The 70,827-nt window shown below is 42.5% G+C and overlaps 2 protein-coding genes across 4 annotated transcripts; both read left to right on the plus strand.

Moving 5' to 3' along the window:
* Window positions 1–4,927: 4,927 nt before the first annotated feature.
* Window positions 4,928–31,824, plus strand: WTAP (WT1 associated protein). 2 transcript variants are annotated; one of them, XM_082480383.1, is made up of 8 exons: window positions 5,209–5,471; window positions 9,105–9,142; window positions 9,223–9,278; window positions 15,706–15,764; window positions 17,504–17,631; window positions 23,527–23,705; window positions 28,556–28,710; window positions 30,610–31,824. In XM_082480383.1, exons 2-8 carry the CDS (start codon window positions 9,113–9,115, stop codon window positions 31,191–31,193), a joined length of 1,191 nt encoding a protein of 396 aa, XP_082336509.1. In that variant the 5' UTR covers window positions 5,209–5,471; window positions 9,105–9,112; the 3' UTR covers window positions 31,194–31,824. The 2 variants fall into 2 exon arrangements, 1 of the variants encoding a protein (XP_082336509.1); XR_014268930.1 differs by lacking the exon at window positions 30,610–31,824 and having other exon boundaries at window positions 4,928–5,471; window positions 23,527–24,263; window positions 28,556–28,664.
* A 2,909-nt stretch (window positions 31,825–34,733) lies between these two features.
* Window positions 34,734–45,278, plus strand: SOD2 (superoxide dismutase 2). Of its 2 annotated transcripts, none has more exons than XM_082481016.1 (5): window positions 34,734–34,811; window positions 36,414–36,616; window positions 40,884–41,000; window positions 42,718–42,897; window positions 44,290–45,278. In XM_082481016.1, exons 2-5 carry the CDS (start codon window positions 36,529–36,531, stop codon window positions 44,433–44,435), a joined length of 531 nt encoding a protein of 176 aa, XP_082337142.1. In that variant the 5' UTR covers window positions 34,734–34,811; window positions 36,414–36,528; the 3' UTR covers window positions 44,436–45,278. The 2 variants fall into 2 exon arrangements, with proteins under 2 accessions (XP_082337142.1, XP_082337141.1); XM_082481015.1 differs by lacking the exon at window positions 34,734–34,811 and adding an exon at window positions 35,087–35,167.
* The last annotated feature ends 25,549 nt before the right edge of the window (window positions 45,279–70,827 follow it).

Raw genomic sequence — 70,827 nt, forward strand, 5'->3', positions numbered from 1 at the left:
AAAAAAAATGCTGGTAATTTAAAGAGAAGTCCTTATAAGAGCTTTCTGAAGAAGTTTAATTACTTCTTGCTTTAAAAACAGAAGAAAAACCTGTGATGATTCCAGTTAGACCCTTAAAAATGTCTTATCAGGGTCTATAAAGCAAGCGCTAAGCCTGCAGTCTAGTGTTCAGGAAACCGCTGTACAAGAGGGAGAGTTCACGGATATCATCATCATATTTGAGAAGTTGTGGCGGTCTGGCGAGGTTCCTGCTGACTGGAAAAGGGGAAACATAACCCCTATTTTCAAAAAGGGAAATAAGGAAGACCCAGGGAACTACGGGCCAGTCAGTCTCACCTCTGTGCCTGGCAAGATCATGGAGCAGATCCTCCTGGATACTCTGCTGAGGCATGTAGAAAACAAGGAGGTGACTGGTGACAGCCAGCACGGCGTCATCAAGGGAGTCATGCCTGACAAATTTGGTGGCCTTCTATGAAGGGACAGTGGCAGTGGACAAGGGAAGATCAACTGATGTCATCTACCTGGACTTGTGCAAAGCATTTTGACACTGTCCCACACGATATCCTGGTCTCTAAATTGAAGAGACATGGATTCGACAAATGGACCACTTGGTGGATAAAGAACTGGCTGACGGTCACACTCAAAGAGTTGCAGTCAACGGCTCGATGTCCAAGTGGAGAGCAGTGATGAGTGGCGTTCCTCAGGGGTCGGTACTGGGACCTGTACTGTTCAACATCTTTGTCAGCAACATGGACAGTGGGGTCGAGTGCACTCTCAGCAAGTTTGCCAATGATACCAAGCTCTTTGGTGAGGTAGACACGCTGGAGGGGAGGGATGGCATCCAGAGGGACCTGGATAGGCTGGAGAGGTGGGCCCAAGCCAACCTCATGCAGTTCAACAAGGCCAAGTGCAAGGTCCTACATCTGGGTTGGGGCAATCCCAAGCACAAATACAGGCTCGGCGGGAATGGCTGGACAGCAGCCCTGAGGAGAAGGACCTGGGGGTGCTGATCGATGAGAAGCTCAACATGAACCAGCAGTGTGTGATCGCAGCCCAGAAGGCCAACCGTATCCTGGGCTGCATCAAAAGAAGTATGGCCAGCAGGCCAAAGGAGGTGATTCTGCCCCTCTACTCCACTCTCGTGAGACCCCACCTGGAGTACTGCATCCAGCTCTGGAGTCCCCAACATAAGAAGGACAGGGACCTGCTGGAGCGCATCCAGAGGAGAGCCACGAGGATGATCTGAGGGCTGGAGCACCTCTCCTATGAGGAGAGGCTGAAAGAGTTGGGGCTGTTCAGCCTGGAGAAGACTCCGAGGAGACCTTATTGCAGCCTTCCAGTACCTAAAGAGGTCCTACAGGAGAGCTGGGGAAGGACTTTTTACTAGGGCATGTAGCTATAGGACGAGGGGGAATGTCTTCAAACTGGAAGAGGGCAGGTTCAGATTGAACATTAGGAAGAAGTTTTTCACTTTAAGGGTGGTGAGGCACTGGAACAGGTTGCCCAGAGAGCTTGTTGAAGCCCCATCCCTGGAGGCGTTCAAAGCCAGGCTGGACGTGGCCTTGGGCAACCTGGTCTAGTGGTAGGTGTCCCTGCCTATGGCAGGAGGGTTGGAACTCGATGATCTTCAAGGTCCTTTCCAACCTATGATATCAAATTTGGCATTTTTTCTGCCCAGATCTCTACCCAGTAGTCTTTCTTCACAGCACAGCAATCCATACATTTTGTGGTGTGTCCCCCTGCCCCCCGCGGGCTGCAGCTGCCTTTTCCAGTGCCCCCCCGAGACCTCACGCTCTGCCCCAGCAGCAGATGCACCGCTGTTTTGCCTTCCTCCATCTCACGTCCTTGCAAGCCAAGGACAACCCTTGCAAGAGCCGATTAGCCTTTCTTTAGTGCCTGATATTTTAAGGTACTTCAAAACGCTGAGAAATGTACATAACAGCACCGCAAACCTTTTTTGTTTCCTTCTGAACAACGCTTTATCTCCCTTTTCCCCTATTCCCTAACTTTCCTGACCTGCAGACTATTATTTTACGAGTCTTTTATACTAGTAAATAGTTTCCCTAAAAGCCTGCATTTCCTATGCCGTGCTACTTCACCCGTGGGAAGTGGGAAGGAAATGGCACTTGCGCTGCTGGCGGGAAGTGCGGAGCCATGCGTGGGGTGCTGCCAGCAGGGCCCGGGCGGAGGCGGGACAGAGACATACCGGGAAAAAAAGAAAAAATAAAAAAGAAAGAGGTGTCAAACAGGTTCCTTCTAAGCCTTGGGGCGCCTCAGCGTCTGCCCTGTTCCCACTGGCTCCTGTCCCCAACTAGGGGGCGGAAGGGAAACCCAGAGCAGGGCAGGTGACAGTAATTAACAAGCCTTCCGGTTACTGGCTCATCAAGTTAAAGAACGACGCTGTGTTATCCACAGGGGCTAAAACTGCATGGGATCGTAGGGATCGATTTAAAACAACAAAAAAGCCCCATTGGCCCCGAGCAGGCGGTGTGTGTGTAGGGGGGTGGCAGGAGGTGGCATGGGGGTTCACCCCAGCACCCAACAGTGACTACGACGGCCACGTCAGGACCTGCTTCCTCTTCTTTTAACCAACTTTGCCATCAAAGCCAAACCTGGAGAGAGAGAGTCTGCAACAATTTTACCTTGCAATTCACATGACCTCTGAAACAGAGAAACAAGCGCAATACACCTAATAAAAGCGCAGCGGTTATTTCCACCTTAAACATATTTATTTATTGTGTTAATTGCGGCAGGCTGTCCTGCCCACACATTCATAATCTGGTTCCTATTTCACCTTATCATTATAGATGAATAAACATGAATTTTGTTTTTCTGTTGGTGCTTGGACTGATCATTATGTGTCCTCTCATGCAAGGACAAACAGTGCTGCTGGGGTTATGGTAGTACCTATTATCTGAAAAGCAAATTTCCTCCCGTTATCACGCTGTAACACAACCCAGTGCAGGTGTCAACATGTTTATTCCAGTAGCACCAAAAAATCCCAGGTTAGTTCTCATTGTGTTAGGTGATGTGCAAAGAGAACAAAAGACTATTTCAGCTAAATGTCCTCTTCCCAAAGGTATCAGAGGACTGGTTAACAAATGGCTGCTCTTAAATTCACAACGAAAATCGTAAGTGAAGGCAAATAATATAGGTGTTAATTTGAAGGGACAGAAAGAAGGCAGGCCAGAATATAAAGCTCTGCAGACTGATTCCTTGTACCTCTAGATGTCTCTGGCTGGCCACCTCTTGCTCAACTAGGACATTTCCCACAAACATAATCTACACTTGTAAAGATAAATTTTAAATAACGAAGTGCTGACAAGGGGCAAGAAAAAAACACGCAGGAATATTTTCTACATGCTCGTGAACACAAACAACAGGCACTGGTGGAAGGTTTAAGGTCCCACACATTATGGTCTATCTCAGCTAGACCTTTATCTGTACTATTAAAAAGACACACAGGAGGCCTGGTTTCTGAATGTAATAAAATGTAGCCAAATTCCAGGCAAATACTGGGAGATCTTGTGTTTAAATCACTCCGATATATGGAAAGTGTTAGGCAATTTACATAGAGAATAGAAACCCACAGAACACAAACAGCCCTAACTCTGCATCCCTTTTATATGGAAAAAGTTTCCATTTCTTGCCCTAATTGGCTTATAAGCATTTTTAGTATTGTAATGTTTACATATGTGCATGAGGAAATCAAGTCAATTTGCTACATTAATGTTCATACCAAGGACTACTGAGGTATTTCAGCACCTAGTCCATGCTGCCATATCCTATGGTGGCTTGATCTGTTAATTAGTATCTTGAAAGCTTAAAAAAAGTACCTGCAAGGTAGTTTCGGAAGAAACCAGAGGCACGAACAGGAAACCCAAAACAGTAATCACAGTAAGAGTTGAGTTCAAAGAAATTAATTCAAGCCCTCTGTCCTTGTGGTCACTAATTACACGATCCTTACCCTTTTTTGGGTAACCATATCAAATCACTTGTATCACGGCTTAGTACTAAAAATCAAGTTCTTGCTGAAAATGCGTGGGTTTTTATATATATACATACACATAGAGATGTGGGGACACATACGTTGGAATCTTTAGCAAATATTCTTTCTGCTACCAGTCAGAGAGCCAGGAAAGCGCATTTCTGGAGCATCTTCCACAGCAGTGCAGCAAGCGACAATCGATCACACCTGCCCAACCCAGCTGACAGGCTAATTTAGCCTACAGCAGCTTTGCTGGCACGAGGGGAACAGACTTACTTGTCTTCAATAACATTGCTTGAGAAACCACGATAGTAAGAAAGCCCAGTTCAATTTTAAAGTAGCAGCTCAGTGCTAGACAGCAATTAAGGGCAAGCAGCACGCTTTATTTTTCCCCCCAATGCTGAAACTGACGTTTAGTTTCTTTGGAAGCTGCAGGAACGTAACTCCCTGTTCTTTCGTTGCCGGTAGATGACGATGACTCGCACTGGCACGGCCCAACTCGCTTCAGCCGAGTGAAAACCACCGTTCCCCGACCCGGCAGACGGGCGGGAGCCCGGCGCCCATCTTGCACGTTAACAACCGCTGCGCGCCTTTTTCCTTCCCAGAGATGCCATCTTTTCCGCCAGCCACCCGAGAGGGCGCCAAGCGGCTTTCCCAAGCGGCCCCTCCGGGACTCCCGCCGCCGCCACTCCCCGTCAGCCTGTTTCACACGGCGGCGGCCGGCGCAGGCCGAAGGCCGTGAGGTAGCGAGGCGGTAGGACACGGGCCCGCCGCTGGGGAAGGGAGAGAGACCGGCCGCCCCCCTTCGGCCGGTAGCCGCGCAGCGCCCGTATCCTTCCGCCCGCCCCAGGGTGCTCCGCGGCTCGCTCCCCCGCCCCGCCCCGCCCCTCCGCCTGTTTAACTGACAGGCTTGAAATTAGCGTTCAAATAACCCACGGAAACCGTCGCACCGCCAAGGTTCTCCCTCCCGCTGCCGGCGGCGGCGGGCCGGGCGGGCGAGGGGCGAGCTCCCGTAGGGCAGCCCCATGGGCGGGCAGGAGCCGAAGCCCAGCCGTCCGTTTGCGGGGTACTCCGCACCTTGCCGTCCCCTAATGCTGTGCTGCTCCGCACCGGCTGCGCGCGCAGCTCCCCCCGCCCCTAACGTGCGTGAGGAAGGAGGGGGGAGCGGCCGGTGGGCGGGGCGGCCGGGCGCTCATTTCCTCCTTGGGCGCCATTTTGTAGCGCAGAGAATCCGCAAATAAAGAGCAGGCGGGAACGGCGCGCGAGGGAGCCCGGGCGGGGGGGGTGGGACGCGGCAGCGGCGGCGACGACGACGACCCCGGTTCCGGAGCGGCAGTCCCGGTAGAGCCGGTTGCGAGCGCAGAGGTGGCGGCAGGCGCGGGCGGCAGCAACAGCGGCAGCAGCGTTTCGCCCTCGATGTGACGGGTGCGGCCCAGGCAACTAGTGTGCTGGGAGAGCGAGGCCTCCGCACCGCGAGCGGGAGGTGAGTGGCCGCGCTGAGTGCTCCTCCCTGCCTGCCCCCCTCACGGGGAGGTAGCGGGGCCCGCGGGAGGGACCGGGCACTTGGCGGCGCCGGGGCGCCAAATCCCGGCGGCGGCTCTATCCCTCACCTCGAGCGGGGGGAGGAGCGGAAGCACTTAGAGCCATTTTGTGCGAGGCCCCAAGCCCGGCCTGGCTGCTCGGCTGGGATCCTCCTCCACCAGCCTTCGGCAACCGCCACGCCCGGGCACGGCCGCCGCCGCCCCCCTCCGGGCGCGGGAGACGCGTTTCCCTCATCCCTTTCGTTGCAGACGAGCGAGGGCGGCCCGGCGGGGCGGGCAGTGCCGTGCCTGGGCTCGGAGGGGGGGTGGGGGTGGGCGGCGGCAGCGGGGTCTGTCAAACGCCTGCGGCGAGGCGGCCGGTCGGCGGGCTGCAGCTGCGCCTGGCCGGCAGCCGGCGGGGTCTCGGCGCAGGAGGCGGGGCTGGGCGGCGGGACCTCGCCGTGCGTATGTGGGGGTGGCGTGGGACCGGGCTTCAGGCCGCGGTGGCTGCTGAGGTGAATATCTGAATATCAAGGCTGCTCCGGTCGGAGTGTTGTTTTGAAGCTTCTTTTTTTTTTTTTTTTTTTTTTTTTGTTCCTCTGTATTTCGGGAGGCTGGAGCCTATTGCGGGGTTTTCCCCACGGAACTCTTTTTCATATCGTTAAAATAACTGGCAGTTACTTCAGGTATGACTAGTAAAGCAGCATACCTGATATTATTCGATTACTTTATTTCTTAGCTTTTTTTTTTTTAATCCTTATATCCTGTGCTTTCTAAACACTGTAGTAGAAGGTGTACAGACTACTGGAGTTCCCAAAATTAAAATGCACTTTCCCCATTTTAGTTCTCTTCATATTCAAATTGCTAGAAAAGCCTAAAGCTTGATGTGATTACATAAAAATTCCTTCAGTGCCCATGACAATGTTATTTTAAGTATGGAATATAGTTTTATATTGCTTGTTGCCAGGAGCAGATATGCAGAAGGAGTGGCACATAGCAGCCATCCTTTCCCCAAAATCATGAAAGTGCTTATTCAGGATAGTACAGTTAAGCTGTTTATCATATAAATGAGAAAATATGATCGTCTTAATTCCAGTCACTTATGCAGGAATGTTGTTTGTGTTGGTTCTTTTTATTGTAGAAAATGGCACTTCATCATGCTCTTGCAAAATATTTCTGATCTCTGTAGGAGAGACATCTCCTGTTTTAGGGGAGAGCCAAGTGATGAGAAGCACCTCTTGCTGCACGGTAGTTGAAAAGTTACTGTATTAAATTCAAAGAATGAACATTTCAGTTGTAACGTCTGTAGCATGCAAATTCATCTGTTAATGAACAGAAAGCTAAGGCAAATCACTGCGACAACTGATGTAGTCAGTCTGATGCTCTTAATGTTTCTGAAAAACACTGGGCAAAATGGTAGATATATGGCAGTAAAAAGTTTCTAAGCTTTTGGTAGGTTACTGTAGGTGCCGAAAAAGCTGCTGTGTGGGAATAGGGTGAAATTCAGAGATACAGAAAGAATGCTAGTGTTTATCTCTAGATGTGCTCAACCTAGCTTTTCCAAAATAACCTGTAGACTATTTCTAGCTAATGTGTTTTTTTAGCGTATGGTTCTGTCACTACATGTGATGATAGGTGACAGTAAGACAGTAACTTCTGTAATGGCAGTGAACTGTAACCTCAGTCTTCAGCATTTCCTGCTTTGTCTGAAAGCAAGAGATGGCTTTGTAAATGGTGGCGTGCTGGGTGTAGAGGTTAGAGTAGCCAGGTCTGGTGCTGCTGTAGAGAGCTGGGTGCTGGAATCTTGTGCGAGGTCTGGAGGTAGGAGGAAGACTACTCTTAGGTGGAGGGTTGAACATCAGCCTTTGCTGCCACAATCATGACTGAAAGAAATCAGTCAAGTGTTTACAATTGTTGTATGCTGCTGTAGGGCTCACAAGGCAAGTCTTTGTGGAAACTCACCTTTTTTGGTATTTGTATGCTTCTGGTACTTTTCTAAGGAACACACAAATAATGACTTGACATCATCTGTGCACAATTTAATCAGCATTAGCTGTAGTTCTGTGGGACATCTGAAAAGGATGTTTCTCTCTGTCAAGGACTTACATCTTGCTGAGATCTTCAAGAGTACTTCCAACCACTGAAGGAGTTTAAAGATCCTAAAATTTTTTAGGAAAATTATAGTGGGGGAGAGGTAGGCAACCTAAATACAGGGGTCACAAGCATTCTTCCCATGATCTCAAGTTACTCTGTACTATTTTGGTTGACTGAGTTGGGCGCCAGCAATTTGTATTGATAGCGGCTTATGCTTGAATATATTTAAGATATGCTTTTGATAAAACCATCCCAAATAAGGAACTGCATCCATAAGTTAAAGCAAAATGCTTGAGTAACTTGTGTGTGAGAGGGAAGGTGGTGAGGGGTCTTCTTAGGCTAGGGAAGTGCTTAAGTGCCTGCATGTATATTTGTGTTATTGACAAACAATTTTAGGATTTGTTTGTCTTAGGATATGGAAAAGTTAGGTGTCATTGTGAAAATACCTGAAAATACCTAAGATAGTCTGTAAAAGTCTTTTTGAGAAGATAAAATCTTTTTTTATTTACTTAAGATCATTGTTTTTGTGAAGCTGAGCGTTCACAACCAACAAGTTGACCCATCCTTTTCCTGGCACACGTGCATTGCAGCAGCTTTACAAGCTTGTGGAATCCTAATATTATATACAACTTTTCTGTTGGAAAGCATATTGCAAAGATGTGTGCCCCTAGCAAACCGTGCATTCATTGTTACTTGTATGCTTATAATCTTTGCAGACTTACTTTTTTTGTTATAATTGTAGTTGTAGAAAATACTATGTATTATCCTTTTGAGGTAGGGTAGTATGTCCTGTAACTCAAGAACTCAAGAAAGTGTGAATATTTAACGTAGCACAATGCAGTCCTATTACGCTACATACACACAAGAGGAATTGAATTTGACAATATATACAAGCCATTTATTTGACATCTTACTTTTCCTAAAAATATTCACAAGGGTTTTAAAATAAACAGTTAATACTTCCTGTTTATCAAAATCTTAAAAGTAAGAGAATAAGTACTTGGAAGAACATGTTATTTTGATGTAACCCAAACATTAGTGCTAACGTTCACAAATTATTTATTTTTATTACAAGTAGTAGTATAAGTTGCTTTCCTCAGACCCTGATTATCCTCTACCTCATAAAATACAATGTTAAATAGATGTAGGCACATACAAAATGTCAGTTTGATCTAAACAAATATGGACAAAGTTGGGTGATTTTGCTTAGTTAAAAATGAAGAATTGGTTACTGATAGGCTTTTTAGGCATCTAAAGTAAGTTTGGGGTAACTTTGAAAAAAAATTACATCTGTACTTTGTATCAAGATTACAGCAGAAAACTTGTCATAGTGTTGTTTTGCATTCTGGCTCTGTATTGTGTGGAACCAATATTTCAGTAGCCTAATATTAGAAAGTGAAAAAAAAAATAAGGCTAGAAGTACAAGTCTCTGACTTGTTCTGTATTTCTTGTACACTAATAACTATACTAAATAAAACTCTATTTTTTTCCTCCCCCTTCAGAGTTCACAATGACGAATGAAGAACCTCTCCCAAAAAAGGTATGTTTAAAAATACTTACGACTCCCCCTCTGGTAATCATGACAGCTTGACAAGTTGTTCTTTTCCTTTTGCTTGATAGGTTCGCCTTAGTGAAGCAGATTTTAAGGTTTTACCTAGAGACGAGCTCATCCTAAGGTAAAGTGGAAAGTAATTTTTTTCATCTTAACATTTTTGTGAAATTTAATGGAAGATGTGTGACCTCCCTCTTCCACTGTTTTTAACATCTGTGTTGTGAAAAACTGTTTTACCCTTTTCATGATACATCTTTCTTTCAAGTTCTCATCTTGTCTCAAATATTTTTATACTTATATTTGGGGGAAACACTTTTCCAAAGAGGCAAAATCCTGAACAATATTTTGTAGGAGTTTTTTTCTTCACTTGTAACTTTCGGAGATACGGTTGCTTACATTCCTTGCTAGATAGCAAGTTATTTTTAAACATCAGGAAAATGTCAACTTACTCCTACAATAAGTTTTAGGTTTTCTTAGTTCGTGCAGTTGTCTTCTCAGCATGTTTAGATATTAACAGTAAAATGTTAAAATTATTTTTTTTGGAACTTGTATAAAGAAGAGCCTGGCCATCTTTTTCACCTTTTAGAAAGCTAAGTGTCACCATGGAAAAAATAATAGACAATCCTGTCATGCAGACAACCTGCTTAAGAAACTGACCCAAGCCACTTGTCTCTGTATACCTGCATTTCCTGATTTGTAAACAAGGAGCTAACTAAACTAGGCATCTGTGGGTCATCTGTTTATCTGCTGGAGTAGTTTGTGCATGCGTTTTGGTAAACTTTCAGCTGTACACTGTAAGTTATTGCATTATTAGGGTCTTTCAAGTTAAATATTGCTATTTTGTAGAACAAAGACTAAACTGTGTAGAAAAATAAGGGTACAAGTGCAATGCTTAATGTATATGATCAGCTACTCCCTTTTCTGGGCAAACTAACCTGCCAGCTGCTTCTGGACTTACAGTTCTTTCCAGGGGAGTCAACATAGTCTGGCTCCATATGTTCAAAACTGATTTCTGGCTGCTTCTGCATATCCGGTCTTTTGGGTAGTAAAGGATACTGTATTAAAACATTAGGAAAAAATGCTTCTTTGATGCTAAGTGTTTTAGCCCTTGTGAACCTTTTTATAAAAGTTTCCATACTCAATATTGTCCATGGGAATAGCGAACTCCTAAGCCTGTAAAGCTATGCCCTTACTTTCAGCTATAAAATTCCTGTCAGAGTATCAAAGTGTAGATTCTGTGCCACTTGCTTTTTGATTCATATTGTGAAAACAAAAAGTTTCTGTAACTTGCAATGATTTGGACTTGTGCAAAGCATTTGACAATGTTCGCGCAACATCCATGTCTCTAATTTGGAGAGATGTGGATTTGATGGTTCGACCACTTGGTGGATCAAGAGTTGGATCGCCGCAGGAGTTGCAGTCAATGGCTCAATGTCCAAGTGGGGACCAGTGACGAGCAGTGTTCCTCAGGGGTCAGTATTGGGACTGGCGCTGTTTAACATCTTTGTCAGCAACATGGATGTTGGGATTGAGTGCCCCGTCAGCATGTTTGCTGATGATGCCAAGCTGTGTGGAGCAGTTGACACGCTGGAGGGGAGGGATGCCCAGAGGGACCTTGACAGGCTTGTGAGGGGGGCCTGTGTGAACATTGTGAGGTCCAATAAGGCCAAGTGCAAGATCCTGCATGTGGGTTGGGGAAATCCCATGCACAAACCGAGGCTGGGGGGAGAATGTATTGAGAGAAGCCCTGAGGGGTGTTGGTGGATGAGAAGCTCCATGTGAGCTGGCAATGTGCACTTGCAGCTCAGAAAGCCAACCATATCCTGGACTGCATGAAAGGAAGCGTAGCCAGCAGGTCAAAGGAGGTGATTCTGCCCTCCACTCCGCACTGGTGGGACTCTACCTGTGGTACTGTGTCCAGCTCCCAACATAAGAAGGACATGGACCTGTTGGAGCAAGTCCAGAGAAGGGCCACAAGGATGATCAGAAGGTTGGAGCACCTCTCCTGTGAAGGCAGGCTGAGAGAATTGAGCTTGTTCAGCCTGGAGAGAAGAGGCTCCAGGGACACCTTATAGCAACCTTCCAGTACCTAAAGAGGGCGTACATGAAAGATGAGGAGGTACTCTTTATCAGGGAGTATAGTGATAGGACAAAGGGTAATGGTTTTAAACTGAAAGAATGGAGAATAATCTGTATGAAGAGATTAGATATTAGGAAGAAACTCTTCACTGTGAGGGTGGTGAGACACTGGAACAGGTTGCCCAGAGAAGTTGTGGATACCCCATTCCTGGAGGTGTTTAAGGCCAGGCTGGATGGGGCTTTGAGCAACCTGGTCTAGTGGGAGGTGTGCCTGCTCATGGCAGGGGGGTTGAAACTAGATGATCTTCAAGGTCCCTTCCAACTGAAACCATCCTACAATTCTATTAGTTGCTACCGTAGAAGAGTTCCATTTCCAGCATATATTCAAGTGAGGATGTGGTGGAATGCACCCAAGGAGGTAAAGTACATCAGCAGCTAAACTGTGTTAAAGGTCTCTTCCAGCTCTAACCTTTCTATGATTCTATGAAGAGGCAGGAGGGAATTTGCTAATGACAGCTGTGTTGCTATCGGTTCTTCTTCTTAGTGTAGACAAAGCAACTTCTGCTCTCAAAAAGGCAACTTGTTTGATTTAAGGAGAATAACTGTCCGTTATACCCAGAACTGGAAACTTAAGTACTGTTTTGGCTGTGTCCATTTTATTTGTTTGCATTAAGGAGTCCTGTGAACACTGTTGTTTTTTCTTTGAATGGGGTGTGTATTTAATGGATTTATAGTAAATTTAGCTTTAATTGTGATTTCATGTAAACCTAGCAGTTACTATGCTAATTGTTGGCTTTGTAGGTTGGAATAAAATATAACACTATTAGATGTATATCATATTTTAGTCTCTACTACTTTTAGACTTAGAAAAGCATGTGTTGACTGCTACTGGATTGTCTTAAGATTTGGAATGTATTTTTATTTTTTTTTGTCCATGCTTTGGTGAGGCAAATGCTTTTTAAGATATGGGCATGTGTCATCTGCTTTTGGTCTTTTAGGTACAGCAACGATGATGTATTACAATTGCACTGATGAAATACATATGTAGAAAATATTAATTCTTTTTTGTCAATTCCTGTGCCATGAAACCCAGTTTAACTGTTCTTTTCCATGAAGTACATGATTTAGGTTTGTGCATTTTAACTTCTGCTGTTGACTAATGTGAGCAGGATTATCAAGAAGCCTTTCAGTCTGGCCTTTTGGGAATTTCTGCTTGTCTCATTACTTGTTGCTGTGGACTCATCTCCTTCATCTTTCCCCTCCCTGCTTTAATGCAGTAGCTACTCAGCTGGACTGTGTAGGAGCTTCTGTGAAGAAAGAAGAGCCAGGAAAATGATAACAAAGCACTCTGTGGATCATAGCTAAAAATCTTATCAGTATTATCCTGATTGTTTAGCCTAGTGGTTAGTTTGTAAAACACTGAAGCATCCTGATTTACACAAGCAGTTCTGAGGAAATAGAGTGCTTTTACTGAACTTCAATCAACATGGACTTATATCCAGTCACTTTTGGAACTGCTTAGATGCAATGCTGTGTGTGCCCTACCCACTAAGTGCTTATCCTTTATCGTTTCCTGGAAAAAGTGAGCCCCGAAGCTCAGCATAAAAAATGGGTGCTCCAAGAAAAATAGTGGTATTTGAAGCTATGGGGTCTTAAAGTCTACTTAATATTTTTAGAGAGTGAAAGGCATTAACTAACCTACATAATGCTGCTCAATTACCTTCCAGTTCTTGTGAGACTGTAAGTGACCCCTTGAATGTAAATGGGATCCAGGATTGTCTTGCTAGTTCTGTGAACAGCTCTGTCTGTTCTTTAGCGCTTTTCCAAGTAGCACTTCAGTCAAGCTCTTCAGTAGCCATCAGATTACTGACATGAACTACTAAACAGATCAAGAAGCTAATATTGAGTGGAAACCAAACTGATTGGAGAAAAAAGATGGCTTTTAGCCTTTGTCTTTTTTTCCACTCAAGTTCACCGATGAGCTTCCTGAGTCCCCTACAGGTGTACCAAAAGGGGCGATATGGGGCAAGGAGGTCAAGGTACCTCTCACATTTGGTTAAACCAATGCTTCTGGTTAGATTACACGTGTGAAGGAGGAGAGCTATCTGTTTCTTGGATCTTGGGAAGAAAGGCTTCAGACTTAAGGTCTGGCCAGCAAGTTCCTATAAATCACCAGTTTATTTAAAGAAGATTTTGCAAGTATGTGCAAATTCTTAAATAATTTAATTGAAAACTGGATTTTTATGTCACTGTGTTGATTTTACCGATGCTTATTAAAAAAAAAAAGGTTAAACTAATGCGGGTATTATGTGCAGGTGAAACCTGGTAGAAGGGATATATAATCTTCAAGTAAGGCAAAAAAGTTTCCCAGAGGGGAACGCTTTCCTCCTGTAGTTGAAGAATGTGGTAGTAGCAATCTTCAAATTTTAATTCTGACTGTATTTGGTGAGTAGGGGGGGAGAAAAATATTTCTGTTTGTGTCACTACTGGTTTTTGTTTGAACCTCTTTCTTTAACTGAACTTTAGAATCTGTTTAGGGGCAAAAATATTTTTCCCTGAAGAGCTTGTAAAGAGGGCTAGCTGGAAAATATTCGAAGTATGTAACTTTTAGGAATGCTATTTATGTGGAAACTGTCTTAATTTATCAGAGGTGCTTAATGTGTTTTGGTGTCTTTTGGGAAGTTGCATGTTTTCATGCAGATGATTACAATAGCGGAGGCTTTTTCATGTGTGTGTTCTTTGTTGGTTTGTTTTGAGTTGCTTGTTTGTTGTGGGGTGTTTTTTTTGTTAACTTGTAGCTGTGAACCTTTGGGTTGTACTGGAGTTGTGCTTGATGGCTGGGATTTCTAGGTGGTAACTACATCCACTGCTAGATTAGCCTCAGCATCTGTCTGGTTTCAGCATGGCACGGCTGAGATTCCATCACTGAGCAGAGGCATCATTACAACATTCCACAAACTTGCTGTCCTTGTCACCTCTTGCAAGCTTTGTGTGAAAACTTAGCATGTGAGATTCATGTAATGGGAATGCAGGCTCACCTCAGCCTTACGTGTCAGCAGCTGGGAGTCCATATTACTGAAAAAAGTACAGAAGCAAAACTGTTGCGCATGGAGATTTGGTTGTACAATGTAAGACCAAAGTTGTGCATCTGGAAATACTGCCCTTCTATTGTTGAGGTGAAAACAGCTTTCTGTGAGAATTGTTCATTTAGAGAATGGTGTTACAGACTCAAATACCGTTCGTGTAGTCATTTGAGACCGAGAAATACGGAGTTTTACACCTGTCCTGTTTGATCGTAGTAGGATCTGGTCTTCTCTACCAGTATAGACTTAATAAATGGAGAAGAAAGAATAAACAGATAAGAGTTAACAATGTTCAGAGTGGAGCCCTAAAAATATTGTCAGTGGTCTTCAGCATCTGGGGGGGGGGTGTAGTGGTTAATGCTTTATTCTGTCATAGTTCCTTATCTTCCTTTTTATTTTCTTTTACTTAACTTCAGAAGCTACAACTTCGTAACTTAAGCTTTTCAAAGATCAGAATTCTATTTTAATTCCTTCAGTTAATGATCTGTGCTACTACTGTAAAAAGGGGGAAATGATCAGAATGAAATCAGCTGGAAAGACAGCATTTAGGAGAATAGATTATTAAAGGCACTGGAACAAAAGTTACTACAAGAGGAAACTTAGAAATTATTAAAGTCTTAGTTAATAGACACTTAAGTGAAAACTAAATTATCAGGGCCAATAAACAAAACTGTTTTTAAATACCTAAAACTAGTCAAAGTATATATTAAAAAAAAAATATCTTTTTTTTTCTTCCTTTAACTTGGTTTCATGAATGTTTTTGAGAAACTGTCTTGTCAAAATTTTTACCAAATATATCAACATGTTAGTCCTCGGTATTATTGAGATCACTACTAAAATATATACACATCAAATGACGAGTCACAACTGTAAGTTTGATTGAAAAGGAATCGGTGGCCTTTCGGGTATAACTACTCAACCCAGACTGCCAATTCTAGTGTATTGTAGTACGCTTCTGTTAGCCTTAAATCTGTTACCAAGTGAACAAGACAATCTTTGTATTATGGTTTCTGTTACAGAATTTTGTTTGAATTGTTCTGCTTTGAGAATGAGATGTATCTTAGGCACTTTACACAAATAACTAATTAATAAGTGTTTGATCCCAACATTTGTCCAGAATATTACAGTAAGTTTTAAGATGCCAATTTTAAGTGTTGTAATGCACAGCTACCTTTTTATCCTCCTGAGATGCAAAGTGGATTTAACTCTTTCCATGATTAAAAGGCCCTTTTTAAAAACTGGAATTGTCTTTTATGCAACCGTGTAATTCCCTCTTGTATTTTCTGATTATAGTATGTGAATGTATACTCTGAAAGTTTAGGAATGAGGTGCCTTGATTTAATAAACTGAGCTTCAGAAAATTCTTTCTTCTCTCCATCTCTGCAATAGGTGGAAACAGTATGAAGCATACGTGCAAGCTCTGGAGGGCAAGTACACCGACCTTAATTGTAAGTTAGCCAAGTTTCAAAATGGTACGAATTACCAAAGTATAGAGCAGCGTGTTCAAGTAATGTCTGTGCTTTCTAAAACTCTTAGAAATAAGAGATAATAATCTATGTCAGTTGTTTGTAGGAAAAAATCCCTGTTTTTTATAGTGTAAGTCTTCAGCCTTTCCCAACTTTCTCAGCCACTTATTTTCCTTTGCAGATCTTACACAGATCTAAAAAGTCTGGTTTTGCATCTGTAGGACCGTCTGTACCCAGACTGCCGGGGGGGGAGGGGAAGTCTCAAATCATAACACCACAAATTGGTGTATTTTCAGGACTTTTCCATTAGAAAGGAAACATTATGTATGTTGTACCAAATGACTCCATGAATGTTTGAACCTTCAGTCTCAAACAACTGTAAACGACATGGGAGGGGTAATAGTTTGTAGAGGTAAAGGTCTAAAATGTCCTCAAGTAATGTTTGATCTAATTAGGCAAATTAACTATTTGATTGTCAGTCTTATGTGGTCTTTAAAACTTGGTCTATACTTTAGTCTTTCAAAAGAGAATATGGGAAAAACATCCTACTGTCAAGTGGGGAAAGCTGGATGCATTCTGGACGTGATTGAAGTCACTCCTAAAAATTGTGTTGGCAGCTAGACATGGGTGCTTTCCTGTTTTCTGCTCACGTTTTCAGTCTAAATACTTAAAGACTTAGTACCACTGAGTTTGAAGGGTATTTTTCTGTCAGTCCAAACAGATGTGCACTCTTTTCTCTGTTACATCCCTTTTCTGCTGCCACCCCATAATGTTTGAGTTTTGGAGTGACTCAAATATAGAAAATGTAAGCAGTTGATTTCATTCTAATATCAAACTGTCCTAGCATAGGTAAGTAAACAAGTTGTTTTAACATTCCTAGTTTCTCAGTTTTGGAAACTCTAATATAGGCCGTAATAATCAGTATTACTGAATTCTCTGCAAAGAATTATTTAGAAACAATTGTCCTAAAGCAATTGGTGATGTTTTTTTTTAGTTTACAGCAGGTTATTCTCAAGTAATTAATCCAACTTTTCATCATCTTATACATTACAAGTAGCAGAGTGAATGTATACTGTTTGTATCAGGCTGCTTGTGCATATTCCTGAGTAATTTGGAAATTTGCTGTGCTGCCTTCTCCCATATTTCATATATAAACTTTCGTAAATGTTCACGGATCAGAAGAATTCTAAATGTGTCGGAACTGCCATTTCTGAAGTTCTCAAATGTCTTACTGTTTACTCATGGTGTGTTGAAATTAGTTTGAGTGTTGACCACAAATGGCACTGTTTTACAGACTGCGAATTTTTTGCCATTGTAGACTTTTCCCCCTCCCTCACCTTGGCCTCCACATTTCTTATAGATACCAGGACAGTTCCCACTTCCTGAGTTTCAGACTGCAAGTAGTAATAGTATTTGTTTAAGCAAGCAAGTTACAAGTTTTTTCCTTACATAACCATGGAAACATTTTCAAAAGTTTAGTAACTCTTAAGGGAGGATCAGAAAGATGTATTTAAAATGTACTGTAGTCAAGCTTTTCTAATACTTAACGATATTTTGATTTTTCTTATTTATGCTTATTATAGTTATGCTTATTGTAGTCAAGCTTAATTATGACTCTTGCTGTTTATGAATTTGGTTTTTAGATTCTTTTAGCTGTATTTAAAAACTGTTCATGAGGATACTATAAAAACATGCTTCTTGTGTGTTATTACTTGTGTTAGCTAATGATGTGACGGGATTGAGAGAATCTGAAGAGAAGTTGAAACAGCAACAGCAAGAGTCTGCCCGAAGAGAAAATATTCTGGTGATGAGGCTGGCAACTAAGGAACAGGAGATGCAAGAGTGTACTGTAAGTATTTAGAGAGGATAAGTGTTTTCAGACTGTTACAGGAATATCAGCTTTTGAGCCAGTACCCATGTGTTGTTTTCCGTATATCCATAGCAACACATTTTCTGTGCTGAATGAACTGGCACTGAATTAGTAAAGATCACTTCTTAACTAATACTAAAAAAGCAAACTTTATTTCAGTTGATTTTCAGCAGCAATTGTGCTTGGAAGGACTTCTGCTTCAGAACCAGGCTAATTCTTGCATGAGCCATGCTTACTTTGTTCTAGCATTTATCAACTGTGCATATTTACCAAAAATGCTACTTCTGACTCTCACTGGATGCAGGAACAAATTGAAATATAAGGATAAGATTGAGTTTACTGGGTTTCTTTAAGGAGGATTTAGGCTGATAATTATGTTGGATTTGGACAGCAAGGTATTCGTAAGCTTCCGCATCCATTTGGCTAGGTAGGGGAAAAAGCTACTGACTTTTTCAGAGGGACTTCTGAAATTTGGCAGATGTGTTTCTCAGGGTTTCTAGTCGTCTTTGTACTTGAATACTTTTGTTGTTGTTTCTGTTTCTCTCTCCTTTATTTCTGTGAGTTTTCTGTGACTTTGTTTTTTTCTGTGTTTAGTTTTGGTTTCTTGAAACTATCTTCTACCACTTTTAAACATCTGATCTTTTTTTTGATACTTTCTTAACATAATTTTCATCTGCTGCTTTAATTTGGCAGTTCCTGAGAGAAGATTGTAAAAGGCTTCTTATTCCTAGTTTCTGTAACATACTCCTGAGAGCTTCTCTTATGAAAAAGATAAGCTCTGTGCAAAACTAATAACTAGTATCATAGCTTTCCTCTGTTAATTTTTTAGTCTTCCTTTCTTTTTTCCTGTAGGCTTTCAGAGCTGTCAGGTATAGTAGTGTGATGCTTGACTGTACACATTATTTTCACTGCTCTTAAGACCATCAGATGACTTCTGTTCATACTAAGCACTGGTATGAAGAGAAGACATGAGGGGGTTGAGCTTACTTTGCAATGGCAAAAAATGAATTACAAAATCACTGAGATTGGAAGGGACTTGCAGTTTGTCTAGTCCAACCTGCCTGCTCAGAGCAGGGTCAGTTGGACCAGGTTACTAAGGACTGCATACAGTCAGGTTTTGAACATCTAGAATGGAGACTCCAAAACCTCTCTGGGTGACCTGTGCCAGCATTCAACCACTGTCGCAGCAAAAAACATTTTCTTATGTTTAAGTGAAATTTCCCTTGTTTCAATTTGTGCCCATTGCCTTCTGTGCTTTGAGTGGGCACAACTGAGAAGAGTCTGGCTACACCTTCTTTCCTACCCCAATCAGGTGTTTATGTACATTGATAAGATACCCCTGAGCCTTCACTTCTCCAGGCGGAACAGCCCCACTGCTCTCAGCCTCTGCTTGTATGTCAGATGCTCCAACCCCTTGCTCATCTTCCTGGCCCTTCATTGGCCTCACCTTAATATGTTCTTGTCTCTCTTGTACTGGGGAGCCCTGAGCTGGACCCAGTATTCCAGATGTCTCACCAGTGCCAAGAGGAGAGGAAGGATCACCTCCCTCGACCGGTTGGTAGCACTCCTAATGTAGCCCAGGATGCTAATGAAGATCTGTTCTGGTGCTATACTGCAACACTTTCCTAGTAGTGAGACTCCTTTATTGATTCTGCTTCTCTTGTTAGTTTTACTGATAAATTCTGTTATAAGGAACAGCAGTAATAAGAGGTTTTTTTCTTTTGAACTTCTAAGCATATAGCTAAAACAATAAATACTAAAAAATAATAAAAAAAAGAAATGTAAATTTTTTGCCAAAACTAAATTTGTGTGTACTATTTTCACCTTCCTTCTCATTTCTAAAAGAATGAGTTAGACAAAAATTTTGAGTATATAAGACTATGAATTTTGGCAAGATCATGAAGACTAGGATTTTTCTCTGCACTCTGTTATAGATGTTCATAGCTGTGATGCATAGTCTTTCTAGAACATCTGTGTAGAAGAACTTCTGAAGAGCTTTCATTAATTTCAGTGTACTTAAAGAAAAAAGGGGGGGACAGGGGAGAACCCACCAAAAAGAAACAGAACAAACACATGCAAGTGGCTTGTATTCTTCCAGGTATTGGCATGTGAGTAACATCAAGGATGTAATCTCCTCCATAGTGTGTGGAGGTAGGAAGATGCATCCTTGAAGGAAGGGGAGTAAAAGCTATAATGGGGACATTGGCACCTTAAAGTGTTTTCAAGTTTAAACACACGTAGTTTCAAGAAGCTCTGGAGGACTGCTTGGCTTTGTATTATTAGATAGTATTTTTTCCAGTAAAGTAACAGTAACAAAATAAATCATGTTGGATGAGATGCAAAGCTAAGCTATAGGTTGCTAAATCACTTCATAAATGAGCAAAAACTATTCACTATATATGTTACTTGGCATGTGAATCTATATTTACATGTAAAATATACCAGTGACATTTATATGTAAGCCTTTAATGTTCCCTGTCACACCTTAATTAGAAAACCTGAGCATCTATAGTGTCAAGATTCTTGAAGATGACAGGTGAATATTTACTATATAATACTTATTGTTCATATTGCTCTTAATGTATTTTTGGGACATGTTTTATACTTACAAACTTATCACATTCTGGGTACATTCAAATTTAAATGGATAAAAACTTAAAAGTACCATATCGTATTCAAGTGGTAGTAGTTGACAAAGACAGAAGTGATTTTTCTGACTCTGATGTGTAAAACACCTTGCTAGTTAAAATATACTAGCTCTCTTTTAAAATAAGATGCGATATATTTTGTCTTAGTTGTGGTTTTAATTTGTACCCTTCTTTTAAAAAGATAAAGCACAGCAAAACCTACTTCAGCTTATAAAAGTCACTAGTCATCGTCTTGCAAGTGTAGGTGTGCACATCAGAGTAGCAGTAGCAGAATCGTTGTCCTTATTCTGTTTCAGTACTCTCTTTGAAGAAACAAGATGGTAGTTCAGTGTATAGCTCCATTCTCTCTTGTGCTCGGAGTCTAGCAGTAGAATATATGGGTTTCTTTTGAGCTAGGAGCTTACTGAGATTCTGACTGGTGTTGCAGACATACTCTGCATAGTTTAGGGTGGCTAACTAAAGGGCTAGATTGAAGTTTAGGTGTTTAATACCTTATGTGCCCTATTGTCTGCAGCAGCAGCTTTCAGCTACCTTCCCCCTAGTGGGAACAACCCCCTAAAAGAGGTCGCTGCTGTTAGGGAGGTGTGGGTAAGGTATTGGCTACTGTTTCTACATAAACCTTTATTTCTGGCAGAGGTGGTGATGAAGTTATTGCTGCTTCAGGGAAAGGCCTTAACCCCCTCCCAAGCTACTGCACAGCTACTGTAGGTCAGTAAGTGGACAGGCATTTGGAATTACTTGCTACTCAAATTGGTCTTCCACAGAACAGATAACAATGAGTGGAAGCTTCCTGTGGGTGCAGTTGGGCTGTAGTACCTAGATAGTCATTGCTTTTAATAACCTACTTATGGATTAGGTTACATCTCTGTTTTTTCTCTTCGTTATCCAGTTTCTTCCCTCCTTATAAGAAGGCTATATACTTGTGCTTCTTTAGATTGCTTACATTTTTTGTTAAACACCTGTGTTCTGTTTTGTTAAATTCTTCATGTCAGAGGGCCTGTTGTTTGTGGTATGTTTGGACAACTTCAGCTGAAAGGATTCAAGTGTTTCCAAGAACATGTGAGAAACAGAGGGGTTGAAAATGTTATTGTCTATCTTAACAACAACAAAAATCCACGCAAACAACCCTCCCCTGCAGCCTGATGTCCTCTAAATAGACTACTTTCAGTGTTCTCCTGCCTTTGGTGAGAGCAGAGAGAAGGCTGATACTGAGGGTTTTACTCTGTTTGTGAAAATTCATCCCTATTTGTCCATCTGACAGGCTTTTGAAAAATAACAGCTTGTGTGTGCTTTCATGTTTGGGAATATGAACAGCCAGTACGTGTTTCAGATGTTAGAGTGCCTGTCCTGGGGTCTGGCACTGGACATGACTATTTGTGTATATTCAGCTTTAGCCTGAAGTTGGTCCTGATTCCAGGAAAACTCTTCTGCTCGTCACCCCTTACCACCTGGAATGTCAGTGAGAGGAGAGATGTACCAGAGAGTGGTTAGAGAGAGTGAGAATGGGAGGCTTGGGCTGGAAGATGAATGGAATAAGGAAGTAGGCAGAAGGGTTAAGTGATACAGGCTCGCTTTGGAGCGGGTCATGTTGAGGGGAGGTTGCTAGGTCTGCGTGGATGAAAAGCCTAACAGGCGAGAACTCTAGAGTCACAGCTGCAAAAAACACTTCTAGAGGGATGGAGAAAATTTGAGTTGGAAAAACTGGAGGAATAAATGGTATTTCTAAAGTTTGGGGAGGGAATGAGCAAGGGTTGTTCAACTTAAGTAAATTCTTTCTATGCTACTGTTTTGGTAATGACAGTTGAGTTGTTATGTGAAGCCTATGCAAGTAATCTCTGCTTGGCCTAGGAGCTAGAGATGAGATACCCAAATGAGACTGTTAAATAACTGACATTGGATGGAATCAGCTGGGTCCTCTTGAGTGTTATAGTGCATTTCTGGCATGAGTGAGGAGCAGGTGGCAGCAATTTTTCATCCTACTGATCCAAGGAATCTGTTACAGTTCTTAGGCTGACAGTAGAAGAAAGAGGGAAATGGGCCTAGGTAAGACAAGGAACGTGATCTTTTTTTTTCCTCAATGGTGCCTGTCTAAAAATAGGTTGGGAGCCATGTTGCTGTAGCATAATTATTGCTGGAATACATTGCCAGCTGGAGTGTCTGTATGTCAGTGTGCAGGCGTCTGTTAAACTGGCTGTTTCACCCTCTACTAGTGCTAGCCCTTGCAAAGAATTGACAGGTTGTTGAAATACTTCCAGTAGTGCAAGCGCCAGAAAGGTGAGTGGTTAGAAAAGATATATCAATAAAAATAAATTAAATAGATCATTATTCAGCAAGCAACATTTCGTGCATTGAGTGAGGCAAAGGACCTGTGGGTGTAAAATGCCATCCAAGAAATGGATGAAACTTGGACTTCCTGTTTCTGAGTAATGTTTGTAGGTGGGTTCTTGAATGCTTTATTTCTTTTAAATATTTTTATGCAGTGCTTTATTCCCTTTATATTTCTTTCTGGGCACATAAAAGTGTCTATTTAAAACTTCCAAGTATGGTGGTTATTTCATTTTTTTAAGTAGCTAAATATTTTTATTTTGATAATATCAAATTAATGTGGTGTCAATGGAAATATTGAAATCACTTATTTGAAATAAAATCCAAGAATTGTTGCTGTTTAACAATATATAAATTAAAACATGTTGTCCTCCATCAACAAATGACTGATGTCACTACTGCACGTTTTTAAGGTAAATGGAATGCTTGTACTTATACTTTCTCTGCACTGTTGCTGTGTAAAGACCCTCTAACAGAGTAATTGTATATACAGGAAAATGGTTAAATTGATACTTCTTTTGACTGTGCTGCTTGTCCCCAGTAAAGCAGGGATAGACGTAAATGAAAGGTGGCATTCTAGGGCCCCAGTCATTGGTGAACGTCAACTGGCATGTAGAAAACAATTTGAAGTGTAGAGAGGGGAAGAAAAAAAAAAAGAAAAAAATCAGCCTTGAAAGTTTAAGCTTGGCAGGTGGTGGAATGGGGGATTAGGTGAATATGCACATTGATAGGGTTCAGGTGGGCAAAAATGATTTTTATCCTGCCTTTTTCAGGTTATGCTATTGAAAGAGGGCAAGTTTGCTTGCTGTTATCTTTGGAATAACTATTTTTATTTGTATCTAAATGACACAAAATTTATTTAATGTTGTATGAATAACAGTTTTTTTCTTATTTTATGCAGAATCAGATTCAGTACCTCAAGCAAGTCCAGCAGCCTAGTGTTGCCCAACTGCGATCAACAATGGTGGACCCAGCCATCAACTTGTTTTTCCTAAAAATGAAAGGTGAACTGGAACAGACTAAAGACAAACTGGAACAAGCCCAAAATGAACTGAGTGCCTGGAAATTTACGCCTGATAGGTAAACAAAACAAATACTCCCCAGTCAAGACTTCCCTGACAGTCCCACTACGAGAATGCTATGGTGGGACAGCCAAGTACTCGTTTCCACACCAAGACTCAGACGTTTTGAGGCAAAAGCCACATTCTTATACTGTCCAGCTTGTAATGCTTAATGTAAAACTTATCAGATGAACCTTGTGTTTCAGCTTTTTTCTCCCCCTTTGCTTCAGAGGCCTGACGGCGTCGGACTATTCTGAAGAAATGGCCATCTTCGAAAAAAAAATCTTTTCTAGAACATGTAGACATTTGCAAAATTGTTCTATTTGAAGAAAATAGAGGGAGAAACAGAAGTCTTAAGTCTGTGGCACACTGTGTCGACAGACAGTTTGGAGGAGAGAGAACCTAGAGATTATAAATCATGAATTGAACATGTAAAATTCCCGTAAAATGTAGAAGTGGAATATGCTTCGCTCTTAACCTTGAGCCTAGTGACTTAGAGACACTGTAAGTCAGTTTTGCCAATAAGACTGTGGACTTCCTGCTTGTTCACTGAACTGCTGGGTCAAAACTCGATGAGGTGAATTTTGTGTTAAAGAGTTTACTTGCTAACCCGTTTTGAATAGCCACGAGTGCTATTTGATATCACAACAGTGGTAGTGTACACATTTGACTGTTTAGCCTTTGGGCTCTCTGGCACTTGATGGAGCCTTAAGTCAATGTTGCTAAATAATGAACTGTTTTCTGGATGGTTGGTAATACTGTGGTCGCCTCAAAATTAGGACTGTACGAAAATGTACGTTCTATCTAATTGCAGGTTTAAAGTTGTTTGAAGCAATATATATTTGATCACAACTAGCATGTATAAGAAAAACTGGTTGTGATAAGTATTTCACTGCATGTTTTCATGCAGACTTGAGAATTTTTTGATCCTCTATACTAAGAACTGATTTCAAATGCTCAATTCAGAAGGCACACAATGGCAACTGTCTTCAGTGTTGGTGGGGTGTTTTTATTCCTTTGTACACCTGGTTTTTTTTGTATTACACTTCTATATAAAATGTGCCTTGAAATAGTTGTAATATATAGTTCAAGGAACACTACTGGTTATACTGTTGTATTGTGAAGCTCCTGGGATGAACGAGAATTGAACAGGTTGTTATTTCTGCATTGTCTCGTTCTCTGAAAACAAAGTCAGTATTTTAACAAACCAAAAAAATTTAAATGCATGCGTTTTCCTTGGTGGAATCAGTGAAGGAGCTTTTGCTACTCTATTGATGCCTCCATTCTGTTGTCCCAAGTTACTTGTAAACGAGTAGCGATCTGGGACAGTTGGGATTGGCATGTCTGAGGTGTGTAAAGCAAAATGCAGATTTGGTATAGCATTTGTGTGTTTATTGTTTTCCTTAGAGATTTGAGTTCTATTTAGTAATCTGAGGTTTTGATTTTCAAAACAGTTGGGCAACATTTTATGACTCAGTCTGATCCTAGAAAATTCAATTTTAAATTAAAAAGATATCCAGCTGTCACAGAAGGTGATGTATTCTAACTGTTTCGATGACTTTTATTAAGATGGCATTACATATTTTTAACTTGGAAGTATCTTAACTGTTTGTGCTTCATATGATTAATATGGGATTGAAGAGTAGTGTACTTATGCAGGTTTATTTTTTTTGCATGAGTAATGATTTAACAGCAAAAGAAAAACCTACAGAAAAACTTTACCTTTTTAAGTGATACATCTGGGATGATTTTGCTATAGCGGTATCTAAGATTTTAATGATCTAGCATCAAAACGGAGGTAAGACTTGCATTAATAAACTGTTAATGTGTTACTGAGCCATTTGTAAAGGTCACTATAATGTGCAGATAGAGGCATGCTGTGCAGATTGCTTGTTTAACTTGGAGTTCAAAAAATAATTGAATACATTAGGTACAGGTTGGTTGTTTTCTTAAGTCCTCAGGCTCTAAATATATGTGTACAACTGAGGAGACACAAGTTAACTTCCCACTTTCTTTCAAGCAAAAGTATCAGAAGAAAATGTTGTTATTTCTGTAGCTACAACATACCCTAATATGCATCATAAAAATTTAAGTCAGTGGGTGTGAATGTAATTCATATATGCAGTAGCTGGAATACAGAAAATGGGACTTATTTCCTGGTAAATAATTGAGGATGTTTTCATGAAGTGGGTTAAGATTTTACTGATTTTTATTTCTGGAAAGGTAAAGAAATGGTGACTCGTGAAATATTTACAGGATTTTTCATTCTCTTTGCATTCTGTCTCCCCACCCTCCCCTCTTTTAATTGCTTTAATTGTCCATCCTTGTGTGCAACTACTCTTATTTCATGGCATCTGACCTAGTTTTTGAAAGAGATGACGCTCCTATTCAATTCCCTAACTGGTGTTCTTAGGGTGACATGTTAACTGCAACCCTAAAGGGTATTAGTTCTGGGCCTTAACTGTAGATAAGGGTGTACAGCATAACCATTACTGATGTCTGGAGGGAGAAATAAAAGGACATTTAATCAAAGGAATGGCTATGCTAAGACATTTCAACTGTCATTAAACAGAGAGTATACACTTGGATTAAAAGTTAGTAGAAATGTCATTCACAGTAAGCCTAGTACAACAAACACTAGTCTTCTGAAATTTAACCACTTATATTCTTGCAGGTTTTGTTGCATGTATGTTCAAGAGGATTTGTGGAAACAATGCAAAACCTAGTTTTACAGCTAATAGGAGTTATTTTTAGTAGTTACTGGATTTTAAATTCTTGCATGTGTTGTCTTTTTTGTAAATTGCACGGGGAGGTTACTTGGTGCCGTACTAGTTCAGAACATCTGGAAAAAAATTTGTGGGAAGAAATAGCATTATAGGTAACTATGCAAATTTCTATACAGGTAATAAATACTTTACATTTTGGCAGGAGTTAACATGAAGAAATTAATGGGATTCTAAAATTGTCCCAATTCCAAGGTAACTGGTGCTTGCTAATTCTACAGTTGACATTGCTTTGTGAAGAGAAAAGCATTAAATGACTTAAGCACTGTGAATTTCTTCAACTTGCAGTGATGATGAATACAGTAACAGAAATTTGCAAATGGTGCTAAAAATCATTGCATGTCTGCCTAATAACTTTTGGGATGTGTCACATTGGTTATCTCCAAAGTGGTCATGCTTTACACAGAATGAACATCTGTAAGGAAACTTGCATCTTAAGTGTGCGACTTGGACTGTATTAGGTCAGCACAATTTAAGCGTCAAGGACCTGGCATTGGACATCACATCAAGAAAGAAAACAGGTTGCTGCCTTTAGCAGAGTTTGAGGCTTCCAGGACTTTATACAGCCAGATTCCTTCTGGAGCAGCCCATCCGAAAGATTTGGGAGAGTCAGTCGGAAAACATTAAGTGGGGCAGAGTTGGCAGAACTTAAGTTGTTTTAGATTTGAATGCTTAAAAGGTAGTTGATAAGGAAATTATTACTTTAAATTCTTTTGCTTGGGTATTTTGGTTGCAGGAGAGAGCCGTGGCTGTGAATTGTAGTAGAAATTTCTTGTTCTACTTTTTTAATTCTTAAAATTTCTTTCAGTCTTTGTCAGTTGTTTAAAAGCAAACAAACAAAAAATTAAATGACCTTCTTGGTCTTTAAAAGTAATGCAAGTCCTGCCTTTGATTTCAAAATAAACCTGTTCAAATTTGGGGTTTGGGTGGGTGCTTTTTTTTTTTTCTTCTTTTTTTTCTTTTTTTTTTTCCCCAGAGCATACACGTCTGTAGAAAAGAGAACAGCTTCATTATGTTGCTGAGCCTATTAAAAGGAGAACTGTTTGTGGTTGCTATCCTGACTTTGGCAGACCAAGAGTCTTAAAGGACTTCAATTTTGCTCTTTTATGGAGTCAGCTGTATTGCCTATATATTAATTTGCATACTACTTCCTATAATGCTTTACAATGCAATTTTTATCATGAAGATTAAAGATGTGTGATGTTACCCATTTATTAAAGAAAATCTTGTCAGTTCAAAATATTTTTTCCTGCCTCTTTCCCATTTCTTTCAGAAAGTGGACATCCTGATGGTCATTACTTATGATCTGAAATCTGTCATTCTAAAGGAAGTAGATTAATAATACACTTCTTCCTTAATTTCCTGCCAATTTTTAACTACATTTACTTTCCCCTCACCGTGCAAGATGTGCTTAGGGAAAGCTGACCATTGAAATTGTGAAACAGGCTGTGTACATTACTGTCAAATATATAAATTGAGTTGAAAAATAGACATCTGATTTTTTTTAAACAAGAGCACCTGGACAGCATTCAAAAGAATGTCTAAGCCTCTTAATGAAAAATGGATGTCACTATGAAGAGTGAACGTGGGATTTAATATTTCCCCCAATCAACTTTTTTCTCTTCACCCAAACTGAATTACTAAATTTTACTTGTACAATAAATGAAGAAGGTTTTTGCTTATAATTCAGTTTACACGTGTAATTTTTATGCAGTACTTGATCTTTTGAATTACAAGGCACATCTTTAATCAAATATTTAACTCCATTGAGAATTAGCACATGCAAGATTGTGCATACTGATAATCCAGATGTCGGTATCAAAAAAAAGAACAATATGCTTATTCGTATTTGCAGTAATAAAACTTGCCTTCCACTTTATGGGACAGCGACAGAAGATCCACTGGCATTGGAACAGCACGTGGTAACTATAGGGAGACTTTCTGCTATGACAATTATGTTGAGGCATAATGTTCCTTGAATTGTGACATGCAGAAATTGCATCTCCTTTTTGTCTGTAATTGTGATTGAGGAAGATTACTGAAAGCTTTATATTCATTTTGTGATAGATGGCTCTTTCCTTTGCAGCCAAACAGGCAAAAAGTTAATGGCGAAGTGTCGAATGCTTATCCAGGAGAATCAAGAGCTTGGAAGGCAGCTGTCCCAAGGACGTATTGCACAGCTTGAGGCAGAGTTGGCTTTACAGAAGAAATATAGTGAGGAACTTAAAAGCAGTCAGGATGGTAAGGGTTTTTTTTTAAGAAAATGGAAGTTGCCTTGCACTTCTGCTAGTTTAATTTCCTGATGATACACATACTGTAAAAAACATCTTTGCCAGAATAAAAGGGCAATATTGAGTAAAATATGACAACTGTAAGTCTTCACTGGTAGCCTTAATGTAAAAAAAAAAAAACAAAAAAAAAAAACCAACCAAACAAAAAAAAACCCAAAACAAAACAACAAAAAAAAACCCCAAACTTAACTTTTGGGGACTGGTGAGATTTGCAGCCCCAGCAATGCAGTGTTTGAATTTGAAATTGCCAGTTTTTGTCCTGTAGGCCTTGCTATTTAATAGGTAATGTTTAGACTGCATTTTTCACATTACTGGCAAATTGGTAAGATGAAAGGTGCTAATGTTGCATGAAGCTAAGTATGCACTGAGAACAGAATGCTTCTTAACTCTTGACTCATTTTGAAATTATTTTTAAAAAATGAGCAACTTTTTAACAATGCCTAAGAATAAGAAAAATAGATTATTTTTTTCGCTTAGGTAATTAAGATGAACTAAAACACCTCGTTATTGTGTTCACAGTCCAAATTTTACAGCATTGGAAACCTAAATTGAAATTACCTTTAAACTCTGACCTCTTGCATAATTTAAATGGAGGGAAAAATGCAAATTTTAAAAAAACTTCAGTTGAGAGTTCTGAATAGAATCAGTGGTTTTTTTGGTAGAATGTTACCTGATTATTAGAATAAGTCTTGGGAGATGAGCTATTTAGTTACCACATAAGCCTGGATATGTTTTTGGTTTACAACTGAAGTCTGTAAGATCTATGCAACATATCCTGTATTTTTAATGTTAGATTTTCTTCTCCCCCATAGGATCATATTTTTGAGAAAGTATCAGTATAAAATAATAACTAGAATTCTTAAGGTGACTTACTCTGTAACGACACGTTGTTGGAATAGTTGCCCTTTTGCTTTTTAACTACTATTTAGATAATGTACTTGGTCTGAATTTATCAAGTTCGTAATTGAAGCAAGCATGGACATTCTTTAAGATTTCTGCTCTTGAGTGCAGTATAGTAAAGTAAGCTCCAGAACTGTGTTCTTTGGCCCTGTTGCTTCTTTCCCATAATCCTGCAATAGCAGTTTTCCTAATGATTTTTTTTTTCCATAGCAGCAAGAACACTTTAAGTTTATGACTTTTTGCAATAATAAGCAGTTTGCATTTTATTTGCTCCCTCATATCAATGGTGCAGTTGAACTGAAGACTAAGGGAGTCAGTTTCTTTTACTGTTTTCAGGTCAGACATCTCTTGCTCCAGAATTGTAAAATCCTTTTTCTTGGTGCATAAGTACTAAAACACTCTGTGGAATTAGTGAACAGTTTTGTTGGTCTTTCTTTTAGTGTCCTGTTATGCAGGATTTAAAGGATTAAAAACAGTTAAGAGCTGAAACTTCCTTGAAGTGTGACTAAAATATTTTTTCATCACTGAACAGGCTTTTGTAATTATTCAGATCTGTTATATACAGATATGGTTCATGGTTACTTTTACAGTATTTCTGCTAAGGTTTTATGCTTGAGGAAAAGTAGATACATGGAGATCTACTTGCAAAATACTAATTGCTGGAGTTGAGCTGTTCTCCAAATATCCTCCTTTTTTGCCCAGAAACTAATTTCTTCTCATATATTCTGATTAGCAGTATAAAAAGTACGTAGACGATCATTAAGCATTTCCTCCTTCAGAGGCAGAGTGTCAAAATCAGTGCATACGTGATGGCTGGAAAATAGTCTGTTGAAAACTTTCAGCATGAAATGTTGAATTACAGGATTTTATTTTTTTTTTTTTTTGTCTGACATGCAAGCTATATTATGGGCTATTAAGTATTTGCAACAAATGTGTTTTCTTTATATAGAATTGAATGACTTCATCATCCAGCTTGATGAGGAGGTAGAGGGTATGCAGAGTACCATTCTAGTTCTTCAGCAGCAGTTGAAGGAGACCCGCCAGCAGTTGGCGCAGTACCAGCAGCAGCAGTCCCAGGCCTCCAACGCAGGTACCAGCAGGACTCCATCTTCTGAGCCTTCAGACCAGGGAGAGGCTGTGGGTAAAGACTGCAGCCGTCTGGCAAACGGACCAAGCAATGGTAGCTCCTCCCATCAGCGGACGTCTGGGCCTGGATTTTATAGGGAGGGTAGCGGCACAGAAGATGACTTCCCGGCTTCTCCAGGGAATGGTAATAAGCTGTCCAACCACTCTGAAGATAGAACTGGTAGAGGAGGTGGTAGCTACATAAACCAACTCAGTACTGGGTATGAAAGTGTAGACTCTCCCACTGGCAGTGAAAACTCTCTCACGCACCACTCAAATGACACAGACTCCAATCATGATCCTCAAGAGGAGAAAACAGTGAGCATGAAAGGTAACAGAACTGTGGGTTCTCGTCATGTCCAGAATGGTTTGGACTCCAGTGTAAATGTGCAGGGTTCAGTTTTGTAACATTTTTCTGCAACATTTTTATACAGTGTCATTTAAATTGGGAGAGGATACTGTCCAGAAGCCGTTTAAATTAGTGCATACTTGTCACAATTTTGCCTTTTTGTGGGTTTCTTTTTGCTTCAATACCTCTGCCACTTTGGAAATTTTAACAGTTAATTACGTTGAATGTTGCTAAAAGGACGTTTGTGTAGCTCAAGTTATTTTTATATGAGTTAATGTGAAGTTGAAATGGAAATTATTTCCATAAAGTATAACATAAATGATGTCTGTACAAATCTGTGTATATCTAGAACCTGTGCTGTGTAAGGGCATTCTTACTCATACTGTTATACTTACACCACCTTCAAGATTTGTCATAATAGCTGTGGGTTTATGACTGCTAAGTTTGCCCAGTACAGTAGTTTTATCACTAAAAGATGGACTCACTGAAGGAGTCCTGTAGTAGTTTCAGTGTTAATTACAGTTTTTCCCACCATACATCTGTGCATTTTCTCCTTAGGTGACCGAATGTTTATGAATTGTGTGCATAGTTACTCAGTTTTTAAGAACTGTTGTATCCTGTTTATGCATATTGCTCTGTGACTCCAATATTATCTTACCTGTACTGACCAAACCTAAATAAAAACTTTTAATAATGTAATTTCCTCATTGTTCTGCATTGGCTTACACGGCTTATTTGTATGCAGTGTGTTTACAGTACTTGCTTTTTTATTGAATTTGTACCTGTGTCAATCCTATCTGATATGGCTTATGCCAAATACCTGAAGTTACAGGTGTGTAGTATCATACTAACTTCAGACCAGCCTGCAAGTGCTTATTCTACAGGCTTTATCCTTATGAGCAGATAAGGGGGGAAAAAAATGAAAAAAGGAGAGTTAACAAAAGTAAACCTTAAAGTTGTAACTTGGCTTTTATAAAGATAAAAAAAAAAAAAAACAACCCAACAAACAAAACAAGAAGCTAGAACTCCATCAGGTAAATACACAAATTAAACAACAAAACTTAAAGGAGTTAGTAATTCAGTCTCTTAAAACAGATATAACTCCTATTCTTAAATGCCTACCTGAGGGAACTGACTTCTTAACAGGTGCAGAGAATGAAAAAAATTAAGCATACTTTATTGTTCACTAGCAATGAGTTAGGAATTTCTTAGAACCTGAATTTCTGGTATTTTTTTTTTTTTTCTATCTACTAGTTTAGTGATGGTAGCACCTAAGCAAGGAGATGAAAAAGCATTGTCTTTTAAGCACTGTTCAAAGAGAAAATAAAAGTACTTAGCAGTATACTTTTGGGTAGACTTAAGTCAAGTCTCAACATCTTTCTACCTGTGAATATTGTAATTACCAGGTGACTAATAGAATTATCTCATATGTAGGTACTAAAACAATAGTAAATAGCTTACAGCTTTGCAATTCACTGTGGAAACAGGGAGACTCTTGTTTGAAAGCAGTATTTCTCCAAAGTTCTAGGACATACCTGAATTTCAAATTTACACAGGTACAATAAATTCCTAGATTATAGAAGGGTTTCTGTGGTACCATTTTTAAGTGGCATATTATATGACAATTAGTATCTGTGGTAGTATTGTCCAAGATAAATGACTAGGTGCTGTCATCTGTGTTAGAGACATGCTGGTCATGTACCACTGCTATTTTAATTTCATAGGGTTCACTTAAATGTATTAAAACCACTTAGTAGTTGTCACTGGAAGTGTAAATTCCATTGGTGATCCCTGTTTAAGTTACTTTAGCCCTCATTGCCTGAAAAATACCAGTTATTAGTTGAACGTATGAAAGGGAAGTAACAAGTATCTATACAAAGAATTACCAGCATCTGGCACCCAAAGTAATTTCTAGTTTACAAAAATCCCTGATAGTGATCTAAATCTGTAGTTGCGGATGATTTATATTTGGTCTTAGTATCGTATTACTTGTATCCATAGCATGTGTATATGTACATCCTGGATCCTGTATGAGGTAGAATGTAATATTTGTAAGAAGCTTAAAATGCTGATAATAGATTATAACAATGGCTTTATCTGATAAAGGGGTAAAAGGCCTTGTGGGGAAATCTGTGGTCATGGCTCAAATCTGAGTCTGAAATGGGAAAGCTACTCATGCCAATAGACATGGTGTCACCTAGTCTAAGGAATTAGAAGGATGTAAAATACCTCTGGAGTTACAGTAATTGCTATTAATTGTGCTAAGGTTTAAAAAAAAAAAAAAAGCTTTCAGGTGGTGACAGCTTGCTACTTAAGTCTGTTCTGGTAGTCAGTTACTATAGGACATGGATGTCTTAAAACCTATAAAGAGGTGTGTGGTACTTCAGTTTTAAATAGTAAAAAATTAAAGCTTAGCTAAAGAGCTAAAAAAAAAAAGAAATACAAATTATACCCTCAGATTAGAAGTTAGCTAAACTTGTTGAAGGATCATAATTTTAAGGCAAGGTCTTTCCCTGCTTAGAGGGTATCTTCTAAATACCTTCTAAATAAGCAGGCTGGCGTGTTTTACTTGTTTGGGTTTTTGTGGTGGTGTTCTTTTTTTTTTTTTTTTTTTTTCTTTAAATTAAAGCAAACCTAGCAACTGCACCAGTTAATAACAAAATGCATCGTATAATTGACTTGCTTTCTTGGAACTCTTTCTGCAAAGCATTAGCGAATTGCAGTATAGTAATACATAGAAAAATGGTAAAGCCACTACTATTCATGTTCTTGCCTGGCTATATTATATTATTAATAAGCCTATATTATTAATATGTCTATATTATGACATTTAATAATCCTGGATGTGGTTGGTTCATTTTAACAAAAGATGACATTTTATCGATCACCAATAAATACAACGTATTCCTCTTCAAAATTCTGTACTGCCTAAACCTTGCTGTATATATTTTCAGCATTTAGGGGGGAAATCTTGTTTTCAAACCTCCTGTTGATTTCGGACAATTCGCCTTTTATCTTTATCTGTTGATAACAGTTAATTTTCACTGCTGGAATTTCCAGAGGGTACCGCCGGCCGATAGGTGAAAGTACATTAAGGTGGTTTTGTAGGGTCGGTGAAGAAAAGGGGGATGGAGATGTGCTGCTGCCCTGTGCCCCATGGTGGGCACAGAATATTCCTGTTTCTTTAAAAAAAGACAAGACCCAAAAGGTGTGGAGGGTTTTGTTGGTAGCAGAAATGATTTCCACACAATTCAAATTTTACCTAATGTTTGTCTTGCCTGCAGAGTGCCTTCTACCCCCGAGGGAAGAGTTCTCCTCACTCAACCTTTCTGGAGAACCGATTTTTTTAATGGGTCTTTGAAACCCAATTTGCACTGGCTATACCGATTATTTTGGCTGACCGGGGTTAAGGTAACCCGAATGAAGGATTCTCGTCAGCACATATTAATGCAGAGATCATGCAGCTGCACCATGGCAAACATCATGCCACCTACGTGAACAACCTGAATGTTGCAGAGGAGAAATACAAAGGGGCACTGGCAAAAGGTCTGTATAACCGCAGTCAACAGCGCTAAAGGCCGTTGAATCGCTACCACCAGGAGGAAAACGGATGCTGGGAAACAAGATGCCCATAAAAAATGAGGAGAAAAGGACAGAAACGAACAACAACAAAAAAAGTAAGTCGTGCACAAAATAGCTGCAGTGGTATTTCTGTCAGTAAACTGACAGAAACATGTCTTTGCCGGGCAGGTTTTCAGGGCTTAATACAGCTCTCTTGCGCTGCCGTAGCCCCGCCGGCGCCCGAAAGCGGTCAGGAGCTCCTGGCGGCCATTTTTCTGCTTGGTAAGGACTCCTCTCGGCCTACTCTTACTCCTCCTCCTTAGCAGCTCAGGGCCCTCCCTCGGCGCCGCCCGCCACGCCGCTGGCTGGGGGCGGGCGGCGCCGAGGGCGGGCGAAGACGCGTTTGCGCCGTGGGTGTAGCGCCCGGCTGCGAGATCGCCGCCATGTTGTGCCGCCTCGCCTCGGCGGGCAGGTGAGAGCCGCGCCGCGGAGGGGTAGGGGTGGTGGCGGAAGTGTAATGTCGGTCAGAGCCCCGCAGCGTGAGGCGGCGGACGCGGCTGCCCTCTCTCCGCCGCGACCGAGCGGTGGGTGGGAGGGGAGAAGGAGGAGGATGCGTTGGTGGGTCGCCCCCTCTTCGCCCCTCAGCGGCTGCCCGCCATTTCGGGAGGAGGGAAGGCACGGGGCTCGGCGCCCGCCCGGGCAGAGGCGCTGCCGAGGCGGGGGCTGGTGGCTGTTGTCCTTTCACCCTCACAGGTGCTGCCCTCCGCCGAGGGGCTCTCGTCGCCTGACATGCTGCTGCTGCTGCCAAATCCTTTTATCTGCGCTAGCCAGGGTGGCCGCACTCGGCCCCTCTTCAGGGCCCTGAGGGTTTTGCTCGTGGTTTGTCCCTGGTTTATGCCAAGGTCACCAGCGAAACGTAAAAGGGCCTCAGGAGCTGACCTTCCTCCTGGCCCAGCAGCTCTCCTTCCCTCGCCGTTGTCGTGTCTGACGACAAATGCGAGGTGTTAAAATGGGGAAGGGTAACCAGAATCCTCCTGGTTTTGTTGTGTTTTTTGTTTGTTTGTTTGTTTGTCTGTTTTGTTGTTTTTTTTTTTTTTTTTTTTTTTTTTTTTTTTTTTTTTGTGCTGGACATCGCGGCTGCCCCGCCATCACGCAGCCTGGGGCTTTCCAGCGCCCGCCATAGGGACAGGGAAGCACGTGTGTTGGCAGTAATGCTGGAGGGGTTCCGCTTGGGGAACTCAGTAACAGCGTGGGGCTTTCAGCCTTCTTATTTCCCAGTACAGGGACCTTGTGGATAGGGAGGGAAGGGCACTTCAGGGACATTTTAGCTTCTGTTGTTAATGAGTAAAGATTAGGCGAAGCTTTGAATGTCATCATGTTACTGCTGGCTTTCCTTTCCTGCCCCCACCTTTTTCCTTGCCTGCGTGCATGGGACAGCCTATGACTTTTTGCAGTGGCTTGGGAGGCTTTGTTTGAGAAGTGGCAGCTTTACATTGAGAAACCCTGTATCTGTGACCTTTATGTGAATTCACGTTTGTGATTAAGCTACAGAGCGTGCTTGCTTTGAGCTCTTGAAAAATAGATATTTGACTTCGTGACCTGAGATATCACCCTGTGTACTTAAAGCGGGTGATCGTAGTAGTCATGGTTTCAGTCTGTTTCAGTGGTGAAGCCCAAGTACTGAATAAGACTACTTTCTTCTGTTATTTCTGTTCTAGAAGCAGTGCCAAGTTGGTAGCGCCATTGGGATGCTTGGTCTCTAGGCAAAAGCACACTCTTCCTGACTTGCCGTATGACTATGGCGCTCTGGAGCCTCATATTAATGCAGAGATCATGCAGCTGCACCATGGCAAACATCATGCCACCTACGTGAACAACCTGAATGTTACAGAGGAGAAATATAAAGAGGCACTGGCAAAAGGTCTGTATAACCACAGTCAACAGGTGAGACAGAAACTAGTTGACATAGATGATATAGGAGGAAAAAAAAAGATAGTTCTTCATTCCAGGGGAGATAGTTTCTTTTAAAAGTTTTGGATTATCTAATTTACTTTTTTTTTTTCTTTTCTTTAATAAAGTGAAATGCTATTAGGAACAAGTTTTCATTGTAAGCTTCAGTGGTGCTGCTAATTGGAAACTAGGTATAACTTAAAAGCATGAATTGTGTTCTCTGTAGTGCTGTAAAACTAGAAGAAAATTCATTGATTGTTGTGGATTTAGTCCATGTTTACATTAGTAACTTGAACCAAAGACTGAGTCAATAGGAAACTGCAATCATTTTACTAAACAAATACTTTCTAATGAAAGGTTAGTAACAAACTTACATAAAGTAAAATTTGTACACCTTGATGGTGTACATCACATCAGATGTTCAGCTGATTCTTTTGAAATAATCTTAGTCGCCTGCAAATGGAGGTAAGACAAATGTGCAGTTAATGTATATGGCACCCAGTAAAGAGATAATTTGTCTGTTAGTTGTGCCACTGGATCAGATTGAGGGGTCTTGTAGGTTGCATGCCAGTGCGAGACACAAAAATACACGTCGAGCCATTACCATGGAATTTTTTATTAAGATCTCAAATTGAATCTTGAGATACACTGAATTCTGTGAAAATTTTACAGGTGTTCTAGCAGGGCTACACTGAAATACATGAAATGCTTTTTTCCAGTCTTTCAGTCATTTAATTGGACTAATGAAAGTGTGTGAAATAACGTGTATCTTTTTAAGAGGGTGGAATATTTTCTGAGTTTTTTTTCTGCTGTGATGATCATTCTAAAGAGTATCAATTTATCTCTAAGAAGTGGCTGGTTTTTACACTCACTTCTGTGTGGTTGCCAGGTGCTCCACAGCATAATTTAACTGCTTGGGCGAAAGTGAGAATTGTCAATATACTTGAACCCTGTAGCCCTTGAGAATTGCCAGTGTGCTTGAATGAGAATGTTGGTTACTTATGAAAGTTTAGAGATTTTCAAGTGCCTGAGTAATCCTAAAAATAACTTGTGTGGTCTAAATTAATGAACTAATGAGATTCAGTTAAGAATCAGGCAATAAAGGTTGGCTCCTGCTTTGTCTTGCCAGTGGTGGATCCAGGAAAGTTGTTTTCTGGAGACTTAATTAGTGCAAATAGAATTGAAGTGGGAACCTGAACTACCAGAAATTGGTATATCTGCTGCTGATGTTACCTATGCTGTTTAATGACCAAGGCTTCAGCCACTAGTGGGGGCAGAATTTCTGGTTAGCAGGAACATCTGCAGTGTTGTGGATCCTTTGAGGTATTTTTTAAAAAAATTACTATCCTTTGATAGGCTTTCACTGCTTGCTGTTGGAAATGGTCTGTCTAGAGGTACAGGTTAATCTTTTCCTAAGGATTTTGCAGGCATTATTTTGAAAATGGGTAATATACTGGTGGTGGTCATGCACATCAAAGCAGACAAATATTTGCTTGGATATTTGTGTATGTGTGTGTTCTGGTTTGACTTTTTTGCCCCCCCTAATTGGAATCTGAGTATACTGTGTGTAGTATTTTGACCCTCATTAGAAAGACTTCTAAGACCAGTATTTAGGAAGAGTCAAAGTCTGAGCTGCCGCTTCATTCTCTCAGTATTGTCATTTCTTTTTCCATACTTAAAAACTGAGCATGATCAAAAATATCTCTGCACTGCTTTTCAGTGTTGAGTTATACAGCGTGTCTAATTACTGTCTAATATCTCTTCTGGATAACAGAATCTTGCCAATGGCTTTTGTTGAGCAATGGAAAGTATTCTCTTCAGATCATCTATAACATCTTCTTCAGCTATCTATATCTGCTTAGAAAACTCAAATAAAAGCTGTCCTGAGTTGAGTACCCTTGGCTTATGTTGTCAGCTCATTTGAAAATGAGTATGCACTTCTGTGATAGGGTGCAGCACCAGACTGTTATTTGTTTCAGCTTAAGCTGAGTCCGATTACTGGTTCATCTAAGTGTGCAGGATCTGCCAATTAAAGGATATAAAATTGAAACTTATTTTCAGTGAAAACCTGTGCCTACCAGAATTTTCTGTGTTCTTTTCTGCCAGTCATGTGACCTGTGGCACTTTGCTTACTGCTCTTACAAGGAAACAAATGACTCTTGGTATACTGAGAAACTAAGCTGACTAGTCTCTGGAGCACCTCTAAGCTGCCTGTCCTGGTTTACTGAATTGTCCTCTGTGGCTGTGTTGAGGAGTGTGATAAGCTGGAGCCAAACGCCAGGGACTCTGTATACAAATAAACTCCAAGATGCTTTTGCTGTAACTTAAGGGCAAGTTACTTTTTTTTTGCATTGTCTTTTCCAGTGCAAAGTTCAGCAGGAATGATCTGACAGCACCACAAATACTGTGTTCTAAGGACAATGTTCAAATGCCATCTCTGGTTCCTAGTGATCCTGGGGAATAGGTTCTTCTAAGGAGTGGTGGAATAAACAGTGGTAAAGACATTAAGGACATCCTGGGTTATTTTTGGATTCTGGCTTGTGATATGTTGTATGCTCTGGATGAACTTAAGTGTCATTAAGGCATGCAAAATTCAAGGCAAATGTTCCAAAGATGCCATTTGAGTGGGTACAAGAGGTGTCTCATCTTTAACTTGATACCTGAATTCAGCAAATAGCGTTTGTACTAACTGTGTTGGATGCTTCATTCCAGTCCTGGTTTTGTTGCTCTGGGTAGTATTAGGAATGGAGATGCAGAGATCATGTTAGTCACAGACTGTATTTTAACTTATAGATATTTTTCTGCATGGGAAAAAAAATTAAACCATATTGTATGTGGAAGTGAATTTGTGTAGGTGTGGCATTATTCTTAAGAAAAGTTTATAGAAAACTGTTTAGTTTCTTCATCTTAAGGAAACTTTTTACTCAGTGATCACTTCCAGCAAAACCAAAAACCCATAGGCGTGTGATTGAGCGCTACTGTAATTAATTTTAGCAAAGCATTGAATTCTGTTTTGGGGGACTTGTGAGTCATACCGTGGAACAGCTTCAGCCAGATGTTTTATTTGTATGAAGCTTACCAAGGCTGTTGTATTTTCTGAAGGGTGTTTAAGACATGTAGATGTGGCACTTGGGAACATGGTTTGGTGGACTTCGAATTGTTAGGTTTACGGTTGGACTCGATGATTGTAAAGGTCTTTTCCAACCTAAATGATTCTATGATTCTATTGGGACAAGATGCTGAGAACCTGGAATCCTGTTTTAAAAACCTTGTAACATATGTGCTACAGCTTTGTGGCTTGCCTTCATATCTGTGTTAAGATGACTCATTTAGTGCTATAGGAAGACTTCTGCCTTCTGAAAGAGAATGGAGGAAATGGCTGCCCATACTGACTTCTTGTTAGAGAATGTATTGGAGTGGTGGAAAAAGCGTCAAAAACCTTTGAAATGTTTCAATTATTTTAAAAGTCAAAATAGCATTCAAAACACTTGTGTTGAAGTGATGCAATACCATTTAGAGGCACAAGGCACCAGTGAATCCTTTAAGGAATATGACATGTTGTGGATAGGGAAGCAGTACAGGGCTGTTTGATCTTGATTTCTGATGCAGGGTTCTGTCATGTGGAGTTAAATGATCTGGGTCACTATCTCTTCCTGCAAGTACCTCCCTCCAAAAAGACCAACATGAATCAAAAAACCAGAGGGAGAAGAAAATTTTGTTTGTGTACATCCTTACTGAACTCATCAACTTTCTCTGAAGCACATACTCTGGGCGCTGTAAATTGTTGAAGAAGTTTAAAAATTCTTAGTTTTCAAATCAGTGAGCTAACAGGTGAATGATATTCTTGTCTTGCAGTGGTAATACTGAGCAATTTACAAGTGCTGGGTCCTTAAAATGTTCTGGCTGTACTAATTGCTTTATTCTGCTGCAGAATAGCAGTAGATCGTATATGTGTGTGTAGTATAAGTTGCCTGATAGTTGCAATATTGGCAGATCACATCATTAGAGGTTTAGAAAAGATCAAAGATAAATCTTTAAAGTAGTTTGGCAGTGACTATCTAAAATATGGATAACAGTCACAAACCTTATCTTTTCCTCGTTTCCATAGACACGATATAGGCTAGTAAGACTTGAAAGATTTTGGAGATTGATGGAGGCCTAGTGGCAACTTAGTTGACTACTAATGGTGATGATGATATTTGTATTTATCCATGTGTTTTTACCATCTGCATCCTTAGGTGATGTTACAGCTCAGGTGTCACTTCAGCCTGCACTGAAGTTCAATGGTGGAGGTCATATCAATCACACCATCTTCTGGACAAACCTTTCTCCAAATGGAGGAGGAGAGCCTAAAGGTTAGTGCTTGTTAGAATGGTTTTAATTGACCAGTAGAACTGGTGATCTTTTCTCCGTTTGAAAGAGTCTAAAGGATCTTTATTTTCCAGAGTTAATTTGCCTTTCTATGTGACAGTTATCACAGTTCTGAAGAATTTGGGGGTTTTTGTATGCAAGCCAAGAATATAAAAAGCTAGCCCCGTGCAAAGTATTAATTTCTAAAGCTGATTGTGTGTACACAGCAGAATACTTGGCTATTGCTGTATATTGTCCTTTCCATCATCATATGAGAAAACAGTTGTATAAAGCTATGCTAATTAAGTTGCCATATATGTACACAGTTCACAGAAAGAGAGGAAATGAGCTGCAGACAACCCAACCTGGTGGCTGGATTTATTCTCTAATTTGAATAGGAATAATTCAGCAGTTAAAGGCTAAAGGAAGAAATCTCCTTTGGGAGGATAGAGTAGTGATTATCTACAAGTCACCTACAATTAAAGGTAAAGGCCCTAAGATACAGACCTCACAAAAGCTGTTGTGATAAACTTGAGGGTTTTTAAATGAGGTTTATATGCCTGTCTGTAAATTGGTGAGCTTCAGGTGCTTTGTACTCTGGTTCAGCGTTCATAGGTGACATCTGCTTGTGACTTTTGACTCTACCATGGATGTACAAAGATGCTCTGAAGATGATCTAGTTAAGACTAGCGCATAAAGCTTTGAAGCTGAAATTTCAACAAGCAGTTCTGACACCAGTCCATTTCTGATAGAGCTTGTTTTCAGATAACATTCTCAGAAAAGATGCTTTAAAGCCTTTATTTTTGTCTCCCAATTTCTATGAAGTTTCTGTGAAAGTCAGTAAGCCTAAAATGTCATCTTTCAACTGAATGGTTCAAGGCTTTTGTACGAAGCCTGCTGAAGCCTGTCTTAAGATGCACTTGCAGCTATCACCAAGAGATTTTCAAGGCCATCTGTCTGAAGGTGGAAGGAATGAAGAATTGTTCAGCATTCAGTATGAAGTATTCTTACATGTGCTAATTAGAAAGTGTAGATGCCTTCAGGTTTTGAGCAAACACTTGAATATCTTAAAACCGCAAATGTGCTAGGATGTAGGGGAAAGGAAGTAGTTTGGCAATGTACTATTACACTAAACAATTCTAGTTTCTGTGGCCTTTGCCCCAGCACAGGTTAGTTTAACTGTATAGTTAAGAAGGGTTCTAATCACGGAGCCTTCTTCTCCATACCAAATAGACTACTTAACTGTAGAAGCAGATGTAAATCTAAAATATGAGGGAAGAGGTTAAATACCTCTTACTACATGTAGGTTCATTATATTGATATCAAAGATGTCCAAATACTTATTTGTACTAAGATGAAGAAATCACAGCCACTTAGTGTTGTCCTTTAGATATGCAAACGAGCTCTTCATCTTCTTCCTTAGTCCTCCTTTGTGGCGGTTCCCTTTCCTTTTAGACAAGAATGTAAGAGTCTGAGTGACCTGTTGGTAGAACCCGGCTGTATCTTTGAGGACAGTGTGTTTGACTACTGCACTAATTTCTCGCTGCCCCTTTAAGCAGGTTGGGACAGAACTGTTAATTAATGATGCAACTACTGTGTTTGTCTAGACACTTCCTTCCCACATGCTTCTGTTCATCTTTCCTTCTATTTCCTGGTGATATCTGGAAATTGAAAGATGTAAAGTACCTGACCTTCTGTGATCTTTCTGTGCTTTTTCTAAAGGAGAACTGATGGAAGCCATCAAGCGTGACTTTGGTTCCTTCGCAAACTTCAAGGAGAAGCTGACAGCTGTATCAGTTGGTGTTCAAGGATCAGGCTGGGGGTGGCTTGGCTATAACAAAGAGCAGGGTCGCCTACAAATAGCAGCTTGTGCAAATCAAGACCCTTTGCAAGGAACAACAGGTCAGGTTTATTTCCTTCCCCTGTGCATCTCTCTTTGTAGATTTCATAGGCAAGTGTATGAGATCTGAAAAGGGGTTTGTGGACAAATGCCAAGAAGAAATTGATGGATAAATAGGGCTGGAGAACTGAGTACCACTACTAGCAGAAGTGAGAAACAGTGGCAATTTTAAAACAGCATTTGTATAGCAGGACTTAAACTGTGAAGAGCAGTAGGGTTTAAAGTCTGTCTAGTCAAAGGGAAAATCGATGGGGCATATTGTGAAAGTGCTCTCTCTTAGACAATAGTAACTGGAGTAGCTTCCCTGTATTGAGGAAGATTAAGCATCTTGCCTTTAGATTGTTTTCTCTGGCAGAGGGGCTGTTCACAGAACTGTCAGTGTAGGCCAGACAACAGGAGAGAGGAAGGTGAACGTAGTAACGGGAGTTGCCTTCACAGTCTGGTACACTGACAGTTCTGTGAATAGCCCCTCTGCCAGAGAAAACAATCTAAAGGGGAGGGTGAACATAGTAACTCTTGTTACTGCGTAGGCTGGTTTAAAATAGAAGGCGTATAATCTGCTTCCTTAATATTGGTGAAAAGTAATGAGTGTCAATTAAATAAGCCTTGGATGGGGATAAACCTTACAGCTAGACAAGTAGCGTAATACTGGCCATGATCACTTTTGAAGATATTTTTACTTGTTTAGAGTGACATGGCAGTGATGAATGGCAGGCAGGACACCCTGCACAGAGGGAAGAGCTCATGGCCAGTGAGAATCCTGACCTCAGTATCTGTTTGTCCAAATCCTATTTTTATTATCTTTAAAACATGTTCTGTAAGATTCATAGAGAATGGCAAGGAATTTCATGTATTGTCACCAGTCTGTGTATTGCTTATCAGTAGGAAAAAAAGAAAGAATAAAGTTATTATAAGGACATACAGCATAATGTGGGTAAATTTCACCCCTACCCCCCATGAAAACTCCCCATTAAAAATTCAACAAGAAGGATATTTTAGCATAAAAGCAAGGAAAGTTATTAGACAATAACTTGTGATTAAAATATTGGAAGCGAACTGGCATGTAACTTTTCATGAAAATGCTTGCATAACTGTGCAAAAGATGTAAACCTTTCAAAAATGACTTTTATCTCATTTCAGTTATGGCTTCAAGGCAGTTCTAGAGTATTCATAGGTGTTTATCTTAGTCAGCTCTTATGGGTTTTTTGTGTGTGTGGAGAGCAAACAATTTTGTAAAATGTTGCAATAAGCACCTATGTGCTGGAGAGCTCTTTGGCTCCCTGCAGATAAAGACTCAGAAATTGGATACAACTTTGGGATGCGACCTAAGACTTTACGTGTAAAGCCTGTTTTCATAGATTTACAAAATTTATCGTCTTTTTTTTTTTTTACAGGTCTCATTCCTTTGCTAGGAATTGATGTATGGGAACATGCTTATTATCTTCAGTATAAAAATGTTCGACCTGATTATTTGAAGGCCATCTGGAATGTGATCAACTGGGAGAATGTATCTTCAAGATACGCCACGTGCAAAAAGTAGAGTGGAATTCTTGCACAGACTACTAGAATGTCACCACTTCTACTCTGATACAACTCTTGTAGTAGTGCCTGTGGCTTACAAATGAATTGCTCTACTGCAGAAAACACTTAGCTCATCCGACAAAAACATTTCATAATCAAGCAAAGTGTCTGCTTGTTTAATTCTGTGAGAGGTATTTACTTAGATTTCTGAAGCTTTAAACTGTTTTGCAACAAAGGGAGACACTTTAAATAGTCTTTTCCATCGCATATAGAAACATAGATCACCTCGCTGAAGCTTATTGAGGTAATGGATTTCCGTGTTGCACTAAAATACCTAAGTGGAAACATGTACTTCATGTTGCTATAAACAAATAAAGCTCAAAAGAAGAATCTTCTATAACTGTCTATAAGAGACTCATTTTTAGTAATAGCTGCTCCAGTTACTTGATTAGAAAATGGTTGGAGAAGAGAAACGTCTTTTGTGATTTGTTGTCCTCGGACCAGGACAATTACAGGATATGGACCTTTCTTATAGATTAAAAAGATAGATGAAAGGGGAAATAGGTGGTGGTGTGCCTTGCCCGACTTGGCTGTCTTCAGCCATCCCTACCTTTTCCTGGATCTCTTGAGTGAGACTTCTGGGTATTGCACTGATGCACTAGCTTTTGAAGTGTTACCTTGGGCAAGAGATTACAGTACTGGGTCAGGCTAAATTGTTCATATAGGAACTGAATGACAGAATTTTGATACTCATTTCATAGTAGCTGTTCAAGTGTATCTTAAAACATCCTTTAATTAAAAGAGACTGATTATATGCATATATCAAGTATAAATTGTCTCTGCGTAGCTGTGTTCTTGAAGCAGTTATAATAAGTTAACATTTGAGGCAGGGATGAAGTACCCTCTGGTGTAAAGGAGCATGCCCAAAAGGTCTTGAAAAATAGAAGAAATGGTTGGTGTGTTTGGGTTTTTTTTGCTAATTCTGTTGCAAGCGTTTCAGAGTGGATGCTGCTGGACGTACATAGTACCTTGCACGTAAGTTTTCTTTGAGCTTTCTTAGTATGCTGCTTTAAGTTCGGGATGGATTCTCAGGGCAACAAGGAGTAGGCTTACATTACCATACCGCCAGGCTGCTATTCTGAAGTATCAGGTAAGATTAAGGGGAGAAGTGCTTATAAGAAAGAAATGCCTTTCATTAGCAGATGCAGGGAGAGACACCACCACCACCATAGGAACAGTCTTTTGTCACTAACTGAAGCTGTAACTGGTGAGATACCTCTGTTGCAAATGAGAGCGACTTGTGCAAACATGGTTTATTTCACATTTAAAGTGTTTTGGGCTTTTTTTCTACTGTGGGATATTTTTTCTATAGGCCTAGTTCTAATCTCAGATATGCAGTTGGAGCTTCTGCTTAAGTCTGGGTTGCTTCATAATCTTGTTTAAAACTTGCATTATCATCCTTTGCATCCTTGGTTTGCCTCTGAGGGTGTGACAGCAGTGATGAAGAAAAGTAAGTCTATTGGTAATCAGTCTGGCAGCCTTTGACTTGGATTTAAAAAAGAAAAAGCCTACTGAAAGGTCTGTATTCTTGCTGTCTGCAAAATCTTCTGTAAGTCTGGAGGGCTGGTGAATGAAGTAACTGTCACGAACTATGCTCAGCTTTTCCTCTTAGAGAGGAAGCTGGGATCTCCATGAGTACACAGTAGCATCACGCAGATTTCTCCCTGACAGAAGCTTCTGGAAGAATTACGCTTCCTAGGTGGCAATTCAAAACTAAATCTTTGCTGGGGCGATCAGTTAATTTTGAAACCCATGTTCCTAACTTAATATGCCCAGCCTCTGTCCTCGTGTGTTTTCCTCTTAGCACTTCACAATGCTTAAATTAATGCAAGATACATCACGTAGTCCACAATATTCATGTTGCAAGACTATTGAGGCAAATCCTTATTAAGGACTTTAATATTAGTTACAGAGTTGATTAATATTGTTAATAATTAGTGGAGAAAGGAACAGTATTTACCATAACTTGTAAATCGTGTGTAGCTAGCTATAGATATAAAGCTTAATTTAAGCAAATTGGGTTGGTATCTGGATTAGTAAAGGCCAGTACTTAGGTTTTAGTTGTCGGACTTCATTTTACTGCAATCCTGCAGATAAGGTGGTTTGAGTGGGGATGAAGCAGTGACGTTTTTTTAGAGGAGGAACAGGCGCTTCAGATATGAAGAGAATCCTTCACTTCCTGTTTTCCAGAAGTACCTTCAAAGTACAGAGGCGGCACGTTGTATTTACTGTGGAGTCTGCCTGAAGATGAAGGCAACAGTGGAATCCTTTTTTCTTTCCTTATTCAAGACTGTGATGTGGTGAAATGCCATCTAGCAGAGATCAAAAAACCCTAGTGGGTTGGTTAAACTCCTAACTCCAAACTTCAGTGAAATCTGGAAAAAGTCCTAGTGGTTCTTGTGACAGTAGGAACTGAAGTACGTGCCTATCTGTAATTTGGAGAGTCTGCTAGCAAAGCTGCCAAGTGTCTGGGCGGTAAAAGTGCATAAACCTCTTACTAATCTGTCCGGGGCAGTAAGCTCAGAACTGCTGTTGCTGTTCAGAACGAGCACTTCGTGTTACAGAAGGTGCTGCGGAGGTGGGCAGGTGTGTCTCTCCCTGCGTGGAGTGAGAAACAGGAAGGTTTCTCAGCCGACTGCAGCCGATCTCACACGCCCTGTCTCAACAGACAAGCCAAAGACCCTCAAAAACTAAACTAATAACGCAGTTTGTTCTGCCTAGAGCTTCCTGACCTTAAAGTGCGCTGCTGTGAAATGCAAGTGCGCATATGTGATTGATTTTTTTTTTTTTTTTTTCTGGCCTGTAAAAGGACATTTGAAGGCTGATATTAATTGCAAAGCACGCGTGTCTCGTTCTGCACTCGAAAAGATGAATTTCAGGGCAGCCAAACCGAGCCCTGGCAGCCTGTCAGCTGTCCCTGCGTGGTGGCGGTGGGGCTGGCGCGGTGGCCGGTCCCTGCCAGCCCGGGGGGTGGCGCCTCCGCCCCGCTCTTGGAGCAGGAGGGCTCTGTAGATGTCTCTGCTGAGCAGCAGGAGTGGAAATAGATAAAAGGCGCTTTTTTTTTTTTTTCCCCCCCCTCCAGCTTCTACTTTCCACCTCACAATTATTTATTTCACCTGTATCTAGAGCATGTATTAAAAAAAAAAAAAAAAACAAAAACAAAACAACAAAACGCATAGTAGTAAACCCCAAACTGCCTCCAGAAAATACTGTGAGTGACCCAGCTTGTGAGCTGAGAGGCTTTTACAGGCGTATTAAAACCTCTTTATTTACAGAAGGCTTACTTGCCTTTGTTTCGCGTTCAAGAGTTTAGTTCTCTCTAGTGTAGCAAAGTAGGTTTAAAAAGCCGCTGTGCCATTCTGCTAACATTTTACGTGCCCGTCGCGCTGACCTTGCAGCAGTTAATCATGGCACGAGCGTAACGCCAAAGAGTCGATCGCAGTTGTGTCTAATACCCAGCAGATAAAACACTGGAAGCTCTGTAGGCTTAACCTGCCTTTTCCCTCAAGTGCTTCTTGCTTAACGATTGAAAGCGATGCCCTCGGAGTTGTTTTTACCCCTTCTGAGTGCAAAAGCGAAGCTGCGGGGTGTGTGTGTGTGTGTGTAGTTGTGTGTGTGTGTGTAGGTGTGACTGCGGAGCCGCAGCCGCCCCTGCCCCGGGGCCGCCGAGCGCTGCGCGGTCCCCGCTAGGTGGGGGTGCGCGGCTGCCGTACCCTCCTGCCGGGAGGGCTTCCGAGCTGAAGCTCCGAGCGGCGGGTTAAGAAGGGGTTTGCGTGCTCCCACTGCACGGGAGAAGGAACTGTTTGGGCTGTTGTTTCCACTTTCAAAATACCGGGGGTTACCCCTGCCGCCGAAGCTGCCTGACAATGCGCAGGGAGGGCACAACGCTGCTGTAGAGAAGACAATTTATTTTAATACGTATAGTCAAATACAGGTCTTGCTGTAACTAAAGCCAGGCAGGCAGAGGCTAGAGGTAAGTACTCCTAATTAAAACAAAGGTGCTTCTAGGATTCTCACCTGGTTGCCTCATCAGGCTCTAACTATGTCTGTGTAGGGACACACGATGTCCACTGTGTTCTGAATGGTCTTTCAAGCCCGGAGACCAGAGATTTAACTGCAGGGGATGGAGTCTGTTACATTGCTATAATTAGGCTAAGACTGCAGAGAGTACGCAGCCGGATACCTGAGGCACAGAGGTTTACAGTGACAATCCTGCTGCTCCAGAGAAACTCCAGCTTTTCACTGGATCTTCTCACCTGAAGAGGTGGATGGAAAAATTAGCACAGAGGCAAGTCAGCAAACCTGGACCTGCCAGAGCTGGTGGTGCACTCATGTAGCCTCGTGACACCACTGAAGCAGCTCTCTGACAGACGTGTCCTACTGCGGTGTTTTTAAGCATCCCTCTGGGTTGATGGCAAACAAAGAAGAGAACTCCCAACAGTGCAGCACTTGGGAAGTGTTGGCGTTAGGGATATGTGAAATGACAGGCAGTCCCATAGGTGTGGGCTCCTGTTGCACATAAGTTGCAGTTTTCTGAAGGTATTCATTTCTCCAAAACCCTGGGGAAATATGCAGAAGTTGCTGGTTACTGCACTAGGTCTTTGCAGACAGGTTGGGGACTTCCAGAACCTGACTTCCTCTGAGGGAGTTTTGCACTGTTAGGGAAGCTAAAAGCTTTGAGAAGTCCAGGTCTGTCTTCAGTTGGACTGCAATTCCCTAGTCCTTTCTTGGGTTTGCCACCTTTTTTTTCTGGGGAGGAACCAAGTCTCTACTTCCCTGGCTTCTCCCTGCTTCTGCTGCGATCCCTTACTGAGGGACACCTCCTTCAGAGTGAGCTCTGCAGAGCTTTAGTTCCTTGTAGCTGAGTTCTTTCCCACTGGCTGCCCCATAATGCTTGCATCTGAAGGGCTTGTCCTTTATGCTACTGGCAATAGAGCCGTAGTTTTAAGAAGTCAGATCTAGAAGCAGGTAGCGTGGCAATTCAACTATTTGTATCAATGAGTTTTGCGACATGGGCGGTATCAGAAGACAGGAATTTCGCTTTTTCCTTATTTTTTTAAGAGAAGGTTAAAAGTTTTCACACTTATTGCAAAGATTATCGCTGGCATGTCAGAAGTCTGCAAACCAAGAGGTAAGGAGAAAGAAGGTATTAGTTTAACTGTCGTTATTTGAAGGTAACGTTACAATTCTGAGAAGGGCTGGCTCGTACTATTTCAGTATTTGGTCTTGAAAGGAATGGGTAATACTGCAACCTGTTATGCCTCTAGAAATTCAGACCTGAGGTAGCTAAAAGCAAGGGCTTCCAGTTTGCAGGAATTTTGAAATTTGGCTGTGGTCAAAACTGGCCAGAATTGAAAACTTGTCAGTGTTTCCAGGAATCCGGGAGCTCCCCAGGCCCTGCAGCAGCTGGGGAAGTCTGACATTCTCGTCTGTCAGGGCAGCTGTCGTGGGCTCCAAGCCTCAGCCTTCTCCAAAGGTCTTTCAGAGCCGTTTCAAACATAAGCATTTTGGGCTCACCAAGGTAGCGTTTCAGAAAGCTTTCCCTCTCTGTGTATCTATGTATCTGTCTTCTAACCAAATGCTTTGCTGGGGTGTTTCCAGCCACTCTTAGCCCTCAAGCAGAGCTGTGTCAAGTAGGAGACTGTAGGGAGGAGGCAAAATGCAGTCTGTCAAAGGATGCATCGTCGGACTGTCTTCAACTTCTCCCTCCCCTAAGAGATGCACACAAACCTGGCCAGCCTGCCCCTCTGCCGCAGAAGAGCCCAGCTCTTGGGTCCTCAGAGCGTTTGAGTTCATTTCCCAAGGTGCTGAGAGAAACTGGTGTCAGAATCCGTTTACCCTTTTCTTCCATCTGGGCTCCCTCACCTCTGCTTAAGATTTCAAGCCATATCAAAAGCCCTTGGGTTTAATGTGAAAAAGCTGGGCTGATGTTTACAGGGAAGAAATGCTCATGTGCTTCTGCTTATTTATTTTTCTTATGAGAGAATACAGACTGCAAAACTAGAATTGTCACCTGGATTTTCTGGTCATGGAGAAATATTGTTTCTGAAAGCTAAGTGTAGGGCTCGGTGCTTTTTGGCCTAATTACATAAAATGGGAAAAATAAACTGGGATTAGTCTGTCTGAGAGTCAAAAGCTCCACCAGGAGTTTTCCCCTTGCCTTCGTGAAATCCAGGTCAGTTAAAAGCTGTTCAGAGCCAGGACTGCTGCTTTTCTGTATTATCAAGCTGGGAATTGGAGTTGTTCCTGGATTTTGTTTTATCTTTAAACATAAGTTGTAGGAGTTAAGTGGTTGTTGTTGTCCATCTGCTGATATTCATTTCTGTGCTCAATGCATTCTCTCCAGCTGCTGTGGGACTGTGGAACGCACATAGTGTGTGTGAGTGTCAAACCCATGTTTTGTATAGGGGAAAGCGCAGGATATTAAATGGAACTAAATGTTTTTGTTCCAGATGTGGCTGTCTGACATAGACACTGTGGGACGGATACAGGTGTGTGCTGGTGATGAGGGTTGAAGCCCTGAAATTGGTCCTTGGAAGTAACATCTGCATCTACTGATTTCTGGGCTGACCTGCCCAGATTTCTCTCCAGTGAGCTCCGATATCACTTTCATTAGAAAGAAGTGTGTTTCTGTGGCCTCAGAGAAGCACCCGAGGAGCTATCTCATGTCGGGACGTAGGACTGCCCCACCAAAGCCCTCTTTCCTTTGCCTGCACCCTCTGCACCAGCAGCTGGTGTGTCACAGCAGCGCAGCGATCTTCCTGCTGTATTTGTTATTGCCGATCCCAAAGAGCTCACCGTAGGGCCGTTTTGCATGGGTAGGAAAGAGCAAAGCTGCCTGTGGCTGGCTGAGAATCTGGTCCCATGTGCTGCACCCAAGGGCACGCTTGGAGCCAGTGCCAGGGGGATTCTGTGGGCTGCACTCCCAGGCTGGTCCTGCTGTCCAGGCAGCGATATGGAGAAGTCCTAGTCTGGCTGTGCTCACTTGGAGCTTCTTGCAGAGTCTGAGCTGGACCTGACATCTGAAAATCCTAGCTGTGCTGTCCAATTATGGATCCTTAGGGATTACAGTTTTGATGGGGCTAATATGTGTCTAAATATGGAAATGTGATCATGAGCTTATCTCTCTGTGTGTCTTTCTGTTAACCTCTTTTGGGTGTTTGGAGAAAAAATGGCAGAAAACTCATCTGGTTACGCTCACTGTTGCAATCCAACATCTGGCTGCCAGACTCGAGAGGCCATATAGGCTCTGCTCCTGTGGTTTCCATGCTTTGATTCCCCACTACGACCCGGCGCTGGAGAGAAACTCGCCCCTCGTGGCAGAGCGCGAGCTGACAACGTGTTGGAAGGACAGAAGGTGTTCGCCATTAGACCTTGTTTACGTGTAAGCGTTGCCAGGTTAATCCAAGCGGCAGTGCATGTGTGTCCTTTTCATGTTGCTTCATCCCTGCAGCCTCGGTCTTAGAAAGCTATTGCTTGGGCTGGAACTGCTCTTGCAATTCCCCAGGTGTGTCGTAGAGGTGAAATGCTAATCCTGCACTATGAATGTCATAAAAAATGAAGGCTTCCTGTTGGCTTCTGAACTGAAATTCAGGAAAAATACGTTTTGTTTCCCACCTCCCCATTGGAAATGAGACCTTCAGCCTTTCCCTCTTGATTTATTTCTGGACGAATGAAATAGGGTGGGATGGCAGCACCGTTCATGCAAGGAGGGAGGTGGCGGGTGCTCCAGCTTCGCCTCTGCTCTCCGGGTCGCAGTTAGGACACTCCTCCACAGTGCAGGAGAGCAGCGCTGAATTCTTCCTCTGCTGAAGTGAACGTATACCTCTCATCAGAGTCCCTTGCCTGCCATGACAGGAGCATTTTGGAGATGATGAATTCTGAGTTCTTGCAGCCAAAATTACCGAAATGCTTGTTAGCTGGGGCAGTCAGGCAGAGGTGACCCCTCCAGCCCAATGCCTGAGATGCTCACCTAGAAGGGAGACCGGATTTCCAAAAAATGCTGTGGGCACTATCCTGAATGCTCGAGGGGAGCCGTCTGCCCTCACCACGGTCTCGTTCCACTAAATGAGTCCCGAATCCTCTCTCTGGCTCTAAGCATATGGTGACTTCAGATGAATTGGCAAGGCATTTTGAATCAGTCAACACCCCGCATTCAGTAAATAAGTTTTTTGCTTCCCCCAGTCTTGCCCAAAGCATTTTCCAGCTCCATGAAAGTATTTTCTATTGGCTTGAAAGGGGAACAGGAATGAAATAAATTTGTTGACTGAGACAGAGGACATGTAACGGCAGCTAAACAAGAACTTTGATTTACTGATATTCATCACAATCAAATTTAGACTTCATCTTCTACAGATATTTAGGCTGCAGAGTGGTTTTTTTTTTTTTTCAAAGGAATTTACAATGAATTTGTTCATCTCGAGTCAGAATGACTGTCTTGGTGGCAGCTGGCAGTGACATTTGGGTTGTACTAACTTGAGTGCAAAATTAAATATAGCGCAAAATTAAATATAGCACCAAGCAGTAATCAGGAACTTGAAAAATAAGGGAAAAAGAAGAAAGAACTACCTGCAAGACTGCAGATCAAAAGGAGAGAGTTATTGGAAAGTCCGAGGATCAGTATGTTATGTTACATTTTTTCAAAGACAACCAAAAAGAGACTATAGGCTGAAAATTGGGATGATCACATTCTTTTTTAAAGCAACACAACCTCAGCTTCTCTTGGAGAAATGATCATTTTTTATCCTTCACCTTGACCAGAAAAACAAATGCAGTGGAAGAGGCAGAGAGGAGAGAACTGTTTTCTCTTTTGTACAAATGTGTACGCTCTTCTTGACAATGGTGAGAGACTTGTAGAAATGTACTGAAAAAAACAAGGAATCGGAGAAAAAGGGTATTACTGGAAAACAATAAAAGTGAAAAACTTGTGTTTGTAGAAAGCCAGTTGGTTATCTGTTACCAGTAATGTTTTGGTGAAAATTAAAAGCTGCTCACAGAAGTTGGTATCACCACTATCCACCCAAAAAACCCTGTCACTTCCGCTGACCTCATCTGTCAAATTCTCACCTTACAGTCAAGGATTATCCAGCATACCTCGGCCTTACAGTAACATTAATCTTCTAAGAAAAATACATCAAATAAAAGACAGACCCCACCTAAACTAAACAATATCCTATTGCCACAATAATCTTCATTCTCAACTTGAACTAACAGTACACTAAGCAGCATTAACATCTGTATGGACCCTCTGCTCTCCTAGAGGTAGTTGCTCCTTCTCTCCAAAGAAAACGCTCCCAGAAGAGCCTGTAGCTGCTTGTGGGTTTATTGTCTGATGTATAGACGGGCCAAATTCAAACATCCACCTTTCCTGATTCGCAGCAATTGCACGTCCCAGATCACCATGGCTCAGGCGGAGCAGGCAGCTGGATCAACTATGTAGGCAAGGAAGAGCACTCCTGGCAGGAGATGGCATTTGTTTCCATAGGAACAAAATAATCCATTTTACGTCACTTTCTTTGCCAGGTGGCAAAAGAGAGAAGTGAATTGACAGTGGTAGCCCCTGGCTGCTTCTTGTGATCTCTAAATCTGTGCAGATGATGCCATGCAAATTAAAAAAAATCAGTTTTTGAACAAAAAAGTCTTTTTCATCTGTGTCCCAAGGAGCTCCCTACTATTGTTCATGGTACACTATCCACTCAAATACATGGAAAAAATCAAGAGCTGCCACACTGAAGTGACTTGCTGTCACTAAATTTTTGTTGGAGTCCAGACTTGCATTGCTGTGGTAGGAACTGAAGCAGATCTACCACTTTCTTATAACCTTTCTGTGGACTATTTTCTGCTCATTGTCATATGCCTTTAACTGGTATTGTGCTTTTTAGTGGGAGGAAATGCAAATGGAATTCAACTTTTCTGTTAACCAAAAGGGATGCTCTGGTTTATTAGGACATGCAGGTGTTTCACAATACTGTGCTTCATCCACCTTCAAGGTGGCCAAAAATGCAGACAAAATTGGCTGTAAAAGTTTCTTGTGTTCTTCCTAGTAGGATGAAGTCTGTCATCACAAGTAGGGCAACAGAGTCCAGAATGGAGGTGGTGCTTGGTACAGCTGGCAAGTAATCCTGTGGCGTTGTTGGAAAAATGGCATTATGTAGAAAACAGTAAGCAAACTACCCTAAAATATATATTCTGCATTTAGAATGATTGATTTGTATGTTATCTTACCTGTGCAAAATGTTTTGGTTTGCTGAGAGCCAGGTGAGGTTTTTTTCTTCAAATTTGGCATCTCACCTTGATTCTCTGAACTTGGTTTTGAGTTTCAAGCTTTCTGTTGATCCCGTTTACAATGAAAGATTAATAGACTTAATTTGGCTTGGAACTAATCCAAGCAAGGCATTGCAATTCAAAACTGAAACTGGCCCAGATTCAGGTGAAAATTTCCCGAAGCTAGTAAAACTTTTGATAAAAAATGAGTTCAGGAAACAGGTGAATTTGGGATGTCAGTACGTAGAGGTCTAAATTCTGAACAATTACTTTTATCTCCAATTTATGTTAAAATGTTCACATGTGCTATTAATCGCCAGGAGTGTCACGGAGTAAGAAGTCGGCTGCATTTCAGTGATCTCTATATCAGGCAAGTCTCAACACGTCTCTAAAGCTGCAGAAGTCCACGAGGTCCTGACTGCTGGTCTTGCCCTGCATCCCCAGCACGTAAAACTTTCGTTCTTCATAAGTCTTCCGGGAAATTTCAATTGCGATTTCCTTAAGAGGTGGGGTATTGATATACTTCAGAAAGGACACAGGCAGCGGAGAACAGGAAAATACTGGTGCTCCTGCTGCTTTCTGAAAGTGCATCAGGTTTGTATGTGTTTGGAGAAAGCCTGTGTATCTCGAGAAGCGTTTTGTATTTTTTCATTGGGAACTGAAAGAGCCCTTGGGGGCCCGTCCAGCGTGACGAAGGTCCGTGAGTGTCTGATCGATAATGCTGGATTAGAACAGCTATGAGCAAATAGGCTGTGTGCTCTTCTTTCAGGACCGTTTAACAAATTAAGGTTAAGAAATTTAACTTGGCATAAAATTCTGCCCAAGCAATTCTGCTGGGGCTGTGCGGGTGTCTAGGAGGTCACTGCCTGAACCCTTGGCCTGAGATGAAATTTGTATTAAAAGAACGCTATAAGTAGGGCCCAGGGACTGCTGGTTGTGCGTGGGACGGACTAGGCTGTCTGCTTGCTCCCCCTAAGGCACAGCCATAAATATCACTGTGGTAACGAGAGCTCGTAGAAAAATCTGAGACAGTTCTTCCTCTGAGGGATGTTGACTTAGAAGAAGTTTGAATAGCAGTATGTGTTCTCTAATAAGGAGGTCTGGGACATCCCGTATTCTTTTGAGGTCCCCCAGTGAATCCATTGGCCAACGTCTGAGGAATTTTTGTACAAGAATTCACATCCAACGTCTGGAAAGGGGTATACGAATGTTTTCCCAAAAGGTGAATGGGTGATGCTGGGAAAATACTGCTATATTGGCATGCAAGTAAATGCTTTTATTCTGAAGGCACCTGTAATTATAGCTGTAGAGGAGCTAACCATGTATTTGTTGGGAGGTAATCAATCATGTCATGGCCTGGCTTAGGCAGGAATTTATATGAAATGGATGATCCCACTGTCTCTTTGTGTTTTAAAGCCGGTAAATTTACTATATTTTCCTTTCCTTTCTTAATTCCCACATCATTTGCTTTACTCTTCCTGTCTTTCTCCCTGATGAGAAGTTGAGTTCTCCCTCCCGAAGTTGAGGGCTTTGATCAAATCCTAGCCCCCCTCCTATTAATTCGTGTGATCCATTAGATTAGTAGGATGCCTGTGGCTAGTCTGAGCCACTGCGCTAAAGTGTATGGAACAACTAGGTTTTCCAAATCCCATATGATACAAGAGAACCACCTAATCCCGTATGATACAAGAGAGCCTCAAACAGAATAGATGATCTGTTTTAGAAACAGCAATAACTAATCCCCGTCTGAATCACACTGATGTAATATAATTTTTTTTTTTTTTCTAGTAGAATAAAGGGTTTGGATAGGAAACTCTCACGGGAAAACTAAGGAGCTGTAGTACTGAGCTGTAGGCTCAAGACTCAGGTTGCCAGGAAGGTGAGTTCTATGTGGCGAGCAGCGGGTTTTTCTGTAGAGTAAAATCTGAATTAAGATGTTCACGAGCCAGTTTTGTGTTCCCATGCTTTGCTTTATTTAACCGAGCTGCCAAAAGGCATATCCTAGATGTTCTGTCACTGATTGCACAGACAGGGGCACCAACCGAGGGTGAGTTTTTTCTTGTAGCTGATCTGTGAACCTGCCCCCATTTTCCAACACCCCTTTGTACAGGTGGTTGTCTGCCTGGTGCCTGCAGCTGTCCTCGTCCTGCCTTCACCAGTACTGTGTGCAGAGAGTGAGAGCACCTGCTGGTGGTGCTTAACCCCCTGTTTACTTACCACAGCATCCCATTAACTCTGTGGAGAATCTCAGGCTGTCGTTTTTTTAGAGCGATGAAATAAAGTTAAGAGAAGTTGATGGTGGATATAGAGTCACCTACAAAACATATATCCTAAATAGAGTACAAAAGTAGTTTTTCATGATTGTGGCGTAACTTCAGTGAAGGTTGATGTGAAAAGGGCAAAATCGGACCCTTTAAAACCACAAACATATTGCCTAGGAAAAAGCTCCACCACTGCAGAGGGATGGCTGGCATGACAGATGTTTTTCTTCTATAGTACGGTGAGTTTCTTCTCTAGTATTTCTTCTCTAGTATGCCAGGAAGGGAAGCACATCCCACCAAAACACTGCCCTCCTTCCACCGCAGGGCATGGGACTGGGTGTTTACTAGCATCAGCCTGCTGTACAGGAAGTCAGGATGGAGCCTTCTCCTGTATTTCACAGATTCCAGGCCTTCTCTTTGGGCCCCGGGGAAAGCGGCAGGCACTGCTGCCGCCAGCCGACGACCGTGCAGGAGTCTGCGGCGGGGAAGTGCGCTGGCTGATGTGAGAGGCAGGGTCCAGCCTGAGGGCATCCTTCTGCAGACCTGGGACAATCTCATTGCAGCAGATGACCTTCTGCCTTGGTTCCTGGAAACAAACCAGCGCTCTTAAGTGTGGCCATGAAACTTATTTTGCAGACTTTCAGGCTACTTTCTCCCCCGGTTTCTGCTGTGCTGGTGATCAGCTATTTCTAGTACCGTGGCCTGTGTGCAGATGCTTTGCAACAGCTGCCTTGCTTCGGAGTCATGGCTGTTTCTCCCCTCTGGCCATGAGGAGAGCCAAGAGTACAGCACAGGGGGACATATTACCTTAGTCATGTGTCCCACCTGGGTGCAGGACAGGCACTGGGGTACCAGTTAAGTCCTCCTGAGGTGCCCACGCGTTCACAGCCCCAGGCTGTGGTTGCTGCTTCCGAGCCCTGACCCTTGCTGGAAGGCTGGGGAGCGCAGGGACATCCTTCCCAGAGAGGGGTAGCGGCTGCATTTAAATCCCTTATCTGTGGGGACATCTTTTCCAGCACTGCAGTGGTTTTGCTACTGTTAAGAGGATCAAATTCCAGCCCTCGAGACTCTCAGATACAGGGGATATATGTGTTTATATTCATGCGCATGCGTACTTTTAGGCATGCAGGAATGGGTGTCCCTGAACCCAGCAGTGGTGGAGAGGAGCGTGCTCGGAAGTAAACCACTTATCAAACTGAGTTTTGTTGTCTCAAAGCCCCAGTCCAGCCAAACCACTTCAGCAGGTGTTTGATTATAAGCAGAGAAACACTCACAAGCTTAAAGATGAACCTGTCTGGGCAACACTAAAAGGGACTAAAAGAGCAGTACAGGGCTCTTGGTGTAAAGTTACCTTTTTGGCCAACTTTTTCTCGTGGATGACACTGCTTATCTTTGATAGCCAGAACTGAAAGGAAGAAAAACTCAAAACCCAAAGAAATGAAATGAGGGGGGAATCTAGCAAGTGTAAACCCAAAGCTGTAGCCTACGTAAAGTTCCTGACTCTGCAGTGATGTGACTGTCAGTCACAAACCTTGCCTGAAAGCTGAAATTTCATTTTGGATTCATCAGTGGACTCTCTCACTACTGAAAAAAGAGAAGAGCAGAAAATCACACTCCCTTATGAATTGCCAAGTGAATGCACAATAGCTGCATTTATTTTATTAGCCTTCTGACCTTTCCCTTCTCTGGTGAGGTTTCTTTTTCCTATTAGCTCTATTAGAGCGTCTACTGAGATGGCAACAAAACAAACACTGTTATTGTTGGCTAATTCGCTCTTTTAGCAGGGAGCAGGGATGCAGAGGCCGTGAGCAGATGCGTGCCTTCCACCTCCAGCCCATGGCAGGCGTGGGAGCCACACCACGCCTGGGACACCAGGTCCTGGTAGGAAGCCCTCACCGTGAACACCACCGCGCTGAGGACACTGCATCCATTTTCACTAAGCGCTTCAAGTCGTGCTTCACTTGGAGCCTGGGAGTAATTTATTTGCCTCCGATGGGAGAGTGTTATTTTGGTTTGTACCATCTGTGTATTTTTGCACAGACAGTGGGTCGTCTTCCCCCCCCCCCCCCCCCCGTCTTTTTTTGTAACTGCCCCACCACTTTCTCTGGAGGCGATTAACGCTAGCCCATGTGGGGGTGGCTGGGTGCTTCTTGTCCCCGGGGTTTCTGGGGCAGGTTGGTTTGCTACAAGGCACTGCAGCTGCTGGAGAGACGGGTGTGAGCATTGTGGCAGCGCTTGCCCAAAGTCCTATGTGGATTTTGTGTCCTTAGTTTACCGATCGGTGGAGCTGGCAGCTCAGCATCAGCGGAACTGGGTGTTTCAAAAATTTGTACCAAGCATTAAGGGTCGGCTGTCCCGCTGGCACGGAGCAGGGCTAAGGAATTTTTTGACTTATATGGAAGTCTGAGAAAACTTCAGAAATAATTCTGGAATATGCCCAGCAGGCTGCATGGTAACAGAGGAGCTGGCTGAGGAATTTATAGCTGTGGGGAGAGAATAATCATCGTTTTTGATCCCTGGAGGGGAAAAAGCAACTCAGAAGCCTAGTGGAGAATTTGTCAATTATTTTTTCCTTGGTGGGTAACTTATCTGGGACCTATATTCATAAATCATAGTAATAACACAAACACTGCTGAAATTACCAGCAGCGTTTAAGCAGGACAATTTGGGGCTAGGATCTCACCAGCTTTCCAGAATGCCAAGATTACAGTGCCATGTTATTCTAACATTAGTCACTTCTAGCAGATAAGATTGCATATAAACCAAAACCCATCTGCAGTTTCAGGAGGGCCAAACCAACCCATTTAGGAAGAGTCAAATTGCTAGTTCTTGAACATAAGTGGCAGGAAGATAAATGTGACCTGTTTGTTGTTAACTCCAGGAAAGCGCAGACAATTTTTCTTTAGTTTAGCCTACAGGAAAAAGCATATTAAATCTTTGCACGTTGGCATTCAGAGTCTTCTCTTTTTAGAACAATGGCATATCACTTTAGAATTTAAGGGGGATGGCTGAATCAATTGCTCTAATACATTTATTCCATATGATTACTTTGTTCTCCTAATTAATTCATTTATATTATTTTACCACTCGGGACACTTAGTTACTTGCTCTAATCCATGGTGCTACACACTCTTAAAACTCACACCACTAGCAACCCCCCCCCCCCCATCTTTCTGTCTTTCTGTGGCTGTTTTGGTACGGGGAAGAAAGTTTACGTAGATGTATTTGTTGTTGCGCACAAGGTGTCTTTCAAGTACAGTGTCTGCCTGGTGAAGAGGCAGCTGGAAGCATCCCTGCCACCCCGACGTGTGCTACGCCTGTCTTACGAAAGAGATGGGAAAATTGCTGACTCTCCCAGGGAAGTTGTACATCTAAAAGTGAACAAATGACTTAACGTGCTATTGGAGGAGACGTGGTAAAACAGAGACACTTCAGACAGAGAGGAGAATAGGGAAGAATAGGGCCAGGACCCATGCAGTTATGGGATTGGTCTTTTCAGCAAGGCTTGGGATCATGCACCACCTCAGGTAAGGTTATACTGAGCCTTTTGCTGACAGTCATATCAAGATGATCTGGTACCCTGGATTCCCAACCCATAGACTCAGGACTTGTGACTGTGGTATTGCAAGTAAAATCATAGAATCACAGAATGGTTTAGGTTGGAAGGGACCTTAAAGATCATCTAGTTCCACCCCCCCTGCCATGGGCAGGGGCAATAATAATGGCTGCACTATCACAAGGGCTTGCTTGCAGCACGAGCTGTGATGTTCACCTCACGCTCTGATTTCACATTGATCCCACCTCACCAGCCGTTTGAACACCCTGTGATTTTCAAGAAAGCTGCTCATGATGGGCAGAACAGCAGAGATTGTGGTGCTCTTCTGGGCCCCATGGCACAAGGGGTTAAGCCAGGACTAGGGTAAACGCGAATGTTTTTGCTGTTTGTGTTGAGAGGTGCTTTAGTGCTGCCTCTTAAGAGCTATTGCCCAGCAGGCCACGGTAGTTAAAAAATGGCTAAGAACACCTTCCGCTGTTTTTCCTTTCTTCTTTACGCATCTGATGCAGACGCTCAGCGCAACACGCTGAGGAGACTGTTCCCAGGCTTTGCATTTGTCTCACACCTGTGTAGTGCCAGCTGCGCTGGAGTCCTGGCTCATTAGCGGAGTTCCTACATCAGGACCACATCAGTACAAAAGTATAGGTGGAAACAAATAACTACCTTCTAGGTTAGCATCCGACTATGGTTTGCACCTTTTCTGTGCACAGATGTTCTTGCAAAATCCCAGTTAAAAGACAGACAGAATTAGCAATACCTGCTTCCAGCGCCTTGGTTAGACCCAGGCAGTACCTCTAGTTACCTGGTTTGAGCCAAGGAGTATGTCAAGAATGTATGTATCCTTATGCACTAGGAAGATGTATGCTCCATAAACTCTGAAGCCTTGATTGGCTCAGCTAGAAATATTTCTAAATGAGTGTTGCAAAACATTTTGTGGTTTTAAAATGGCAGTTAGCCTTTTAATATTTTTTTGAGCAGGAGCAGTCAGGAGAATAATAGAGTCAAAGAAATTCCAACGCGATGCATTCATGGCACCACAGTTAATAGCAGTGAACCAAAGAGTGCAAATTACCCTAATGATCCCTTTTCCTTTAATAGCTGAGCTACCCCTGTATTTTTCAAATAACTGAGGTTGTAAAGTTTTCTACTTCTTAACTAGGTTGTTTTTTGGTGTCAGTTAATGTTATGTTTTATGAAGTCAATGTGGTGGTTTCCTGCCAGTTTTATTTCATGTTTTACAGACAAGTCATCTCTATAGGGTACTGTTAGAAAATATTTTATAACATTTCATGTCTATTTGCTAACCACAAACAGTCTCTCTGGTAAAACAAAATGCGTTCAATTATCTTAATTTTTACTAATTTCACTTTTCTCTGAAAAGTCCCTTCTGATGTGGAGAGCGCAGCTGCACAGGAGGAAGCCAAGAGCAACCCCGAGAGAAAACAGCGGTGCTGGCGGGAGCCGCCGGACGGGGACCGCGCTGCTCCCGGAAAAGCAGCTCGTGGGGAGGGGACCCCTGGGCTCTGCTCCCCTCTCCCTGCGCCGGGGGCAGGGACGTGGCTCACCCTCCGCCGGCTTCTGCCCCCGCTGCACCGGAGCTGCGGGCCCCGGGGGAGGGCAAGGCAGCCGTCCCACCTGCAGGTGACAAGGGCACGGATGGAGCTACGCCGCCGATGGGCAAAAGCACCAGCCCTCGCGGGTGTGTTTGACACGGGCTCACATGAGTGGTCCCCAGCAGCCCGCCCGCGACGGCTGCGCTCTCGCTCCAGAGCAGCGAATACCGAGGAGTGAGTTACGCAAAGCGGTGCCAACAAAAACCGTGCTGCTGCTCCGCTTTTTTCTTTTTTTTAATGATGTGGACTGGCACAGCCCTGCTCTTTGGGATCGCCCCAGGAGGCTTTTAATGCTTTCCTTTCTTGAGCGCAAGGGTGGAGTGGACAGGCTGACCCGGGAAAGCTGGTTGCCTTGACCTTGGGGTATATATTGCTTGTAGTGTTAGGAGGCTGGTTAACATAAAACTGGGATCATGAAAGCGGGTGTCTTCAGTTTGGAGCTTTGTTTGGGATACAAGGAGTCTTTACCAACTTCTGCACTCTCCTTTAATGGAAGCCAGCTGCTCTAAATACCGTCTTTTTGAAGGTTCAAGATTCCCAATATGGTTCTTTGCAATATATTTTCCATATGATTTTGTTTTAAACCTTGAATATGGCCTTATGGCCAAAAGACTTTCTCATCTCTGCAAGCCTGTGGATGTAAAATAAGCCCCGCAAGGTTCAAGCTCTGAATGGTGTGCAAGTTTGAATCATTCTGTTGGAAGCAGGGACAGACAAATGGAAAGAACAACTTTGAGCACATTCTGTCACTGCAAGGTGCGAAGTATGTGTTGGGTGTAATTCCTATTTATACTTGTATTCCAAAACAGTCCAAAATCCAAGTCTAAGTTTGCTCTTAGTGCAGTGGAACAAAGTGCTCATCCCATACTGGTCCCGGATGCCTCGAAGGCATCTTATTACTCCAAACAGCCTTTCCAGGGAAAAGGTGGCTCTCCACCTCCTCGAAGGCTCAAATCTGAAGCACGAGTGCTGAGCGTTGATGCCGCGGTGTTTCACCCCACAACGACCAGAGAGGGGCTCGCTGTCACCCTGGTGGCATGCAGAGTGACATGCTAGACCCTAGCATTACATCACCTCTATATACTGTCCCAAAAAAGTAATTCCTGTCTACAGCAGCAGCAGTTTCATGGTGCTGAGCAAAGCATCTCCAGGGAGCTGCAAGAAAGGCCTATTCTGTATGCAAAATACCAGGGATTAATTAACATTGTGTATTGTAGCTGGTGTGGCTAGATAGGGCAGTGTAGGTTTAGGCTACAGGGGTTAAGAGCAGCTTATTCTGATTTCTTTTGATCTGTTGAAAATAAAAAAAATATGGTTTAAGCAAAGCCAAAATACAGTATTACAGTACTGGGTGCCTGCGTATAAGCTCTCATTGGCTCAGTCAGACTCATTAAAACACTTAATAGCTACACCAGTGCAAACTACTGTTTAGGTAAGACCTGAGATGCTCTTTCATGGAAGGAAGATCTTAGAAGAGGTGTGGGAATGACCTACCAATAATTGACAAGACTTCCTATAAAATGCATCTACAGGAACATAAGAACAACCAAATAGGTCAGGACAGAGGTTCACCCAGCCTGGCAAGCTGTGTCCTACACGCTGGAAGCCAGGGAATGGTATAAGACTGGGGAAAACGCGAAGGGATGCTTCCCCATCCTCCAGCAACTTGTGTCTGAGCCAGAAGGGAGCACCTTCGTACGTAATAGCTCTTGATGTATTTCTGGTGCATGAACCAGGAAGTCGTCCTTTGAACCCAAGTAAACTTTTATAGCTGCAGCATCCAGTGCCAAGCGTACTTGGGGAGGAAAGATATTGATGGTGGATTTCTCGTGTCATTAATAGAATGAAAGGTTTTATCTGCCTTTTCACCGTTGTCAGCAGTGCAATCCAGAGAGCCGCTCAGACTTCTTGCAGAGATTTTTTATAACCAGATGTTCCAAATGACCTGAGATGAAATATTTAGTAATAGTAATAATATATGCCAGGCTTTTGACACACAGTGTCTGCAGCTATGTCTGCCTTCTGAGGTCCAGTTATACCAGAAGAGCCATAATTCCCGTTGTAGTGATTCACACTGCATTTCTGTGCAGTGATTTTCCCATCTGGCATCCTGTATTCATAGCAGCAGCTCTTCTTCTCTTCCAAGATCCTGTTTCTTTTTACTTTGTTCTTTTTCCTTTGAGGTTTCTCACCAGTTCAGGGAAGATAAGTGAATAGGGAGATGGAGTTGCACAGAGCGAGAGGGCATGCACGCATACCCGTTGTCATCAGCTTTTCTGAGTTCATTGGAGCTCTGGTACTTTCCCTTAGCTGCCTTCATGCAGCAAATGCCCTGAGTGACAACGGAACCTAAGGTTTGTCATCGCCAGTGCCAATGCTGGGCTGCGCTCTCTCACACTTTTTATTCAGGATGCAAATCTTTCAGGCACTGGAGGGAAAAAATCTTTGTTTTATTTCCTAAAGAAACTTCAGTGTGCTGCAGCCACCGTCTGCCAACAGCTCATAAATTAAAAACAATTAAATGCACAAGACACAGCGAGTCACTGCTTCCTATTGGCCTGCCTCCTGGCAGAAACCCCCCAACAAAAACCCTAACCCCAACTCCCCAAAAGCGAAAGAAGAAAAAAAAAAGCATCAGGGAAACAAACTGAAACACGGGAAGACAAGTCTTGTGACCCATTAGCCCTTTTGTTTGCAGTATAAATCACTCTGTTATAATCATAAATTGGAGGACATAATTGGACTCCATGTATAAAGCTATTGCCAGTGATTACAGGCAAAACGCCCCGAGCGATGGAGCCTGCAATCCAGCACTGGTGCGGTTTGGGGGGAGGCCTCAGGGAGGGGGAAGGGAACCTCTGCAGCCGCCAGAGTATTTTCCATGAGCCGTTCTGTAGCTGGAAACAGATGCTCCGTGCTGCCATGCAGCCAGCAAAGTAATGCGAAAAACATTATGAAGATGATACCCTTCAAAGCATTCTTCGCTTTGCTCATTGTCCAGCGGTGGCTTGTCCTCCTCCTCGCTCCCCGCCAAAAGCCCCATGTGGGTATCGTGAGGGTCTCTCTGCCCCATCCCTCTGAGAAGGGGGAAATGGCTCCCCTAAGGCCGGGGCAGCTCTCTCCTTTGCAGAAGAAAGGTACCATTGCTGTTTCTTAGGTTCAGGTCCCGACTGAACTGCAGAAGGGCTTTTAGATGTCCCTGGCAGTACTTCCTGAGCAAATGTGAACGCTCTGCCTGCAGGAACAAAAGGTTGACCTAATTTCCCACCCAGCCATCCACCTAGGCACCACCTTGCCCTCTGCTGCCCTGGGGTGGGTTTGCCCCATGCTGTTCCCTGCTTTGCTCAGTTCATGTAGTTAGCCATGTTATAAAGAATATAGCTATGAGCAGTGATCAAACCTGGGACTGTGAAAGTCCTGTGGTTATTTTGATTCCTAACCTTTCCCCACAAGGAAAAGCCTGGCGATGCAGGGTAGCGTGGCCTCACATCACGCCAGCCATTTTAAATTAAGATCCGATAGCTGGGAGCTGGGAGAAACTTGCTCAGAGGCGCAGTTGTCCATCAAAGTCAAGATGTCCCACCAAGACCCAACACTCCTGCTAAGGCTGTGGTGTTGGAGCTCAGCATTTGCAACCTCAGTTTCAGGTTTGTGAAAAATAGCTGAATTATTAAGGCTGAATTCTGCACTGTTGCTTGATGCTTCTTCCCTTTGTATGTTCCTGCACACTCTGCCCTCAACTGTGTTGATTCCCCAGGGGAGCGTACGCTGGACACATGGCGACTGAAAGTGAATTTAGATGGACAGAGGCTGTTTGCTGCTGGCTGCAACGCAGGTACACCTTAATGTAACCTGTAAGTCTGCATGTGCCCTTAGGAGCATGTTCCTGCCTCTGCCCTTCAACAACTGAAGTAGCCAAGATGAGGGAATGCTGCTGTGGAGATGCCAAGGGAGAGGTGAGACCACACAATGATGGGCAGAGGGAAGGACCCTTGTGTGAAATGGTGGATCAGAACAGCTTTTGTCCAGGTTGGATGAAAAAATGATGCATTAATTAAGATGTGAGACAGTGAGAAGCTGCTTTTAGAGGTAGTTGTCCAGATGTACAGGTCAGCACACTGCAGGTGCAAGATGCAGACGTCCTAGGTGTGGGGACTTGGAGAAAAGCCTGAGTCCAAAGTGAAGCCCAGATTGTAGACAGGGTGGTGGGACTTTATCACAACGGCCAAGAAAGATGGTGTGCCATAACCCCGCCTCAGCTGTGCCACAGCCTTGCTCCTTCTTGCTTTTGCCCCTTCAACCCTTCTGAAGGCTTCCTGCCCCCAGCAGGGTGCTGCTGGGCCCCACACCCCGATGCGGGGTGTTGGGTGAGATGGGTTCCTGCCACGCTGAAGAGCCCCTCCAGGCAGTGAGGTGCAGCAGGGCGGGAGGAAGCCGCTGGCTGCTGTGCCGGGTGAGGCTTTGGGCACTCCTTACGGCGAAGCATCCTCTCTCTTGGCCCTTCCATTATGCCATGGCTCAGTGGGTTCCTAAAGAAAAAGTTCTTGTTCCTGAGGAAAGCTCATTGATTTAGTGCAATTGAATAATTTTTTTTTTTTTTGCTTTTTCCTACCAATTTTTGACTTTAAAAAATATCTTTCTCTTACTCCTAGCCTTGCATTCTTTCTGCAGCAGATGGTTCATGGTGTTTCAAATGCTCTATCCTAAAACCAGCATGGTTGCTTTTCTGACCCAAAGAGAGGTCGGTTTGCTTTCCAGTTCTGGTGTCCCAATAGCTGCCTGCTACCTGTGTTCTGGTGACATTTTTCTTGTTCCATATCTTTTCTTTTTGAGCATCTAGGGTTTACATGGAGCAGAAATCCGGTGTTGCCCACCAGCATGGGTTGTGGGACAGATTTTTGGATATCTGAGGAAGCATTCCTCATGTAGATAGACTTTTGGGCTTCAAACTGTGAAATGACTCTGTTCTTCCTCTTCCTTCCATGGCATTTCATCCCGTAACATATTTTGGGAACTTCTGTATCTAGCTACCTCTTACATAGAAAAACATACTTGTTTTCCAGCTTGTCTGCTGTTATTTTGTTTTGAATCTGTCTTAGAAAGTGAGAGCAAGTGCTAGGTTTTCTTAACCATCACTTCTTTCAAAGCCACTTTTACTCTACCCATGATATACGACTGTATTTGTCTTTCAAATAACTTTTTATTAAATTTGTGTAGCGCACAATGATTTTCTTTTACAGAACCTGTATTTCCCTCTATTAACACAATATTTCCAGCCAACATCAGACTTCCCCCATCTTTAACAAGCCTTCTGGGGGTATAAAAGTTTTTGGCAGCGATCGAAACATTTCTAATCCTATCTATGCAACTCTTGTTGCCATTTGGCTTACTGTTTTTGAGTCTTTACCATGCTAAACACTCATTTTAGCCAGACTGCTGGTTCTTGTTTTTCTTCCCTCTTACTAGCATATGGCACTCTGCTTGACAGGGTGGTGAGATCCTGCCCAGAAGACCACTGTAGAGCTATATCCTTGTAAGAAAATTCTATAATAGCTCAAATTACTGAAAGAGGAGAGTGTCTGCTGTAAATGGGGTCTGCATATGGTGCGCTGTGCATGGGTTGGAGTCCTGTTCAATGATGCACTTCTCGGGGCTCGCAGCGTCTAAAAGGGACATAAGGCTATCTATACTATTCTCTTCTTATAGCGTTAGCTCTAATAAATAGTGTTTTAAACGATACCTTACTGAGTGTGAATGCTGTTCTTACTGGGATCATATTGGACCAGCACCTCCTGCTGCAAAACACACAGCTACCGTTTGGGTGGTGTGTTGGATCTGTGTGACACCAATCTAAAGTTACTTACAGCTTTGGTGGGAGATCCACATTCAGGTCATGAGCACCATCATGAGGGATGCAAAGGGAGTTTGCATGTTGTTGGACTCACCCAAAAGATTCCTGAAAACAGAAAAGCCACCACCTTTTTTGAAGGGAGCTTTCAAAGCATTATGACTTATTTCACAGCTGCTGTAAGAAAATGAAGACAAAAGGAGTGTATTAAAAAACAAAATGGAGCATGTGCCAGCACATGGGGCACAACTCATGCCTCTCAAAACAGAGGCTCTCTGCTGACTCCCGGCAGCACCCTAAGAGTGTGCCATGAGTCCTCTGTGGGGAGGGCTGGCCACAGCTGGGAAATCCACTTCCTTTTGGGTGAGGATATCACAAAATCTCCAGGACCAAGTAGAAGGGCACTTCTGAAGGTCACCACTCTTGATGAACAGGTGAGTCCTGGGGAAACCCCCAAGGCATGGAAGCACATCCTGTCCCTGGGACCTGCTCCAGTGCTGCAGCACCTCCTGAGGAAGATTTTTCCTAATGTTAAGTGAAATCTCCTAAGTCACAATCTGTGGTCATGGCCCTCTTTTGTATTACCTGGCACCAGTGAGACCAGTTTTGCTCTGCTGTCTTCATAGCTCCATACTTTTTCTTTGCTCACAGCTCTCTGCCTACGCAGCCGATGCTTTTCATGGCTTAGCCAGCACCCAGCACCACCTGGGAGTTCAGGCCAAGACCTGACCAGGGGTCAGCTGTTGGGGAGGTAATGCTGGGGTGCTGGTGGGGCCCCACAGCCACCTGGATTGGTCACTGTCCCCACTGTTGGGGTAAATGGCCATCAGAGCAAGGCTGCAGCTCAGATGCCCCAGCAGTCACCAGCTGAGACCACTCCACTTTAGGCTCTTTGGGGTGATCTTTGTTGGCCAAAACTTCTTGTTTTCACTGCTGGATTTCATCTGAAATCAAGCTACTGTGGGCTGAATCAAGTGCTGGGGGGTCAACGAAAGGCGAGTGTGGGTGCAGGAGAGGAAGAGCAGCCCTGTCCTTTCCAGCCCTGCGAGCTGTTGTACGGACTCAGCTCGAGTCGGCAGTGAGAAGAGAGGGGGTCAGGTTAACCTGTGGAGGTACCAGCCTCTTTCACGGACTGCAGAGTAGAGCAGATGACCTGCTCGTACCAGGTGTCTAAGTTGCAGACAGTAAAACTAAACGAGATGACACCCATGTTTTGCCAGGCTCTTCTAACCATGTGGGTTAGAAAGACGGTGTTTTTATAAGAAACGAAAGTTGAGATTTTCATCTAATCCAGATGCTTTCAGGAGTGGGGACTTCATTAAAAACTTTAGTATCAGCAACTCATGATACAATTGCAAATGTTGGCAATGCTGAGTTTCTGTTTGCCAGCGTTTTTAGAAGCCAAGTTGTGCAGTGAACAGTGGCAGGAATTGCAACTTTTTTCCCATTTTAGAAATGGTTGTAACTCTCTGTAATGTCCATGGGACCCACCTGCTGACATTCTCTGGTAACATTTTCTGATAGATTATTTTGTACAAGCAGTTAATTGCTCTCTCTGGATGAGTTCTGGTTTATTGATGACAAATTCAAAGCAGAAAACAGATATCAGTGCCCGCAGAAGACAAACAAAAGAAGCCAAAGGATATGCAATTTATAATAAGATGATATATTTAGCTCTGTTTAGCATATGTTAGTGATGAGGGCAGTGGATGTTAGATTTAATTGGATCCAGAAACATGATGAATATTAGTCCCTCTGGAATTATTCCTGGTGAATCTCCAGGAAGATTCACTAGTATTTTAATAAATTAAACACAAATGGAAAAGAAGGAAAGAATAAAAAAATCAACCAATTTCTTCTTTTCATCTTAAAGATTCCAGTTTCAGATCCTCACGGTCCCACAGGTAATGCTCTAGCATGCTGGATTCAAACAACCAAAAATAACATCCACTGAGAGAAGTAACTTCCTCTGGGCCTCTAAGATGCTAAAATTTATCTCTAACGTACTGCCATGCCTTCCTTAACCAGGGCCAGCTGGCTTGCTGGGGTAGGGCTCCCAGGCACAGAATGACACCCCTTCTGCCACAAATTGTCCCCAGGCTCTGCTGAATGATGCCAAAGGGGCTGTGTGCCCACAGCTGCTGGAGCAGACCCTCGTCCAGAGCTTTGGTGCTCCTCTCATAAGACAAACTCTGGGGACTTTCTCACAAGTTTCTCTGCAGGGATGGGAAGCCTGTTCCTGGAGAGGGTGGACCACAGCCATCGCCCTGATGCTGGAGGAGTGGGCTGAACTGCGGAGGAAGGAGAACTGGGCAGTGGGCTGGAGGTGGGCACAGGGCTGGGAGAGGTGTTCTGGCAGGGCAAGTCCAGCTCCCTGGACTGTGGGCAGTGGGCGTGCAACCCCTTTGGGGAGCCAAAGGGACTCCACCCTGCACTGGGTTGGCTGCTTGTCCCAGTGGGGTCTGGGGACTCTTCTTCAGCCTCAAGGCACCCTGGGCCAGGGATTTCCCCGGATTTGCAACCTAATGGTATCACAGTCTGGTTTGTGCTCTTTTGTGCCAGCGGCATCAATGAGATCCTTCTGTTCAGGCAGTTCTTTCTCCTCCCTGCTGTTCTCCTGGGATGTGTTCACAGAGAACTGTTTTATTCTTTCTGTGCTTTACATTTTCAAACAAACTAAGCCAATCACCCGTAGTATATAAACTTGCTTGAGGAATTCAAAGCCTGTTTTTCTGATCTTCCTGTATTTGCATGCAAAACAGATCATTTAGCACTTTCTAAAGTGAGTGTTTTGACAGACCAAGGGAAAG

The sequence above is a fragment of the Vanellus vanellus genome, assembly GCF_965231255.1.
Source record: "Vanellus vanellus genome assembly, chromosome: 3".
Classification (NCBI taxonomy): domain Eukaryota; kingdom Metazoa; phylum Chordata; class Aves; order Charadriiformes; family Charadriidae; genus Vanellus; species Vanellus vanellus.

What these genes read in the sequence shown, in the direction of transcription:
- WTAP (XM_082480383.1), top strand. Translation starts at nt 9,113, where the DNA reads ATGACGAATGAAGAACCTCTCCCAAAAAAG. An exon ending in AGGAGATGCAAGAGTGTACT is followed by an intron (nt 17,632 to 23,526) that starts GTAAGTATTTAG and finishes TATTTTATGCAG; the next exon opens with AATCAGATTCAGTACCTCAA. An exon ending in ACTTAAAAGCAGTCAGGATG is followed by an intron (nt 28,711 to 30,609) that starts GTAAGGGTTTTT and finishes TTCTTTATATAG; the next exon opens with AATTGAATGACTTCATCATC.
- SOD2 (XM_082481015.1), top strand. Translation starts at nt 35,139, where the DNA reads ATGTTGTGCCGCCTCGCCTCGGCGGGCAG. An exon ending in CGCCTCGCCTCGGCGGGCAG is followed by an intron (nt 35,168 to 36,413) that starts GTGAGAGCCGCG and finishes TTTCTGTTCTAG; the next exon opens with AAGCAGTGCCAAGTTGGTAG. An exon ending in TGGAGGAGGAGAGCCTAAAG is followed by an intron (nt 41,001 to 42,717) that starts GTTAGTGCTTGT and finishes CTTTTTCTAAAG; the next exon opens with GAGAACTGATGGAAGCCATC.